Source organism: Camellia sinensis, chromosome 13 (assembly GCF_055761805.1).
Source record: "Camellia sinensis isolate YWXY chromosome 13, ASM5576180v1, whole genome shotgun sequence".
NCBI classification, from domain to species: domain Eukaryota; kingdom Viridiplantae; phylum Streptophyta; class Magnoliopsida; order Ericales; family Theaceae; genus Camellia; species Camellia sinensis.
Window position 1 is genome coordinate 65851105 of NC_138973.1, and position 72089 is coordinate 65923193.

The window sequence follows — 72089 nt, forward strand, 5'->3', positions numbered from 1 at the left end:
AGATCACCTCGGCGTCACAACCAGGACACGTGACACCCCGGCTGACACGTCGGCGTCACCTTGGTCACGTATTAGTACTCAGAAAAAGTATCCCCACAGTATGCAAAAGTATCTTTTTTTCTGTAGGTAAATTACAAACACACCTCCTGAGATTTACTTATATTACAAATTATCCTGTAATTCTATAAATTACATTATGCCCCCTAAGGTTTCTAATTTCATGACAAATAAGTCATTTTATTAATAAATCATCAAGTTAATTAACATTTTTTAATAATGTTAAAATTTTATTTCAATTAATAATTCAGATAATTTTATTATTGTAAATGTGAGCAGTTAGAAATTTCACTTTTTCAATTAATTCTGTTGAATAAAAAATTCTGACATGAAAGTATTTGTAATTTTCCAAGCCACAAGGGATAATTCGTATTTTAAGCAAATCTCAGGAGGTGTATTTGTAATTTACTTTTTTTTTTTTACATGCCTCTGTTTAAAGCTTTCACAAAAGTTTTATTGCGATCCCAAAAAACTGGATTAGAATCATGAGAATTGCATCTTGAATATCCTGAATCTGTTGTTAGAATGTTAGTCTTTTGAAAACAATGGAAGTAATGATCATTTGTGTTTAAGTGATAGGACAGATATGATCATTGATCCATGCAAAGTTCTATATTATCAACACAGTCACATTGAGCTTATGTGTGTATTTCATAATTGTAGACCAGAAAGGATGTGCCCTCCTGTAATAACATATGTGCAAACAAACACCAATGTATATATCTGTAAAAATGCAGTGGTGAAAGAGAGAAATAGATTGGAAGCTTCCACAAATAATTCATCTTGATACTTTTTCTATTATAATATGGAACAACAGACTCGACTTGTGTCCCTGAAAAAATCGCCATGACAAATACTATAATAGTATTAATAATGCATGTAGTTGTGGTTATTTATTTATTTTTTATTTCCTTGAATCATTGCACTATCAATTTTCTGTCCACTGTAGGTTAACAATAATCATTGTATCAAATTTTTATGAATTTGTCTTGGTTCTTTTGTTCAACCTTACGTGTTTTGCTCACATTTGTAACCTTAAATCAATTTTATATCTTAATCACCAAAAAAAAAAAAATTTGTAGTAAGGCCTAGTTTGGGGACTAAACATTTTAACTAAAAAATCAAAAAATCACTATAAGTTGTCACTATAAATAATTTACTTGTTAGTCTAACAAAGATTACAAACTTTTGTCTCATAGTAATTTATTTTCTAAGAACCATGATATAAAATGATCTCATTCTTAAGATTTGCTGAAAGTGAACTTTTTGTCTGACTTATAAAATGATTGTCTGACTTATGAACTTTTTCTAAGTTACATATATACACTTTTGATTTCAGTGATACACTTATGGGCAATCTTTATGTAATGTTTAATGTGCATTAAATTAGATTATCAAAAAGCCTATGCTTCCTAAAGAACTTGTAGTAGGTAGAGTAGCTCACATGGTAAGAAAAACTTTATTTTTTAAAATTTCGTCCCTGAAGTCTAATTGTCATGCAACTTAGCAGAAAAACTGGTTGGCACTCCAGCTGATTCTCTAAGACATATGAGCTAGGTTTGAGTGTGCTTCTGTAAGAGTACCACTGAAATCAAAAGCCTATTATGGCTATCTTGTTTTTTATTGCTGATAAATCATTAGGGTTGTACTCTGTATTATATAACAGATTTGTGGGAATTGCTGCTAATTTAACTGAATGATTAGGGTATATATGTAACTCCCATTTCTTTTGAGGTTATGGTAGATTACTTTGGTCCTGAGAAGATTGAATGAATCAGGCTTTGATCCTCAACCATGCTATTGCTGAGGTGTGGTTATGGTAGGTATGGGATGGTGGGCAAGTGGGAATAGGAGAAGGAAATTTTTAAGTTCTTTTTGGTTAGGGAATGACTTATTTAAATAAATGAATTAAGCTTTGATCACAACCACACTATTACTTTTTCTGTAGATTGAAAATTTTCCTAGACCACCTAACCTACATGCCTAAAACTTTCCTATAAACCGTCTCAGGTGCTGCTATATTGAGATTAATCATTGACGACATGGCGTGGAAGCTTTATCTTATTAAACTAGTACAACATGCATATATAAATGAAACTCGGGTGGTACCAATGTGGTCCAATTCCAATATGTCATCTACCTTGGTTACAAGAAACTCCAAAAAAGTGTGTAGGCACATGTGCATTTAGGGATTGGAGAGACTTTGCTCTTCTTAACCAGGGCGGAAGTGCATGAAGCTAATTGACTCTGGTGTATATAATATATATGCCCAAAAAATCAGCAATGATACCTACTTCTCTTACTATCATGGTCATTGGTTTTGGCATCATTTTAGGTTAGTTTATTTTATTGCACATACATACATGTTCTATTATTGCCAGCTTTTTCAACAAGTAATAAGCATGAGTGAAAATATGATACCCTACAATTTCATCACTTGATGTATATCCTGCGGCAATTCTGAAAATAATGCAAGACTTATAGAGATTTTGGCTTGAAGTCTAAGAACTTTGCTCTGGAATTGGGATTGTTATAAACAGGAATGTTTTGCTGGCCAGAAAGGAGACGGACAGTAAGATTCATTGTCACTGAAAAACACAGTAGATGTGAAGAGTGGAGTGCATTATTTACAGTCGTGTGAAGAATTGCTCAACAACTATAAGCTAAAATAGAAGTCATTGTACTGATCAACTCATCCGATTAGTTTAATCCATGAATGTTTGATATGGCCACTTCTAAGAGCAACCAGAATCAAGCTCTAATTCATAAATTCAGACCATGGGTCCAAATCTTCATGATCAATTTGTGACACATAATCTTGTTCCCTCACAATAATATCAATATAAGTAAATAATAAAATAATGCACACATCTCTCTATATGGCAAGAAACTATTTTATTTTTTATTTTAAAAAAAAAATGCCATTGTCTCCTTCTTGGTTTGAATAGTACTTTTAACTTATTCTCTAATTTGAGAAGGGGTGCTTAAAAAAGTACCCATTTGATCATTTCTTATAAGCTCAAATTCTTAAGTTTAGACCATGGGTCCAAATCTTCATGATCAATTTGTGACACCTAAGCTTGTTCGCTCACAATAATTGTCAATATAAGAATAATAAAATAATGCACGCATCTCTCAATATGGCAAGAAACTATTTTATTTTTTTATTTTTCAAAAAATACCATTTGTCACCTTCTTGGTTTGAATAGTACTTTTAACTTGCTCTCTAATTTGAGAAGAGGTGCTTAAAAAAGTACCCATTTGATCATTTCTTGCAAAGATCCTCTTGTAACTGTCAATTCTTCTTTATTTTATTATTATGTTTTTTCTGCCTTGCACCAATAATTCTATAATAAATAGCAGTAAATACTTCTGTGATTATGATGATGATAGCTATATTGTGATATCCAACCATCAGATGTTTTTACTTTATCAGTGATGAGAACATATTTGAGATTGTGATGATCTTGACCTCAGCAGAGCAATTTTTAGAAACATGTCCTTTTGTCAAAATGCTCAATCCTATTAGTAGCCCTTGTCCATCTCAATATATGGTGATGGTTCATTACATGTGAATGTTATTGATTTTTTTTCAGCCTCCAAATGTACAGTCCTTAAACCAAACTTGTCATTCTTAAATAACAATTCCCAAAATTCACCAACTATTGGAAAACTTGTCCCATCGAAGATTTCATGCTCAAAACAAACATATCTATATCTCTACCCCCTCCTTTTTAAGAGAATAAGAGAGGACAAGTGAAGAACCAAAAAGAGCAACTTCTGAGCTTTTTAGTATGGATTTTGTGTCTTCAATGTTTCCATTTGACCAAATTGATGATTTTCTTGAATTCTCTTCTATCCCCTGCCAACAACTTACAATCCAACAAGATACTGAACTCTTGGTGAAACCTTCTCTGTGTAATTATGATGTCACTAACAAACCAGAATTTAGTGAGGGGCGAAAGTCATCTGTTGCTTTCGATGACATTGATGACAACCCTTGTGATCACAAGAGGAGGAAGATCATACATAGAGATGTCGAAAGACAAAGAAGGCAAGAAATGGCCGCCCTTTATAGGCTTCTACGGTCACTCCTGCCTCTTGATTATCTTAAGGTATTCTATCTTTGCAATTATATCAAACTTCTTTATGAAATCTTCTTTTTTGTAATTCTTCTCTGATCCGCTCATTTTCAAATTCTGGACACTTTTCTGGTATGTAGCATTATTGTTTGCGTTTAGGACTTACATATAGTGTTGCTGTGGTGTCAGGGAAAGAGATCTGTAGCTGATCATATGAATGAGGCTGTGAATTATATAAGACATTTGCAGAAGAGGATTGAAGTGCTGAGTGAGAAGAGAGATGAGCTAAAAAGATCGTCACTGAATCAAAGCAGTGTTAATGGTGGATCCAAATATTTGCCTAGTTGTCTGAAGCAGAGTGTGACAGTAGTTGAAACTTCCAGGGGAGGGGTTCAGGTGGTTGTAAACACGGCATTGATAGGTCGGGTGTCTGTTTCGAGAGTGCTAGATGTTCTCATCAGAGAAGGGCTGACTGTTATTAGCTGCATTTCCACAAACATAAATGAAAGATCACTTCACAGTATTGAAACTGAGGTATTTGTGGTCAATTCCTTCAATGTTGGTTTAATTTTAATTAAGTTGTGTTTCACTGGAATTAACATAAAATGGGATGATAATTCTATCATAATGTTCATTTGTATGTTTGCTTCATCAGAAAAGTTTTGTAAAATACATTATAAATTGAATCATCATTTACTGTTGTATGAGAATGGTAATCCATATGGAGGTTAAGCAATAACCATTTTATTTCATTCCGTTTCACCTTCATTCTAATGAACCAGGCTAACCTTAGCTTTCCTATGCAATAACTATTCCCATTCCCATATGATAGTGAATGATGTTTTCACATTTTTTTAATGAACCAAAGATGAGAACGGACATTATGATAGCATTAAGGTGTTAACTAAGTTGTGATCATACATGACTCATATATTGGAAGTTGTGTTCAAATATAAGGGTGATCAGTTTTTAAATATTCTATTATTCATTTTTGCTTGAGGTCACCCAGTAATTATTTGATTTATTTAAGACTAAGACTACATGTATCAGGGAATTAATCAAAATGAAACCCCAAACATGCTAGTGAGAAGAAAAGAGAAAAAAAGAAAACAGAAATTGTCCCAAGATTTTTGCTCATGTTCTTTTACTTGAAACCACACTCCATCTCGCTGTGATTTTACAAACAGGCCGGTGGAGGGAGGAGCATCAACCCATATGAGCTGCAGAAGAAATTGAGAGAGATCTAGCTGCCTAATCTTCACATGAGGTCCTACTTCTTTTTTCTTTTTCTTTTTTTGGTTCGTTTTCGAGTACAATGAGGGATTTGAGTTAAAGCTTTGATATCCCTGTATCTTTGAATCTTTCTAGGTTTTCAATGCATGTTGGATTGGTGAGACCAATTGGTCAGAGAAGATAGCATGGTGGTTACTCTTGTACATAGGAAAACACTGCTTGAGCTGTTGATTTGAACAACATGCATATGCATACTTTGTCATTCATGTAACCATATTTCATTTTCCTCCAATGTTAGTTTCTGTCCACGTGATCTATGTGTATTGAGCTCCGTATGCACACTTTTTTATTTTTTATTTTCTGAGAACCAGGTGTCTGGGCTACTTGCGCTTGACTAATTTCAAGACCCTAAAATTAACGACCGAGTAAATATCTAGCGTCTTTGATTCGAGATTTTGAATCTTATTATCATATCTTTACAACTTGGCCAACAACTTGAGGTTCTCCATAGACTTTTTGAGATTCCAACTTCCAATGATGTTTGGAAAAGTATACAAATACTGAAAATCTCCATCACATAATTTACTGATGTGAAATAAAATATTTGTATTTATAGATACAATTAAAACCAAATTGATCATGTCATATTAAAAAAAAAAAATTGAGAATAAAAATTTGATAAATTATTCGTATTTATATGCAATTAAATAATAATAATATATGTACTATTGGGCTGATTCTATTCAACTCAAAAATGTTTGAAATTTGAGAGACGGAGTTAATCCGTCAGATTATGGTTAATCTCACCATTGGTCCCTTGGTGGTCTGTCTTCTTTGATGGATCTTTAGTCTTGGAAGATTATTGTTCGTCAATCTGAATTAAATCTTAGAGATTCTTTGGTTGGAGGATTTGAGGAGAAATTTGAAAAAGGAAATGGAAAAGGTGTGTGAAATTAAGGCCAAGTTTGACATGTCCAGGAAAAGCCAAAAAACCAAAAAGTTACTCAAAAAGTTAAAAAGTTAACACTATTCACCAAAAGTCAACAATTACGGCTACACAACTCCCAATCTTAATTTTCTCCTACAAACCAATTTTTATAATTTTTTATTACACATTTTTTCATAAAAAGTCAAAAAATTAACCCAAACCCCTATATTTTCTTCCTCAATTTTTTAGTCAAAAAAGACAAAAAGTGCACTTATTTAGGACACTCCAAAATATAAGTATATTTTATTCACATTTCATACACTTTTTCTATTCACCTTTTCAAATCCCTTCTCAAATCTCTCAACCAAACACTGTATTAGAGAAATTTTATTTTGGTGTCACTTGTTGAAATTTAAAGTCTCGTGAGACTTGTTTGCTTGGGTTAGAGAGAATTTTGAGAAATGAAAAGTGCTAAAGAAAATTTCCAGAAAATGGTCTAGATTGCAGATGAAGGGTAGAAATTTGAGCGACGTATTGTGGGGTCCATTTATAAATTAAATCTAGATCATAGGTAAACTTTTGGATAAAAATTATAAATTTGTAATATTATTGTTTGAGAAATTTTGTATTTAAATTTGATGAGTATTGTAAAAAGTATCATTCTCTTTGTTAGTAGAATCATTTTCTATATAATTGTCATAAAGGTAGGCTAACGTCCAACTACATAAATCTTGGTATCATTTGATTATTTTTCTCTCTTGCATAATTTATATAATTTTTTTGTTTCACATTTGAAATCATCAACAATCTTAACGTGGTTCAATTTTTTCTGAGCTTTCTGTAGTGTAAACTTGGTACTCATATAATTATGAGGCTTACACCTTACACCTCATTATATGTAATTAATAATTTGTAATTTAATAGGGACATCTAAATGGACTCTTTTAAAATCATCTTGATTACATTTTATAATATATCACAAGTTACCAGTAGAATTAATTATTGATTAATTTTGGCTATTCACACTCAATTGGTAATCAAAGCCATTCACTCCTGTATAATAATGGAAAAAACTCATCATCACTCTATCACTCCATATTAAAATTGTGCGTGGAGCTGTGGTGGGGGGTGAACCAATATTTAATTCCCACTTAAAAATTGTGGCATAACATAACACATGGCTCCTCTATTTGGGAAGTGGGTTGACTTTTGGCTTTTTGATTTTTTTGGCTATTTTAACCTGGGCTAAAAAGCTTAGTTTGGAAACGGCTTTTTAGTGTTTTGGCTTTTTTGACTTTTTTTGTGAGAGAAGAGTGTAATGATTATGGGTTAGATGTGATGTTTTATTTTTTGTGGCTAAAATAACTTATTTTGTCTTTTGTGGCTAAAATAGTCAAAAAAGTCCACTTTAGTTCTTCCCAAACGGACCGGGCGACACACAAAAAAAACATACTCTTATAGATTCAATGGATAAGATTTTTGAATCCCTTACTCAAGACTTGGGTTTGAGTCTTCAAAAGTTCTTGTTGAGGTTAAACATACTCTTTAGCGCATGGAACACACGGGGTTTAAGCTTTGGCTCTGACATAGGTGTGATAGTGTTCCCTGCAGATATGTTATAGGTGCTAAGGAACAATATTTCTTGACGGATATATTAAAATAACTTATATGCATATCCATTTTATGAATCTTAAAACAAAAAAAGACACAAAATATTCCTAAAATAACATGAGCCAGGAGGAGGCGCAGTTTTGTCATTGCTAGGCCTATGGGTCTTATTACATGTCCAGTATTAATAGTGGCTCTAATCCACCATTAATGAGGTAGAAAAGGTAATAAAAAAAATAAAAAAAAAAATCAAACAACACACACTGTGACAATAGGTAAAATTCATTACCACATTATTAGTGATAGCTCTAATTAAAGCTCCACTCATTTTCCTTACATGTCTCATTGTTTTGAAGAAAAATACTTCTTTACATAATTTTTTCAAATGACATGGCAAAAGGACATAAATTAATGGCCTACACTCTTACATTCCTATTTTCTTTCAAAATCTTTTAGTCTTATCACGTCGTTGGAGAAATTTGGCGGGAGAGAAATTATATATATATATTACACTTTTGTGTTTTAAGTTACTAGTCTATCACTCGTACTACACACATGATTATTATAAATATTTATATTTATTTTAATTTTTTTTAATATATAAATTATGTTTTTTAAGATTTTTTATAAAAATAATTTAACAATTTTATCACTAATCATAGTGTACATGAGAAATTAAAAAGACTACTGCAGTAACTATGCACGGGCTGTATCTATAATTATTTGTATGAGGAAATTTTAAATGCTAATAAAAAATTTTGACCAAATCAATAAATGCAAGTAAGTTGATTGAAAAAAGTTAATAAATGCTGATCAGGAAATTTTGACAAAATCAATAAATGTTAAGGTTTTTTTTTTTAAATCAAAAATTTAGAAAATTAAGATTGAGAGATTCGAGCTCCCACAAGGCTTGGGGTTTAGAAACTCCATTTTTCTTAATATATTTACAATTATCTATATATGTGAATTGTGATTTTAAATTTTTTTTTTAAATGTCTTCTTTTTTCCCTTTTTTATATTATATTAAAGTTTAATATTTTGATAATAATCATATGTGTTGGACTTTTCAAGGAATTAAATGTCTTTTTTTTTATTATATTATATTAAAGTTTAATATTTTGATAATAATCATATGTGTTCGACTTTTGAAGAAATTTTTTTATACTTATTCTTAATGCATTAAAGTGTTATTACGAGAGATAATAATCATATGTGTTGAGACTTTTCAAGGAATTCATGTGTTGGATTTCAAAAAAAAAAATTATGCTTGTTATTAATGCATTAAAGTGTTATTATGAGGGTAAGACTTGGGGGTTGGGAGAAGTTAATAAATGCTAAGGTTTTTTTTTTTAAATCAAAAAATTAAAAAATTTAAATTGAGAAATTAGAACTCTCACAAGACTTGGGGTTAAAAACCTCATTTTGTTTAATATATAGTATAGATTCATTTATAGCAAAAGTGCAGAGGAAGGGAAACAAAGAAAGAAGGATATTTTGGTCTTTGTAACTTATGTTTCCATAATTTTTCTTTTTTTTTTTTCTTTTCATTTGTATAGCAATTTTGAAAAACACTCCACTCATTTGTAATATTTATTTGCTCTTTTTTTAATAAAAAAAAATCTATTTTTTTACTAAAGATAAAACACGTAAAACAATAAATTCAAATATAATTTTTTAAAACTAAATCAAAATAATGATAGTATAAGTTTTTATTGCATAAATTTATGTATGAATCACTTATATTTTTATTATTTTGAAATTATTTTTCGTACACTGAACTTTTTTGAAATTCTCCTTTATTTTATCATTATGTATTAAGGGATAATTACTTATCAGTGGGATTGGAAAATTATATGAATTATATTACAAGTCAGTGAAAGTCTTTTTATAATTACAAGATAAATGAAAAGAAGAATTTTAATTACAAAAATAGAAAACTTGTTCTCCAAGCGCCAACTCACCACCCCCTTTCTGTCTTTTATGGAATATTTTGAAAAGAGAGTAAAAAGTAATTTTTTAATTTTTAACTAAGTTTTTTACTTTTTCAGACAAGTGATTTGGGAAGTTAGTAAAAAGTTACTTTTGATTTTTTTAATTAATATTTATTTATGATATCAAATCATAATAAAATGACTAAACTACTCTATTCAATTTAAAATATTTACAACTTCACCCATATAATACATTTTGACTCATGAGAGGTATAATTGTAATTTCACCAAATGGCTAAAAGTCAACTTTCTAAATATCTTTAAATACAAAAAGTTAACTTTTAACTTTTGTTACATACGCGCAAACATAGCTAAAAGTCAAGTAGCCAAAAGAAGCCTATTCTTTCACCTTGTCCTCTCTCTCTCCCCGACTTTTAGGGATGATTTAGGATGTTCAAAATAAATATATTTTTTGACTTTTTATTTTTAAAAAAATGTATAGAAAAGTAAAAAAAAAGATAAAAAAGTAAAGAAGATATGTTGATGGATGTTAATTGATGTAACCTAAATAAATATATACATATAAAAAAATATATTTTTTTAATATATGCCAAAAAAAAAAAACTATTCCCAACCCCACTGATAAGTAATTGCCTCATATATTAATAATCGGTGAATTTAACCAACCGAAAATTTAACTAGATCATTGACAGTCCAACTCCCCAAAGTTGAGCACGAAGTGGAGAAAAAGTTTCGTGGATTAAAAAAAGAACAAAACAATTTGATAGACGCATATTGGGTAATGGAGAAAAATGACACTTTTTAGGCAAACAGCATCAGCAATGGACACATTAAATAATGTGTCAGTGTCAGATGCTAATTCAATGGAGAGTTAAGAGTCAAAATACACATGTAGGGGAAATGTTAACATTTTTGTTAATCTGAAGTTATTTGACAAGTCTATAAAAAGTTAGAAAATTATTTAAAAAATTAATATTATTCGTCAAAAGTTAATAATTATAGTTGTATAATTTTTAATTTTAATTTTTTCTTACACATAAATTTATATAATTTTTTAATACACATTTTTTCATAAAAAGTTAAAAAGTTAACTCAAACATTCATATTTTTTTTTTCAATTTTTTAATCTAAAAAGACAAAAAATACAGTTATTTATGGCACCTTAAACAACCCTTTATTAGATATTCAAAAACTAGCCACAATTAATAATACTTGCAGAAAAATATTTTTAAACATTGTTAACTTTTTTTTTTTATTAACTTTAGCCTCCGTTTAGAAAGTGGGTTGACTTTTTGACTTTTTGACTTTTTAATTTTTTTAACTATTTTAGCCTGGGACTAAAAAGTCTTATTTGGGAAGGATTTTTTGACTTTTTTGACTTTTTGATTGTTTGGTGAGGTGTTTTCGGGAGCATCTATTTGCACACACTCAATCCTCTATTTGCACATCTTTCTCAATTCACACACCTAAAAAAATAAAAAATAAAATATTTACTCATTACACACACATATGTTCCAATTATATCCCCTATTTTTTACAACTTTCCAATCCTCCCAATCCACACACCTTCCAGACCGACGACCACCTCGCCGGCGGAGACGCCACACCATCGTTACCACCTCCCTTCTAGTCTCCATTCCCACTCCTTCCTCCATCCACCGGCGACACTACTGCGACGCCCACCCCATCCCCTCGATCTCTCTCTCTCCCCCTCTCTCAGTCGCGAAAACGAGGCTTCGGATGTTGATTCTTTCTAGATCTAGGCGCTCTCTCTCTCTCTCTCTCTCTCTGTGTATGCAGAATTGAGGGTCGCGAAGGGGTGGAAGTTGCGACGGCAGTGGTGTTGTGTCCCGAAGTGAGTGGTTACGGGGGTGGTGGGGAGGGGGAGTGACCGACGAACGATGGAGTAGGGTGGGGCTTCAATTCGAGAAGAAGAAGGCTGGAGGGAGACAACGGAGGAAGAAAGGAGATGACCGGAGGAGGAGGCTCTATGTTGGGTATTAGGGTTAGGGTTAGGGTTTTGGTTGAAAAAGAAAGTGATATTTTAGTAATTTTATTTTAGGATAAAAATGTAATAAAACAAATGTCATTAAGTGTGTGAGGAGAGAGGAAGTGGTGTGTGCAAATAGAGGCTCCCAGTGTCTTCCTGTTAAATTACCAAGCTGCCCTTCATCCACGTTTACCTGTGAGGCAATGAAAGTGGTCCTCCACGTCAGCCTCCGTTTAGATAGAAATTGTTGTTGTTGTTGTTGTTTTTTTTTTTTTCTTTTTTAATTTTGGGTTTGGATTTGGTGTATTTTGCTTTATTTTTTTTTTTAAATTTACGTTTTTGTCATTTTTATTTTTTTATACATTAATTAGTTCTTGTTCTTTAATTTACATTTTTTGCCTTATTTATTTTTATTGGTATACAATAACTTTTTTTTATTTTTCAAAAATGAGTTTTAATGTGTTTCATTTATTTGTAAATTATGTGGCAAATGGTAATTTATGTTTTCATATTTTTTTTTAAACGTCTTTGAACGAGGCGTATTTTTGTCGTTATTTTTTTTTTAATTTACAATTTTGTCATTTTTTTATTTGTACACATTAATTTGTTTTTATATTTCAAAAATGGGTTTTCATGTGTTTTATTTATTTGTAAATTACGTGACAAATGCTAATTTCTGATTTTTTGTTTTTTTTTTGTTTTTTTTTTTGGATGAGGCCTATTTTTGTCGTTCTTTTTTTTTTTTAATTTACGTTTCTGTAATTTTTTTTTATTTGTATACATTAATTTGTTTTATATTTGACAAATGGGTTTTAATGTGTTTTATTTATTTGTAAATTACGTGGCAAATGCTAGTTTCTATTTTTATGTTTTAAATTTTTTTTTTTGTTTGGATGAGCCGTATTTTGGTCGTTCTTTTTTTTTTAATTTACGTTTTTGTCATTTTGTTTTTTTGTATACATTAATTTGTATTTATATTTCAAAAATGGGGTTTCATGTGTTTTATATATTTGTAAATTACGTGACAAATGCTCATTTCTGTTTTTAAAAATTTGTTTTCCATTTTTTGGATGAGTCGTATTCTTGTCATTTTTTTTTAAATTTACGATTTTGTCAAAAAAAAAAATTGTATACATTAATTTGTATTTATATTTCAAAAATGAGGTTTCATGTGTTTTATTTATTTGTAAATTACATGGCAAATGCTAATTTCTATTTTTCTGTTTTTATTTAAAATGATGTGAAAAATCATATATTGCCGTGGCACATGACAAAAAATGGGTGAATAGCTGTGGTTTTTTGTTGTTTTCAACTGGTGTTTTTATGTTTTTAATTGACGTCGCACATGATAATTTCTATATTAGTTTTTTTTTTTATTGTTATTATTTGTTTCACCTTGTTTTCTTTTTCGAAAAGGCTTTTTTTGTGGTTTTTGATTTTTCAAAGTTAGGCACGTCACCAACTGGAATAGAGTATATTCCCGTGTAAACACATACATATTGTATATGATAATATATTTGAATACAGTCTGTTCCACGTATGTTATCAATGTTACAACCTTACGAAAATTAGGTCGACTATTATATATTTCCTAACGTTCCGTTATTACACATGTAACATAACTTGTCGCGTATGCGAAGACGCACCAATGCCATATGTGGGTCCTCATCCCCAACCATTAAACCATCTTCGTCATGTTCAACTTCTAGTATGGCATTTACTATTTCTATAGCCTCTTCCTCGTCACAGATTGGGTGAACAGTTGTTGGATTACCTGTGTTTCGCCGTACATAATTATGTAATGCCATTGACGCACCTACTAACTGAACTTGCACATTTGCAAAGTCATACCGAGGCATGTCTTGAATAAACCCCCATCGATTTTTCCAGGCACCGAAAGTGCGTTCCACCACACTTCGTAACGACGAGGGAACTTTGTTAAATAATTCCCTTGGTGTGTTTGCCGTCCTGTTCCGTTGAATACGTTGAAATTCTTGTTGGTGGTAACGGCTGCCTCTGAATGATGCTAAGTAATCTATCCGGTTTGGATAGCCAGAATCGACAAGATAATATTTGCCTGCAGACAGGACAATAATGTATGACACCAAAAACAAACACTGTGCTTCATTTTCATGCAATTATGACAAAAAATTCTAGCCCCATCAATGCAGAATTCAAGGCACTGTGTTACCTTCGTCAGGATGTGGAAATGGGACATTGTCATTTTTAGTATCTCGTTGAAGATGCGACTATCATGCATACTTCCTTCTCATCCGCACAAAATGAAGATGAAACATATGTCAAAATCGCACACAGCTATGATATTTTGCGTGTGACAGTATTTCTTACCGAAATATATTGTCGCATCTGGCCCCGTAACCCATGCACTTACATGTGTTCCGTCTATTGCGCCAATACAGTCTTGCAAACAACCCAATTGTATTGTTACTTAAACGGGTATCAGGTAATGGTTATTTTCATACGTCACGTCCAGTTAATAATAAAAACAAAATAACTGCACTTTGCACTTATATGTCAATAATGTTTTTCAGTAGTACCTTGAACGGTAGGTATTTCCGTCTAGACCGCACGTATGGATGTATACAATACTGACTGTATGTGGGCCGGCAATGAACAACAGTGAACTCTTTCATGGCAGTTAATACGTTATGGACGTGCCGAGACATAGTCTCCCCCGAATGTTGGAAATGTTCTTGGATTTACCGATTTTGCATCCCTTGCAACACGTGGATAAACATTGCAACGCTTTCTTCCACAGCTAAGCCATGTGGACGTTGCCGTACTTGTAACCCAAAATCATTTACTAATGTCTCACACAAAGCGGCAAAAACTTCCTTTGACATGCAAACATTTTCCTCAAATCGACCCATATGGCCCGCACATAGTTCGCATATCCATGCATGCCCAGTCAATATCGAAGTGCGACATGGCGTTTTAGCCATGTGTTTTTTGTACCACTCTATCGCATACTGGCATGGTTGTAGAAATGTCTAGTTGTGTTTTTGTTGCAGTTGTACCGCCATTTGATTAAGCATTTCCTTTAAATCGTCATTGTTGTTTCCATTCCAAGGATTCATCACATCTTCGTTGACGTGAAACCTACAAGAGTGGCACTATTTCAATTAGTTTACACGTGATTCATTGACTCAAAAATAATAACAGTGTGCAATTACAAAATGCCTACTTTGTTCTTAATGTAAGTAATGCCGTCACCAATGTGTCACGACCCCAAACCGCCCCTAGTAGTTTGGTGCCGTGATGGCCAATAATCCGAGATTACCGAAGGCCAACTTTCAAAATTCACACACGATCAGAGTATAAATATATGGGGCTCACAAGTGCGGAAGCAATAATCTAAAATACAAGTGGTCCATAAGAGTAGTGCATAAGTCAAATGGAATGGCATACATCTTTACATAGCTTTACAACTTGAATACAAATAGAGATGAAGTATAAAAATACATATTACATCTTGGAAAAAGGCTTCTCAAGCCGACATGTTCAAAATACAAAAGCTTCAAAATTGCCGACATAAACGAAATACATGAAATACAAGTCAAGATACATAATATTCAGGATTGCCGACATAAACATTGCCGACATAACATGCATCCAAAACATCTTGCAAAACACACATCTCGGCGTAGCCGACTTCTTGCTTGTTACCTACATATATACATAGGGAGGGTGAGCTTGGATACTCAGTGAATGGTATAAGTAATAAAGGGGTTAAATCAATGATTCCCGAGGTCCTTGTCAAAACAATACATATATCATAGCTTGTTCAAAATACAAAATAAATCTTGTTCACCAAACTTGATCTTGCAAAACTTACATACTTAACATGTGTCAAATCTTATAACATAACCTCGGAATAACCTTGGTCCTTCAAAACTTACTTACTTACTTACTTGCAAGACCCATGCGGTAAACCGCCAGTGGCAAAACAAGACCAAGTAAGAAGGCCCGTAGCCCTTTAACACTTGGGTGCTGCTCAAGTTTAGAGTCCTCCAGCACAAGGGACCTATGTTACAAGAGCCCGTAGCCCTTTAACACTTGGGTGCTGCGCAAGTTTAGAGTCCTTCATCACAAGGGACCTATGTTACAAGAGCCCGTAACCCTTTAACACTTAGGTGCTGCTCAAGTTTAGAGTCCTCCAGCACAAGGGACCTATGTTACAAGAGCCCGTAGCCCTTTAACACTTGGGTGCTGCGCAAGTTTAGAGTCCTCCAGCACAAGGGACTTTCCGAAAAAATGTCATCAAAACAAAGCTTACTTGATACATTGTTATTCAAAACAAAGCTTATACTTGATTCATAAAATAGGGATATCATTCATACTTAACAAATACTTTTATCAAAACAAGGCAAAGCTTTATCAAAACCTTAAGAACATAACTTTATTAAAAATACCACTCACATTAGTTCTTAGGACGTCGGGGTCAAGGCAAAGGTCCAAGTCCTACAAACACATGGCAAAGCATACTGAACATACTTCTCAAAACAGGTCTCACATGTATGCAAATGATCTCGGGAAAACATGCTGGAAGTCAAAACACTGTTTTACATGTCAGGAAGACATGCTGGGTACCAACCAGGTCTTTGCCGAGGTCCCACACCTCCTGGCCGAGGTGTGGCTACCTAGGCTTCGGCATGCGGCTGCATGCAGAGGTGCGCACAAGATAAACTAAGGTGGAAGTGATCATGCAAGATAGGCCAAGGTGAGATACGATGCTTGGCCTAAGTGTGAGGTCTAGGTAGGAGTGATCTCGGCGACTACACCTCAGGAAGTGAGGTCTGGAGATCTGGGTTTCCACCCGTGAAGAACAGGAAGAACATGAACATGAAGATCATGAAGAACATGGATGCCAAAATCATAACTTCTTTATTACAAAAATCTGGGATTTCATGCTATGAGTTCGAAAACATGGACCTGGGTACCCATACTTGAAAATCATGTGAAAACAAACACAAAACATGGATCTAGGCACGAACTTTCGGATCAAAACATGACTTTCTTGAAGAACACATGAATGTCATTTCCTCTTTCTAAAACCGAACTTCAAAGCAATACATGGCTTACAAATCATATTCAATCATGCAATGCAATATCATAAACATAAAGAACAACATGAGCAGATCAAGAATCTAACCTTAGAACACGGATCTAACGGTTCGATCTTTAGGGATCAAGCTTGGAAATCTTTTCTCCCTCAAGAACTCCTCTCCCTCTTCTAGAGCTTCTCTCTCTACTCTTCAAAACAAAGATATAACAAATGATGGGTTTCTCTCTCTGCCGGCTGACGTAACTCTCAGCTCGGACACGTGGCAACGGCTGGTTGGTTCTCTTCAAAAAGGTGATGGGTTGACAAGACAAGACTATGACAAAGCGTATCTAACAAGCTACTTGGTAAGGCACTCCGGCAATGGGTGACATCGGCTAAGGACAAAGCTTCGGCAACTAAGGTGACAATGACCTCGGCTAGGAAGGACAACGCTTGACTAAGCTGTGCCACACCTTCACCTAGATGTGCCACACCTCGGTCTAGGTCATACCACTCCAGGACAAGATCACTCGGGTGTAAAGGTAACATCTCGGCCTAGATAATACACATCTCGGCCTTGGTGATTCACACCTCGGCCTAGATAATGACATCTCGGCCAATATGTCAAAGCAAAGGTGGAGGTCAAACGAAGTGTCACGACCCAAACCCGGCCCTATGGGTTTAGCACCGTAACCGGCCAGTAATCCGAGATTACCGAAGGCCTGCCTAAATATAATCCAGTAAAACAAAGTACAGGGCCTGGCGGAAGCCAATACAGTAAATAAACAATGTCCAATGAGCTGTGACAGTCTACACAAACAAGTACAATCATTTAGAACAGGGATCTAATCCCTATTAAATAGTACAGTAATAGTCTATACAGTCTATACAGTAATCAAAACAGTTACAGAGACAGATGAGGAATATTAAAACACCCCAAAGCCGAAGCTTGAACGGCCTGAAACCTCTCGGTGAGGCACAGTGGTTGGCTGACAAAACAAAAGCTAGCCTGATGCTCCTAGTAGCGGTCCGGTGCCTGAACACCTACATATATATATGAGCAGTGAGCTAAAGCCCAGTGAATAACATAATACGTAAAGAGGTTTAGGATGAATGTCTTTTCAATATTTAAAACAGTCCATTGATTCAGTATATCGGTCAGTCGGTTTGTGGCTCATATTTGATGCCGTAACAGTCATTTAGAAATCATAGTAATCGTACGTGGCACATTCGTCAGCAGTACTAGTAGCAGTGTCAGTACAGTAGCAGTACAGCAGCAGTAACGGTAACAATATAGTAACAGCACAGTAGCAGTACAGTAGCAGTAACAGTAACAGTACAGTAGCCGTACAGTAGCAGTAACAGTAACAGTAACAGTACAATAGCCGTACAGTAGCAGTACAGTAGCAGTAACAGTAACAGTACAGTTCTTATGGACTCAAGAGGTGTCTCGCACAGATTCTAGAGGTGGCTCACTCTGTAGCACTTAGTTCCGTGCAACACTTTGCTCCAAGTTTCACAGATTATAATAGTCATATGTGGTACATCCAGTAGCTAAACAGTACAGTAGGTCTTAATAGACTGGGTCTTAATAGACCAAACAGTGAATGATGGCCATCATATCAGTAAACAGTAGTGGTTCCAACATGGGAACCGACAGAGATCTCTGTAACAGTAACAGTCAGTAACAGTAGTTGCTAAGGATGCCACAATACAGTTCAGAATATAGGACATACATTCATTCAGTTAACAGTAATCAGTTCAGAAAGCAGTACAGTTCAATTGTTCAGAAGATAATCATTTTAAACATATCTTTACACAGATGTTACTCACAGAGTTCTGGGCTATAGTAAGCTAGAGCGTCTTCTCGGAAGTCAACCCTACACAGTCAACAGATCGAACACACACTAAGCTACACAGTTGGGAAAGATAATAACTTAACTCCTAATTTGCCTTTGTGTGTTCAACATATATATCCTCATTAAGTTGTTTTAAACTAGGCCTAAGAATACCTAGAATGGGATGAGGATGCAAAGATGCACTCAGAAAACATTTTCAGAAAATCAGAGGTCCCGCTCGAGCGTGGGTTTACCCGCTCGAGCGGACATACTGACAAAGGTCTCCGCTCGAGCGTACATTACTCCGCTCGAGCGAACTGTAAAACGGTGCAAGATGCTGGGAGCTCGAATTCCCCGCTCGAGCGCCACTTTACCCGCTCGAGCGGGAGACCAAAATCTGGAAAATCCAGATTTGAACTCCAATGCTCAAATCAAGTTTCAATGCATCAAATTCGATCATTTTGGGCTAATTTTCTGAAAAACACTTCAAAACTCATAATATAACATGTTTCAAAGATCAATTTGAGAAATCAAAGCCCAAAGGTAGTTCAATTAAACATGATTTCAAACCAAGTTTCAGGAACAACAACTCAAATGTGACATGCATGGCTTTAATCAACTTCAAAGCTCCAAAGTAAGTTCAAATGAGTCTAAACTTCCAAAAACATGATGAATTCATGATCTACTCTCAAGACATGAACATGCATGTGAGGAATTATGAACTACAACCTCAAAACTTAGCGATATAAACATGCATGCAACAATTAAGCTTCATTTCAACAACTTAAGCTAGTTCTATACTCAAATCACTACTTTTGACATGAATCATGCAAGAACAAGCTCAATTCATAACAAGAGGGTAATTACACTACCTTAGGTCTTGTAGTTCAAGAAATGAAGCTCAAATGGGCAATCTACACTTCAAATCTTCCAGTTCTCTAAGCCAATTCACAATGAAATCAAGTTATCTCCTCTCTCTCTCTCTCTCTCTCTCTCTCTCTCTAGTTCGGTTATGCTCTCAAAATGAGCTGAGGAAATGTTTTGAATGAAGTGTAATATGATTCAAAGATGGTCCATATAGTGGGCCACTAAGTGGTAGAATAGTAAATAAGTCCAACTCTTGTAATTGACCACTATTTAATCTAATTTAATCATACCTAATCAGTTTTCAGATAATTACACTATAAAATCACGTAAATTATGATGATCATGAAACACTAATCGGTTTCCGGTTCGGCCGCCGATAAGGCCTTCAATTCGCAATTTAAACATTAAAACATAAACAGATAGTTCAACAGTCAAACAGATAGACATGTATTTAAACAGATACCGTCAATCGATCAGTTTTGGAATTCAGTCAGTCTCAGTTTAGCAGTAATCAGTGACAGTATCAGTAATCAATGGTCAATCAGTGATCAGTGATGAGGGTTGTTACATTCTCCCCTCCTTAAAAAGAGTTTGGTCCTCTAAACTCGAATTAACATACGGCAACAGAGATAATGCCTAACATAATAGTAGCTTTCACTCTTTAACAGGAGCATAATCATATTCATAACAGTTTCATGACCCAATCTCAATCTTAGCAGTGCACAGAAACAGAATCATAAATCGCATACAGAGATTAGGGTCCGAATTATAATGGAGTCTTATACCTAGTCAGGTTTTAGAGTCAAGAACAGATTCAGATACAGAACAGAAGCTGAGCCCTCGTGACGAGGCCTCCGGTACGGGTAACAGAGTGCAGACAGATATAAGTTCCATAAGGAACCTCCAATACCGGGCAGCTAACATATACCACATAATATTAAGAGTCACGAATACATATCAGAGGTTGAACACTTAATCAGTATACAGCATATAGCATTTCCGAGACAAAACTTATTTCGTGACACAGAACATGAATACAGGTGCACACGACTTTACTGTAGTAGTAATCACACTACTTATATCAAGTACTTATTGGGGTTATAGATTGCACTGGCCTCATTTCATAAGTAATTTCCCCCGTTAAGTTACAGAGATTCAATTCATTCACTTCTGAGTCATTAATCTGGTCTTTGTTCAATTTGTCCCCAATTCGGTAATCCATCACAGTCAGTCCAGTTCATTCAGGAGTTATTGGAAACATAAGGCGAATTTGTACATTACTCCCATTACAGTAGGCAGGGTTCTGAAGTAATCATTCACATACTATTCATCAGTTTCAGTTCTCACAGATTCGATCATACTACGTATCAATACGGAAGCAGTCATACTGATTTCATATACTTCCAGATAGTGAGGGTTTATAATCAAGACTAGTTTGCTATCAACAAATCCCATCAGTTCTGAAGTACGGTAATCGCCAAAACAATCATTCCCTAATCAAACAAGTTCATAGTTATATGGTAATACCGGGTGATTAATCACATGGCATGTACCCAGTTTTCCCCATATTGGAAACAAATCAGGTAATAGCTCTCAATAAGAGTTTTCTCAAGTCGATGAAAGTTCGACTAGGTCATTTCAGATACAAGTTCTATCCAATCATAATAAGTAAGAGTTCGAAGCACAAGCATCAAACAGAAGTTCTATTAGTTACACAAAGGGTTTCATCAACCCACGGTTCTATCAGATCAGATCAGGTAGCAGTTTCATTCTTATCATTTCCAGATGAGGTACAGAAGTTCATACTCCAGTCATTTCAGTACATAGTCAATAGTTTCGCAATTAGTCTAAGTCCATTTATTGTCAAACTTACATCAGGGTCTGGTATCATTATAATTCATATCGAAGCAGTACAGATCATATACAACGTGTTCCTCCCATTAAGTTTACAGGCAATGCAGTTATTCACATCGAGAGGTAAACATCACAGTCAGTATAGCAACTTCCAAATAAATCTTTCATATAGGCATATGGCATACAGTAATACATTACGCGAGATTCTCGGACACATAATAGGGAGTTGCCCTACGAGGGTTCCAAATCAGTCATACAGTCACTAGAGCATAGGCTCGCAGGTCTATTCAAACAGTTATGTCAATTTTCCACAATCACGATTCACAGTCAAGAGTTTATTAGTCGGGGTCTTTATTCAGTCACACAATTCTGGAGTCATAGTCCCAATGGTTAAGTTATCGACAAATTATATACCAATCAGTCCGAGCAAAGGTACAGTCATATATGTGCACTTTCAGAGTCTACTAATATTCCCAATACGGATTCACAAGTTCAATGTACAATACACAATAGTTTTCCCCAGATACGATAGTTAAGGTAGAAAGTCATAAGTCTACCCAGTCTAGCAACATCCTTAAGCAAAGGTATACGAACATGTACATGAGTCCAAACAGTTTTCATAGCATAGGTAATTGTTAACATAAGGCGTTACGGTGTTGTACCTAGTCCGTATCAAATAGTAAGTCTCGAAAGATTCATTAACCACAGTCCATTCCTGATAGTCCTAATAGTATTACAAGCATGGGAACATATGTACAGGTGTGAGTCTAAAATCAATTATCATGTGAGCATTCGTTCGCAAATTCATACGCAGTAGTTCATCTTTACAAACTAATATGGGTTTTTAATTTCAGAAGTCCCACACACAAACAGTTCACGTATATAATTCGAGTTCAAGGGTCCGTTCATTCAATGATGTTCGTCAATATATAACAGTTCAATCCGAATCATAGCTGTACAGATTTCTCGAATTACAGTCAGTCATAAGGTGTTCCCACGTTCAACAGTTCTAGCACAGTTCAAAAGGTCATGCTTAATAGTTCACATTCAGTTGTTGCCATACGATACAAGGACCTAACTCGGCAAGTTCTCATTGTTCACAAGTCCTAACGATTCTCATAGTATAGGGTTCATAATTTCAGTAATTCAGTTGGTTCAGTCAGTATGTTCACAATCTTTATCGGATTAAGGAATGTACGATTCCCACACAAATGTTCGTATAGGCAATTACACCTAATTAAGGTAATACCTGCGTCAGTCATTTCAGTGTTTCGAGCATTCTCTGGAACTAGGGTCTAGATTTAGACTCAATATCGTTCGGTTGAGTTTGCGGGCAAGATTTAGGCAAGTGTCCTTCCTGTCCTCGTCTAAAGCGAGTTTCTGACAGGCGGTGGCAACGCCCCAATGTTATTTCCCACAATCGATACAGATAGGTATATCATTGGTCAAGGCTATTGCCCGAGGTTTTCCATTCGCAGTGGTCATTTTCACTTTCTGTTACTTCCGTTTCATTCTTTCTGATTCGGCTGACGATGTTGATTTGGATATTTCAATGCTGCTATGTTGTCTCAGGCATTAATACTCTATCCAGGACATCTACATGCTTTGTTGGGTTTTAGCACGTCAATTCAGTCAAACACATCTAGGTCACGCCCACCTTCAATTCTTTTCTATTCTTTTGTAGACAGTATCTAACATGTGGGGTGCCTATCGAATTAGCTGGGTAAATTTTACCTCGTATTCGACCACCGTCTTATCACCTTACTCAAGTTATTCAAACTTGGATACTTCCCTATCTTGGATGCATTGAGGGAAAGTATTTTTCGAAGAACACTTCACCTATTTTCTCAGTTTCTGAACCCAAGCCTCAGTTTTCAGTGGTTCGGTACTTCCCAGAAATTTCGGTGGTTTCAGTTTGTTGGGTTTCTGTATCAGTGTCATCAGTTCATATTCAGTTGGTTCAGGCATGTATGTTTGCCTTTATTATCTCAGATTTTCGATTAAGGCTTCAATCATTCATTCTAGCCTATTAATCCTCAGATCAGAAGATTCAGTTTCGTTCACAATCCTCGCCCTTTCCCTTATTTATCCACAACAGGGTGATTATCAATCCAGGAGAGGTTCTTGCTGATTTCACGTTTTATTTCCTATCAGACGTGTGCATGCTTTCAACTCAACTCAGGTACGGTCACATGACCCTTTACTACCACACGTCCATAATCACATAGATTCCATATTCGGTATTAACATTCACATTACATGTTATACCACTTAACTTCTTTAAGTATGCATATAGGTTGCGTTCATTTCACCATAGACAGTACGGTAATCATAAGCATAGACAGTTACATACTTAAACACATTAACACATTTATTCAAATCATGGCCACACACTTCTCATGTTCATGCAATGCCCTAATTACTTTTCTAGGACATCCCATAGCTCACTTGGACATGTGTGTGCAGTATAACTCGTGGTTAAGTATCGCTCTGATACCACTCTGTCACGACCCAAACCCGGCCCTATGGGTTTAGCACCGTAACCGGCCAGTAATCCGAGATTACCGAAGGCCTGCCTAAATATAATCCGGTAAAACAGAGTACAGGGCCTGGCGGAAGCCAATACATTAAATAAACAATGTCCAATAAGCTGTGACAATCTACACAAACAAGTACAATCATTCAGAACAGGGATCTAATCCCTATTAAACAGTACAGTAATAGTCTATACAGTAATCAAAACAGTTACAGAGACAGACGAGGAATATTAAAACACCCCAAAGCCGAAGCTTGAACGGCCTGAAACCTCTCAGTGAGGCACAGTGGTTGGCTGACAAAACAAAAGCTAGCCTGACGCTCCTAGTAGCGGTCCGGTGCCTGAACACCTACATATATATATGAGCAGTGAGCTAAAGCCCAGTGAATAACATAATACGTAAAGAGGTTTAGGATGAATGTCTTTTCAATATTTAAAACAGTCCATTGATTCAGTATATCGGTCAGTCGGTTTGTGGCTCATATTTGATGCCGTAACAGTCATTTAGAAATCATAGTAATCGTACGTGGCACATTCGTCAGCAGTACTAGTAGCAGTGTCAGTACAGTAGCAGTACAGTAGCAGTAACAGTAACAGTACAGTAGCCGTACAGTAGCAGTAACAGTAGCCGTACAGTAGCAGTACAGTAGCAGTAACAGTAACAGTAACAGTACAGTAACAGTACAGTTCTTATGGACTCAAGAGGTGTCTCGCACAGATTCTAGAGGTGGCTCACTCTGTAGCACTTAGTTCCGTGCAGCACTTTGCTCCAAGTTTCACAGATTATAACAGTCATATGTGGTACATCCAGTAGCTAAACAGTACAGTAGGTCTTAATAGACCGGGTCTTAATAGACCAAACAATGAATGATGGCCATCATATCAGTAAACAGTAGTGGCTCCAACATGGGAACCGACAGAGATCTCTGTAACAGTAACAGTCAGTAACAGTAGTTGCTAAGGATGCCACAATACAGTTCAGAATATAGGACATACATTCATTCAGTTAACAGTAATCAGTTCAGAAAGCAGTACAGTTCAATTGTTCAGAAGATAATCATTTTGAACATATCTTTACACAGATGTTACTCACAGAGTTCTAGGCTATAGTAAGCTAGAGCGTCTTCTCGGAAGTCAACCCTACACAGTCAACAGATCGAACACACACTAAGCTACACAGTTGGGAAAGATAATAACTTAACTCCTAATTTGCCTTGGTGTGTTCTACATCTATATCCTCATTAAGTTGTTTTAAACTAGGCCTAAGAATGCCTAGAATGGGATGAGGATACAAAGATGCACTCAGAAAACATTTTCAGAAAATCAGAGGTCCCGCTCGAGCGTGGGTTTACCCGCTCGAGCGGACATACTGACAAAGGTCTCCGCTCGAGCGTACATCACTCCGCTCGAGTGGACTGTAAAACGGTGCAAGATGCTGGGAGCTCGAATTCCCCGCTCGAGCGCCACTTTACCCGCTCGAGCGGGAGACCAAAATCTGGAAAATCCAGATTTGAACTCCAATGCTCAAATCAAGTTTCAATGCATCAAATTCGATCATTTTGGGCTAATTTTCTGAAAAACACTTCAAAACTCATAATATAACATGTTTCAAAGATCAATTTGAGAAATCAAAGCCCAAAGGTAGTTCAATTAAACATGATTTCAAACCAAGTTTCAGGAACAACAACTCAAATGTGACATGTATGGCTTTAATCAACTTCAAAGCTCCAAAGTAAGTTCAAATGAGTCTAAACTTCCAAAAACAAGATGAATTCATGATCTACTCTCAAGACATGAACATGCATGTGAGGAATTATGAACTACAACCTCAAAACTTAGCGATATAAACATGCATGCAACAATTAAGCTTCATTTCAACAACTTAAGCTAGTTCTATACTCAAATCACTACTTTTGACATGAATCATGCAAGAACAAGCTCAATTCATAACAAGAGGGTAATTACACTACCTTAGGTCTTGTAGTTCAAGAAATGAAGCTCAAATGGGCAATCTACACTTCAAATCTTCCAGTTCTCTAAGCCAATTCACAATGAAATCAAGTTATCTCCTCTCTCTCTCTCTCTCTCTCTCTCTCTCTAGTTCGGTTATGCTCTCAAAATGAGCTGAGGAAATGTTTTGAATGAAGTGTAATATGATTCAAAGATGGTCCATATAAACAGTCAAACAGATAGACATGTATTTAAACAGATACCGTCGATCGATCAGTTTTGGAATTCAGTCAGTCTCAGTTTAGCAGTAATCAGTGACAGTATCAGTAATCAATGGTCAATCAGTGATCAGTGATGAGGGTTGTTACACGAAGGGGTTCCAAGATACTTCTAGACTGAAGATGACCCCGGCTTGGAATGATCTAGGCGTAACGTAACCTAGGCTTGGCATAACTTAGGCTTACATAACGTAGGCTCGGCATAACCTAGGCTTAACATAACTTAGGCTTAACATCAAGGAAGAAACAAAGCATGTACACAACACTTAGACAAATCACATAAGCATAAAACGAGACATGGACCTTACTTAGGCAAAACATGTCATAAACATACAAATACAAGCTTGACGAGTCATAATCATACAAATGCTCATGAACATGAATAAGACATAAATGTGGGTTGTTACACAATGTCATTACTAACGCATAATGATATGAATTGAACAAATTGTGAACCTGGTTGTTATTGTTTACAGGGGGACCATGGTGGTCACAACCACAAAAAATGACGTCAAACTAACATAACAGTTTCCCTCGCAAAATAAAGACATACAAAAGCTAGCAAGAAAACCGTCGACGCGCATTTCACATACATTTAATTAAAATAGAAGCATCCCATTCCTTTCCCAAAAAACGCACACACATACATATTCCGTCAACGACAAACTTAAGTAAAAGTTTTGTGAACCATAGCTACCAACAAAAAAAAACAACAATGAAGAAATAAAACTATGCAAACACAACCATCCTGTTTTAATACAGTGCCAACAATAACATAAGTAAAAGTTTGTCAAAAGCAAGAGAAGGGCAAGCATCTTCAACAATCCTAACACCGCTACATCACATTCGGCGAGCCCTAAACAGGTTCGCAAACGGCGCCGACGCAGTACACTAGAGCTGCTTTTGTGTAAGCCACCCTATGATGTGGTCGTCATCAGGCTGGCACATCATCACCACCCGGTAATTTGCGTTACCCATAAGTGTCGAGGTGAAATGGAATAGTGACGTACCAATCAGGGATGGAATAGCCGTCAGGTGATGCATGCACTCCGAAATAGTGTACAGCGATTTGTTTCCTGTGAGGTGACTCACCATAACCTACTGATTCTTCGTATGCACCACATCTGTTAAATTGTTCATGCTTTCCGCAATAACTGACGCTTCACTTGTTGCCTTCTTCGACTTTGAAACACTTGTTGATGGCGTCTTTTTCATTTTTCCCTTTTTAATCGGAACATGCTCTAGTGAAGAATCTGAATCCACATCCTGTACTCCTGCGGGTATTGGATCAGCAAATGGCTGGGCTCCCAAACTATGCACAGAATCAGATAAGTCATCAGTAGCTTCAGGAAGTTTCTTTCTCGGGGTCCAATGGTGCTTACCAGTAGCTAATGCCCCCATGAAGACCGTCTCCATCAAGTCACGATGTTCTAAGGTTTTTTTCCTAAACTTGGCACACACCTTGTTTATCTGTAGAAAGAGTGATATATGACAGAGAAAGACGTTACATTTCATATAATTAATTAAAAGTTAACTAAAAAGGTTAAAAATGTACTGGTAACAAACAAATATGAAACATTGTAAACACATGTACTTATCGATTCCATCTTGTCCCACCACTCATCAGGTGCCTGAAACATACCGGTGTCATAGTCAAACCCTATCCCTGACACTCATTTGCTTGAATCTATCAACTTTGTCCACGCTTGCCACTCTTTTTTCAAACTCATGTATTTATTCTTCAACTATTTGAGGCCATGTTTTCTTCTTGTTTTTTTCTCAAATTTCCTGGCCAACGACTTGTACCCAGCTTGGCATAGGATTAGGAATGGCCAGTTTCCTTTTGTAATCTCATTTGCAATCAGTTGCAGGAAAACTTTGATTGAGTCACTGTCCCATAAGGCCTTGTGGCTGAACTGAGTCTGTGTCTCTTCAAGACTACTTGACTTCTTTGTGACAATGCCTTTGCTTTTGGATTGAGTACGCGGCGAAGTACGTATGGAAGCCATTACTAAAGTACGGTTACAAAAGTTTACATGACTCTATGTGGTTGTTACATACAAACGTATAAGCCGATAGCAGCATAATTTAAATTGGTTGCATTATGGAAGAATCTATGCCCATGAACAATAAACAGATAAATAGGATGCTAAATTAGACATCATATAACCATTGCATATTAGTAACATAAATAAAGAAGCATGGAACTGCGTGATGCACATAGGTATGATAGTCATTAATACAAATAACCTTTCCTAGTGGAGGAACGCAAATCAAGATTATTTATAGTCATACTAAAACGTACTACTAACATACTAACAACCTCGTAACTTGGTTGTACATACGACCAACATCCTAACGTTGCTTACATACGCAACAACAAAATGACAATGACAATGCATAGCACATACACAATGGTCTTAACGACACGCAATGATTGTTGAATGTGTATGACATCATCCAGTAATTACATGACAATTTTGTCCCTGGGTGATGCATAGTCCATGCTTTCTCGCCTTGGTTCTTCGCACCAACCAATCCAACTGACACAGGGATGACGAGTGCAAATAATGAAACTATTAGTCAATGGGTTCTTAATGTTCATGCAGTTATGACCGATAATGAATTGGGCACTCACCACAGGGCGGGGACATGCAAAGTAGGAACACCCTGGATTTTTGGTGGACCTTGAAATCTTAAGAATACAGGGGCCATGTCCACAAGCACACATTCGACGTGGCTATGTACTGGAAGTTGCACTAGAGGTAAACGAAGCCATGCTATGTTTGACAAACATACGAAAGGAACAATAAATCATAGCAGTAATTAGTTTATGACATCTATATTTTAGGTTAAACATGAACTGGTGCAGCTGATGCACAAGTATGGTTTCACTGTCAACGTGTTTGTAAATTGAAATTTTTAAACTAAAGTAATTACAAATCCCCACATTATGTGAAGTGGATATTTTCCTTGTTTACATTATCACCTTCAAGTAAAATAAGGCCAAAGGTCGTTTATGAAAATTGTTTGTTACATTTCACATACATATGTCAATGAAAACAAAAAGGGCGTACTTTCTGGCATATGCAATCTCATTCATTAATGGGAAGTTTACATTCATGAATCGACAGTATAATAGTACTGTAGTTAAAGTTCCATATATTTTGTAATAACAGTTTGAAATTTCCAATGTAATAAGAAGTGAAGTTGAACATGCAAAAAAAAAAAAATCTCATATATATAAATGAAGCCACATATGAAGACAAATTTTTTGGATGAGACATGGACACATTCACAATGAAAGGAAGTGGTGTGGACATCTGGGTTTAGGAGAGGTTTGTAGGATTTTTATATTGATTCTATCCTTACCATTAACACAATTTTAGGTCGGTTACATGAAGCTTGTTTGAACATCCATAACAAATTCAGAAAATTCAAAGGCCATAATCTTAGTTTTAAACCGCAACCTAATATGCCTTTGTTTATTATGTGAAACCAATTAACTTGTTCTCCCTCATCTCCCAATGTTACCTTCTGAGAGGGTAATTTATATGAAAATTGGGCTGAGCTGGATAATAGGTCGTTATGGGCCACAGTATGAAGGGCTTAGTAAAAACGCCATAAAGTTAGTCCGGTCCAAAGGAGGCTTAAAGTTAGTCCGGTCCAAACGAGGCTTGAAGTTACTCTAGTCCCAGAGAGTTTACGGTAAGCTCGGTTGTCACACACAAAGTTATCCCGGTCGGGACCACGTTATTGGTTATCCCGGTCGAAACATACCATGGTTAAGAACTAGGAGAAACCGGGGTAAGAGCAGTGAAGGGAAGAGCCGAGCTAAAGTTAGCTCGGTCTAGTCTACAGCTTAGCATGGCCATGCTTACCTCGGTCATATTGGAGTCCGACCATGGTAAAACCATCTCACTTGGTTTAAACAGTGAGGAGGGTGTTGAAGGATAAGCATTATCTTTCAGGAGTATGACTCCTAGGAGGACTCTACATGGAGGAGTAAGAGTCCTACTAGGATTATGCCACGCGGAACCTATAAAAGCTCACAACATCACCTATGGAGAAGTAACACAACTTTGATTCTCGAATACACAGAGCTTTGTCTATTTGTCTATTTTTGCTGACTTAGGCATCGAAGAGGTATCTGGCACACACCCGCCGGCTAGCTCACGTTTGAGTTTTCAGGGAATAAAGCGATGACGTACGGAGGAGCGCAGACTTGATCAACAGGCTTATACGAGAAGGTTTATTTCTTTCCCGTACAATTGGCGCCGTTTGTGGGAATACCAGACAAAGAACAAAACCTCTTGATCAAGTTTCCCTCACTAATTGAATGGCGCATAACGAATAATTGCCGCAGTCCGCCATCGATGGACAAACCCCAGAGGGGGGTAGGAGGCGCCAAGGATTACCCTCTATCCCTCACATGCCGGACTTAGAGCCCCAGCGACAGAATCCCCGGAGGGATACAAGGGGGAGACGGAACAACAGCCCCCGTCGCTCTCGCTCACAAAGTTCTGAAAGACAAAGGCGAAGAATCAACCCTCAAGCTCTGGAGGGTCGTGTAAAAGAGCAAGATGAATTGATAAGGAAGATGGTGGCGGACATGGAGGCCATGAAGCGCCAGATTAAGGGAAAATGGGTGGCGACAAGAGAGGGGCGCAAAGGTAATACGCCTCTTTGCCACTCAGAAGATCGTGGTAGGTATACCACGCCATCGTAAGCAGAAAGTAGAAGCCTCAGGACAGGCGACACTCAATCAAGGACCACCAGAACTCGTTACTCCAGATCTGAGAGAACGAGATCATTGAGGTCTTACACTGAGGGAAGTACCTATCGGCCCTCACATACGCACCAGACATCATCTAGACAAACGGAGTTGCCTAAATCATCTGACTTACGGACTGTGCTTGAAGAAAGGGCGCGACAAAAAGAGGATGCCAGGGCACGCAGCCCGCACAGAATTTCAGCCCTTCAGCGGTTGGCTCCTCGGACGCATGGAAGCGTCAAGGTTGGAATGCCAATACCGCACCTTGCCTACGAACCAACAGATAAAGCGTTGGTAAGACTACATAGCTCGCCGTTCGTTCCGGCGATTGAGAACGCACCATTACCCTCAAGCTTCATCCAGCCTAAATTTACCACGTACGAAAGGAAGACAGACCCTTACATGCACCTAAGCCACTTTCGCCAGGTTATGGCAGTATACCGGCCGAACGAAGATTTGATGTGCATCCTATTCCCATCTAGCCTTGGCGACCTAGGTCTAACTTGGTTCGAAAAGCTACCAGAAGGCAGCATAGTCTCCTGGGCGCAATTAGCGGAGGCGTTTGTGACGAGATTCAGAACGAACACCAAGACGCCAGTAGAGATTGATCAGCTACTCTCCATCGACATGGGCGACAAAGAAACATTAAGGTCCTACAACAGTCGCTACTGGGAGACGTTCAACCAGATAGGGGACTGCCCTACCAATCTCGCCATCGCACAGTACAAAAGAGGACTTCTAGTCGGAAACAGATTGAGCGATTCGATTACAATGACTCCACCCCTCACGATGGAAGCCTTAATGGAAAGAGTGCACCAACATATTCGGGTGGAGGAGGATGGCGCCCGTGCCAAGGCAAAATCTGGTGTGACAGGAACACCAGAAAAGAAGACTACGGCAGAGGTCAATACAGTAGAATGTCAAAGCAAGAATGGACGAGGCAGGCAAAATAACGAAGAGGACCGAGATAAAAGATGGTTGAGAGTCCGCACTGCCATCACCACGGTATTCAAGAAACCAATTTACCAAATTCTCAGTGAGATACGCGATGAACCATTCGTCAAATGGCTAGCTAAATTGGGAGAGGCTCAGAAGGACTACGACGAAAGATCACACTGCACCTTCCATAAAGAAAAGGGGCACCGCACTGAAAACTGCATGCCATTAAAACAGCATCTGGAGGAGTTAGTGGCAGCAGGTCACTTAGACCGGTATATAGAAGGAGGGACGCAGCCAGCCCCCCAAAACCACGACCACCCAGACGGAACACCAAACGACGCCCCACCTCAAGGCGTAATAAACGTAATACATGGGGTATTCGAGCCTGAGCGCGTATGTGAGCTCAAGGGCATGATAAAGAAGGCTGAGCACTTAAGGGAGGTATTAAGTGCCCAGCCCACCATTAAAAAGGGAAAAACAGAAACCACGAACGTCATATCTTTTTCAGATAGAGACTTGGCGAGGATATACTGCCTTCACAATGATGCACTGGTCGTCACTCTCTGAGTCAAGGATTTCGACGTCAAGCGGATTTTGATTGACCAAGGGAGCTCATGTAAGATAATGTACTACGACACATTCAAACAACTGAAATTGAAGGACAAAGACTTCGCACCAGCTGTATCCCCCCTGATCGCATTCGACTCAATGCCAGAGTGGCCAGTCGGCAAGATAATCCTTCCAGTCAGGGCAGGAAGCGTGACAAAACAAGTGGAATTTTGGGTGTTAAAGGTCCCTTCCACTTACAACATAATCTCGGGAAGAACATGCTGCATGCCATGCGAGCGGTAGCTTCATCCTACCATCAAGTAATGCGATTTCCCAACGAAATCGGGGTAATTGAAGAGGTCTTTGGAAACCAAATTATGTCCAAGCAATGCTTTGTCACAGTTAATGGCAGCCGCGCTGCCAAGGGATATGTTCATTCGGTGGAAGAACCTGAAAACAATGAACTGTTCGCAGATGTTGGCAAAACGGCTGATCAAAAAGCGGTGGAAGACTTGGTAGAGGTAAGAATAGATGAAAAGAACCCAGATAAGTTCTTTTTGCTCAGTTCGTCATTGTCCAGCACTAAGAGATTAGAGGTCTTGGAATTCTTGACCTCTAACATCGAAGTGTTCGCCTGGACACCCTACGACATGCCAAGCATTGATCCAGACTTCATCTGTCACCAACTCAATGTCCACCCATCCCCCAGATCAATCATTCAGCGCACTCGCAGATCGGCACTCCACCACGCCGAGATAGTGACGGAAGAAGTGGGAAATCTGCTAGAGGCAGGAGCTATCAGAGAAGTGCACTACCCCAGATGGATTTCCAACACAGTCGTGGTGCCAAAGAAGAATGGTAAATGGCGTGTCTGCGTCGACTATAAGACAGTCAATAAAGCATGCCCAAAGGACAGCTTTCCTCTACCACGGATAGATCAACTGGTAGACCTAACGGCGGGGCACAACCGACTTAGCTTTCTTGATGAGTATAGAGGCTACCATCAGATCGCCATGTACGAACTAGACCAGGAGGTCACGTCTTTTACAACTCCAAGAGGACTATACTACTACAAGGTCATGCCCTTTGGCCTAAAGAATGCAGGTGCAACATTCCAAAGGATGGTCACCAAGATGTTTGAACCATTGTTAGGCAGAATAATGGAAGCTTACATCGACGACATGGTGGTCAAGAGCAAGGATGAGAACAATCATATCAAGGACCTAGGTGAGATGTTTCAGATCCTTAAGAAGTACAAATTACGCCTTAATACGTCTAAGTGTGCATTCGGAGTAGGATCGGGCAAATTCTTAGGCTTCTTGGTGACCAATCAGGGTATAGAGGCAAACCCCTCTCAGATCAAAGCAATTCAGGATCTGGAGAGGCCAAAAACAGTAAAAGAAGTACAGCATCTCACCGGCATGATAGCTGCACTCAACCGATTCATAAGCCGGTCGTCAGACAGACTACAACCATTTTTTCAAGCATTAAAAGCCAAGTTCGAGTGGGACGAAGAATGCGACCGCGCTCTGGAAAGCTTGAAAGAATACATGTCTTCTCCACCACTGCTTGGCACCCCAATACCTGGAGAAGAACTCTTCCTGTACCTAGCGGTCTTTCAATACGCAATTAGCACAGTGTTGGTCCGTGCGGAAGGAATCCAACACCTACCCATCTTTTATGTCAGCAAGACATTGCTAGGTGCCGAAACAAAGTACTTGCCACTGGAAAAACTAGCCTTGGCCTTGATGATGGCCTCAAGGAAGTTGTCGCACTACTTTCACGTCCACACCATAGTCGTCCTCACAGCTTTCCCATTAAAAGCTTTGTTTGAGAGGGCAAACTTTTCTGGGCGAATCTTGAAGTGGGCAGTAGAGTTGGGACAATTTGACATCAAATTCCAACCCAGAACCACGATAAAGGCCCAAGTGTTGGCAGACTTTGTCACGGAATTCACCCTAGGAAGTCATCATATCTGCCTAGTCGACTTGACTAACACAACTGAACTAAGGATAGAAGTCGACGCCGGAATAGCGCAATCCCTAGTGCAGGATACTCAGTCAGAGCCTAAGGCAGACCAGAGTAAAAAAAGCAAGGAAGAAGCGAACCATGCTACACCAAGCCAAGACTCACCAACAAATAAAGACTTGGTACAATCAGATAACAAGGGATAGACAGCAAGCATGGACCTTGAAGAAAACACCAGTAACATTCTTGACCCCACGGCATCATCTGACCCCTCCACTTGCTAAAAATTGTTCGTTGGAGAGATATGAAAGCTCTTCGTAGATGGAGCATCCAACCAGCACGGCGCAGGACTTGGCATAGTCCTCATCTCACTAGACGGCTTAGTTGTGGAGCAAGCAGTCAACCTTGGCTTCCCAGCATCAAACAACGAAGCAGAATATGAAGCGCTTCTTGCAGGTCTCAAATCAGCATTCTACATGAAGGCCACCGAGCTAATGGTTTACAGCAACTCACAACTGGTTCAGGCGACTACGAAGCAAAGGATGACAGGATGGCTAAGTACCAAGACTTAGTCAGAAAAGAGATTAAGAAATTTGAAGTAGTAAGGATAGAACAAATTGGCAGGGAGGAAAACAGCAGAGCAGACGAACTAGCAGGCTTTGCTTCAATGACAAATACATCCATTCCTCATCCGCTGCTAATCGACTACCTACCAAGACCAAGCATTGAAGACCCCGAAGCAGAAGAGGTATGTTGTGCCGAACTAGGCCCCTCATGGATGGATCCCATCATACTATTCTTAAAAAACGATGTCTTACCGGAATAAAAGAAAGAAGCCAACAAAATTAGAGCAAAGTCGCAATGATTTTGGCTCTCCCCATCTATGGCATTGTACAAAAAGTCATTCTCAGGACCTTATCTAAAATGTGTCCACCCCAGCAAAGTGGAAGCATTCTTGTTCGAGATACACGAAGGCGTATGCGGAAGGCACCAAGGAGGAAGATTGTAAGCCTACAGAGCCATTTCGCAAGGATACTGGTGGCCATACATGCAAGCAGACTCGGAGAAGTATGTGAGGAAGTGCGAGAAATGTTAGAAGTTCGCACACTAAATACATCAGCCAGCCAGAGAGCTCCTACCATTAACCAGCCTGTGGCCCTTCGCAATGTGGGGCTTGGACATTGTAGGACCACTTCCAACAGCACCCGGAAACAGGAAGTTCTTTCTCGCAGCAACAGACTACTTCACAAAGTGGATGGAAGCAGAAGCATTGGCATCAATCAAGGAAAAAGATGTGAAGAAGTTCGTCTGGCAGAATATCATCACTCGGTTCGGCATACCTAAAGCCTTAATATCAGACAACGGCACTCAGTTTGATGACAAAATCTTTAGAGGCTTTTGTGAAGAATACATGATAGAGTTCTACAATTCTACACCGGCATATCCCCAAGCAAATGGCCAAGCAGAGGCATCAAACAAGGTTGTCTTGGATAGATTGAAGAAGAGGTTGGAAAAAGCAAAAGGCAAGTGCGCTGAGGAACTGCCTCATGTTTTGTGGGCTTACCGCACCACACCTCGACGATCAACTAGAGAGACACCATTCTCTTTAGCCTATGGCATGGAGGCAATAATCCCACTGGAAGTTGGCCTCCCCACAATTAGAAATGAAAATTTTGATCCAGACTTGAATGGAGAAGCCATAACATTGGAGCTCGACCTCACCGAAGAAAGAAGAGAAAGAGCACTGGTTCACATTGCCTCGTACCAGCAAGTGTTGTCTAGAAAGTATAACAAAACAGTACATCCAAGACAATTCAAAATCAGAGATTGGGTACTGCGCAAAGTGATGGAAAACACCGTGGTACCAGGAGATGGCAAGTTAGGGCCTAATTGGGAAGGACCTTACAAAGTGGTCGGATTAGCTGACAAAGGGGCATACCACTTAGAAGATGAGGACAACAAAACAATTCCCAGACCGTGGAACATTTCCAATCTCAAACTATTTTATTTTTAATTTTTTTTCAGAATACTTGTAATTTTTCCTTTCTCAATAAAATAAGTAGTTTCTTTTCAGTATAGTTGTTTCCTTCTGTAAACGATCATTTTTAGTGAGTTAGGGGCATTGAAAGCAAAGTTGGCCGGAATAACCAACTATGCACCCTCCTAAGCCCAGGATAAGGATCTAGGCTGCAGGACGTTTGGTCAGGATAACCAAACACTCTACTCTAGGTTGGCTGGAAAAACCAATCTAGAGAGTGGCTGGAAAAACTAACACCCTTCCTAAGCCCAGGACAAGGATCCAGGCTGTAAGACGTTTGGTCGGAATAACCAAAACACTTTACTCTAGGTTGACTAGAAAAATCAATCTAGAGGTTGGCGGAAAAAACCAACAAGCCTCCTAAGTCCAGGATAAGGAACCAGGTTGCAGGATGTTTGGTCGGAATAACCAAATACTTTACTCTAGGTTGACTAGAAAAACCAATCTAGAGGTTGGCGGGAAAAACCAACAACCCTCCTAAGCCCAGGATAAGGATCCAGGCTGCAGGACGTTTGGTCGGAATAACCAAACACTTTATTCTAAATTGGCAGAAATAACCAATTTAGAGGTTGGCTGGATTGAACCAACTCTTGGTACTCTTCAGCCGAGGTAAGTATCTTGGCTAAAGAGTGGTTGGCTGGATTAAACCAACTCTTGGTACTCTTCAGCCGAGGTACTAATCTCGGCTAAAGAGTAGTTGGCTGGATTGAACCAACTCTTGGTACTCTTCAGCCGAGGTAAGTATCTCGGCTAAAGAGTGGTTGGCTGGATTAAACCAACTCTTAGTACTCTTCAGCCGAGGTAAATATCTCAGCTAAAGAGTGGTTGGCTGGATTAAACCAACTCTTGGTACTTTTCAGCTGAAGTAAGAATCTCGGCTAAAAGAGTGGTTGGCTGGATTAAACCTACTCTTGGTAATCTTCAGTTGAGGTAAAGATCTCAGCTAAAGAGTGGTTGGCAGGTATACTTATAGTTGCAATGTTAAGACCGAGATAAGGTATCTCGGCAAGAGAATGTTGTACCTTATCCAAGACTTCAGTTAGAAAGTAAAGTATAAGCATAGAGATCAACCGAAATAAGAGTTCGAACAAAAAAACAGACTTCATTAAAAATTCAAAGCAAGTACAAAGGATGGGGCCTCAACCCGGTTACAATTTGTGTCCAAAAGCAAAGAAAAAAAAAATACAGAAATCAAGCAAAAAATAGAGAAATGCAAAGTCAGGCAAACAGATCATCTAGATCCGCATCAAGATCAACTCGGAGCTCGGTTTCATTCGGAAGCACAGTCTCTGTTGGGAGCACGGTTTCCGTAAGCAGTTCATTAGTTAGGTCTTCCACCATTGGCTCCAACCGAGCTGACTGATTAACAGGTTCATTGACGACTGGGGTATCATTGGGTATGGTTTCTTCTTCATCATCTGAATCTTCAAGAAATTGTTGCTGAAGGGTAGCAGCATATTCCGCCATGGAGTTTGGTATGAAGTATGCAGGAGGGTTGAAGACCTCGGTCTCTGGACCGTGACCGAGCTGCGCCACAGCTGCTCTCCACCCACATTTGAAGAAAAGATCCTTGGCAGCTTCACATTATTTAATGTAAGTAGCCTCCCCCTCCTTGTAACCCCAGAGCTCGGCATCATCCGCACTCTTCTTCAGCTTCTCAATCTCGGCGTTCTTTTTCCCTTCAAGCTTGGCCAGCTCCCGCAGATATTTGCCTTTTATCACGACTGCAGCCTTTTGTTTGTCTGCTTCAGCCGAGCTAACAAGACCGGTCAGATGATCATTCTCGGTTTTTAGCTCGGCTATCTGCTTCCTGGCCTCTTCTAGCTCGGCGGTTTTCTCGGTTACTTCGGCCATGGCTTGCTTTGTTGTTCTACGAAGCTCTAACATACGCTTGTGTGCAATGTGGTTCTTTTGCATAGCCTGAAAAAGAATGAGAAGAGACTTGTAGTAAAAACAGAGCAGAAAGTAGTGCAGATTAGAAAAATCATCAAAGGAAGCTACTTACAAGCACCATGGATTTTGTGGCCGAGCGGATGGCCTTTAGTTCGGTCAAGTAGTTGTGGTGCTTCATGTTGGCGGGAAGGCAAACACCTTTAGCTAGGTTGAATGCCATCAGGTAGTCTTTCTCTGCGACCACTGAGTCAGAATCCGTGATAGCACGGTTCTGAAAGGTGATTTTTGGAGCCCATTTAGAGGAGGTAGCTTGGCTAGAGCACTCCGGTTGTGGGCTCGGTGGGGGGCTTGGCAGAATGGTTTGAGGAACCGCAGTTTTATCTTCATCAACAAGATGTTGCTCGGTTTGGGTAGTCCAGGCACGTTTCTTTGGGCGAGATGATGAAGGTTGTTGAGTAGGAAGGGCCACCACGGTCCCCTGAGTTCGATCGGCTGGTGGAATCTCGGTTGGGTTTGTTTCAGTCAGAAAGGCTCGCACGGCTCTCTTTTTGGCCATTTCTTATTCGGCAGTAAGTGGGATAAGGTTGATTTGAGGCAAGGATGGGTCCGGTTCAGGAGAGGCTTCTAGCAGAAAGTCAGTTACCCTGGTCCTTCGTTTTCCATTATATCTGTAGGTCGGTTCAAAATTAAGCAGGTCAGTCCAACTCCGGTCTGGATATCGCAGCGCGGCGCAAAGCACGTTCAAGTTGGGGTAGTTGTATTGGGACTTAAGAAAGTTCCTATCTGCAAGAAAGAAGACAACATTTAGTTCAATTCACAATCAGAAAACCAAAATAACAAGTAGAATGTAGTAAAGCCGGGGTAACCCTACCGACTACACCCTTGTTCCAGTTTATTCTATGGCCTGGGATTTGGGCTTGGTGGTCTTCAAAATTCCCAGATACCCAGAAAAAATCATCATCGTTCAAGTCTTTGTCCGGTGTGTCCTTTATTATTTTTTCACACCGGCGCTTTATTCGTAAGTAGTAAACCCAGCCATCTTCGGCTGATCCTATGGAATACTGGTGGAAGAGCTCGGCAAGACCGAGGTTAAGGCCAGCCCGGCGGTTTAGCTCGGCTATTCCGTTTATTATGTGGTAAGAATTGGTGGAAAGTTGGGTAGGGCAAAGTTTGGTTTGCCTGAGGAATTCACAGAGTAAGGGCTGTAGAGGGAAGCGTAGACCGCACTCCACAATGACAATAACATTAAAAGGGACAAAACCCTGTTTACCCCAAGGAACGATATCTAGGTCGGCTAAGGTGAGGTGAACATCGTCAGGGATGTTATAATCCTTTCGGAATTCAGCCATACCACCAGGTGTATTTACTAAATACCTATACTTTCCCATTTATGGTTTAAGTTATGAATAAATTATACTTGGGTGTTAGCTCGGTCGGAGAATGGTGCCAAGTAGCTCGGTTGAGCGCTCAAAAGAGTGTTTGGGCAACCTAAGTCTGCAAAGTGAAAAACCAAGGTTAAGCACAGATCATTGGACCGTGCTGAAAGAAACACAGGCAAGATAAATGAAATCCTAGCTCGGTTATGTGAATTGCTTCGTGTCTTAGGTCGGTTTGAGCAAGAGGTCTGCTAGCTCGGTTTAAGCGAAGGTTTGCTAGCGAAGGTTTGAGCAAGAGATTTGTTAGCCCGGTTGAGCCTATAGGGGCAGCATTCTTAGTTCGGTTTGCGCTAAGAAGGCTGGTTTAGCCCCGAGATGTAGCTCGGTCATGGTCGAGGTTTTCAAGCATACTACTACAAACATAGCACAGATCAATTAACCTGGCTAAGATAAATGAAACGAAAGATGGTTCGACCTGATGAATCTACTAGTTTAGCATGAAGTGCTAGTCCGGTTTGTAGTCTGGCTAGATTGACATTAACTACAAATAACTTCCTAGTTCGGTTATATTGTGATTTTGAATCGAAACCAGTGTTTCTCAGGTTATTTCAAGTGATTCTATTACTAAGTTTTTTCCAGAAAACGCAAGGCAAAGCAAATGGAAAGAATATGTTTTGTAAAAACACAAACGAAAAGTTATGGATTAAACAAATGCGAACACGATAAAAGGAGAATAAATCTATATAACTTACCAGGTCAAGATGAGGGCAACAGTTGCAAGCAAAAATCACGAGCTTCACTGTTATCAGGTTAAAATGGGGGGTTCAGAGGCTTACAAGAGAGAAAGAGTGAATAGTAAAGTAAATGATTCAACGCATTAGGGATTGTTTTGTGAAAAGAAAAAAGGGCTAAAGGCGGGAACTGTTCAAAAAAACACAAGGTACGAAGACGGCGTGACAGCTGCCTTCAGCCAATGAGAGCATGCCACGTGTCCTTGGAATGAGAAGTGATTCAGTTGCTGTGATTGAAGAGACGTTTTGACCGGACAGGTGCAGCCCGGTGTGAATTTAGTTCGGCTGGAAAAGCTAAAAGAGTTTTTAGCTCGGTTGGAAAAGCTTAAAAACTTAGCTCATCAGTAAGGTTAAAGTTTTTAGCTCGGCTGGTAGACAAGGTAATCCCTATCATGCTGCGCAGATGGAATTAAGGGGCAATTGAGAGGGTAATTTATATGAAAATTGGGCCGAGCTGGGTAATAGGTCGTTATGGGCCACAGTATGAAGGGCTGAGTAAAAAGGCCATAAAGCTTCTCCGGTCTAAAGGAGGCTTAAAGTTAGTCCGGTCCAAACGAGGCTTGAAGTTACTCCGGTACCAGAGAGTTTACGGTAAGCTCGATTGTCACACACAAATTTATCCCGGTCAGGACCACGTTATTGGTTATCCCGGTCGAAACATACCATGGTTAAGCACTAGGAGAAACCGGGGTAAGAGCAGTGAAGGGAAGAGCCGAGCTAAAGTTAGCTCGGTCTAGTCTACAGCTTAGCATGGCCATGCTTACCTCGGTCATATTGGAGTCCGACCATGGTAAAACCATCTCACTTGGTTTAAACAGTGAGGAGGGTGTTGAAGGATAAGCATTATCTTTCAGGAGTATGACTCCTAGGAGGACTCTACATGGAGGAGTAAGAGTCCTACTAGGATTATGCCACGCGGAACCTATAAAAGCTCACAACATCACCTATGGAGAGGTAACACAACTTTAATTCTCGAATACACAGAGCTTTGTCTATTTGTCTATTTTTGCTGACTTAGGCATCGGAGAGGTATTCGGCACACACCCGCCGGCTAGCTCACGTTTGTGTTTTCAGGGAATAAAGCGACGACGTACGGAGGAGCGCAGACTTGATCAACAGGCTTATACGAGAAGGTTTATTTCTTTCCCGTACACCTTCAATGTGGATAATGTCACTCTTTCTCATCTCCTAAGCAACATGATTCTTGGGTCATAACTAATGAAATTGATTACATGTCAGCCTACCAACTGAAATAGTATACGATTGTTTAATTGAAAGCAAGATCAGGGCGCGATAATGTGGAGACATTCTCAGACAAATATGACGACAAAAGCAAAGGGTTTTACTTAGATTTAAGATTATTATCTTCCATCACAAAAATCAGAAATCTTCAAGAAAATCCAGTTCATAAATCATGAAAATCATATTGGATTCACCATTCACAAATTAGTAAACAGTTTCATATTAACTTTTTTTTCCTGTAATGAGAATGATAAGAAATCAAATAACGAATTTACACAACACTGAAATTCCAGATTTAAGAAGACAACACTGACCCTTTTGTTTCTGTTATGGACACATTCCACATTTATGGGCACATTCCAGATTTCTGTTATGGACACATTCCATAATTCATGAAATTTGTTTGTAAATCCGGAAAAAATGGAACACACATGGACACATTCGCAGATTAAATATCGATTTAAATTTACATATCATACTTCACCCATAAAATTTGAGGAGAAATTTTTTTCCAGATTTGAGGATTTTAAAAAATCAGAAAACATTTGTAATTCATATATATTTCACAGTTTTTACATATCACCATTCAGATTTCAAATTAGGCATGAAGGTGAGTGTAATTTTCTATTTTAGCTTTTCGGGAAAAATCTGATTACACATTCCAGAATTTAGAAAAAAATTGCAGAACCAAATTTCAAAATCAGAATTAGAAATTTTTTTATATTTTGAAAAAAAGTCAGAAAAAATTTGCAGAAACAAAACAGAAATTCCAGGTTTGAACAGAAAATCAAAAGTCATGTGAAGAACACCTGAACTAAGCATCCAAAAAAAATGTGTTTTGAACCAATAATCGGCCGTAATGACCAGTTTGGACTTCTAAGCGTCCATCGGAGGTCGGTTTTGCAGTGAGAGGGAGATGTATGACAGTGGGTTTCCCATTGTGCAAACCGAAATGAAGAAAATGAAACCCAAAGAAATACTAAAATTTTTTGAAGCATCCCAACAATGGGTTTCAAACATACACTGACCAGATCGGGTTCGAGGATACAAAATTACGCAAACAAACCCAAGAAAAACACCAGAAACAAAAGGGGAAAACCAACCATCATCTCAAAATCGGTCGTGTTTGAGAGACTGAGGATGAGAGTCGCCGCCAATATGAACTCCGGTGGCGTTGGCCTGTCAGATGTGTCACTGTGGTTCTTCCCCGAGCAGAGCCGTTTAGATCGCCTCCTTCGACGAGCGGCTGTGGATGACCTAACTGGTGCGAAGTGATTGTGTGTGGGGGGGGGGAGGGAGGGGGGTGTAGAGGCTGTGCTAGTGTCGACATTTTGAATGAGGGGTAGTTTGGTACTTTCACCTCGCAATGTATGTAAGTCATGCTTATGAAGTAATGTTTGTTGTTTAGTGGCTAAATTAGCCAATTTTGGACTGTAATAACTATTACCCCCAAACTGTGTTGCAAAATGGAGGCTTATTAGATATTTGAAAACTAGCCACAACTAATAATACTTGCAAAAAAATATTTAAAGCTCTAATTCGAGACTGTATTAGATATCTAATAAGATGGATAGACCCACCAAAAAATGAACCCCACGCTTCTTCCATCTCTCCTCTTATTCTACCCAATGTCTCTCTCTCTCTCTCTCTCTCTCTCTCTCTCTCTCTGTGTTTTCTCTTTAAATGGTGACCTCCATTGTCAGCACCACCTTCCGACAACCTTCACCAATCTTTCCTAACAAAAAATAGATAAATATTTACAATAAAAAAAATATTTATCTTAAAAAATTAAAATAAAGAATTTTTTTTATATATTTTTAAAAAATTAAACCTAAAATAATTTTAAAATATAATTCAAAACTTTTTCCAAATTCTTTTAAAACTTATAAATTTGCTCTTTTCAAAACTTATTTAAAAAATTTATCTTTCACAACACAATTCAAAAATTAAACCAAACATATGTTTTTCATCCACCTTATTAGAGGTGGAATTAGGGATGGAGAATTGGGGGACGTATAACTGCTGTACTTCTAGCAAGCCATGACCTGGGAAAAGAGAGGAGAGAGTGAAATGGGGAGCGCGGACTACTAACTGGTAGCAGCCGATTTTGATAAAAGAAATTGAGCAGAGAAGAGAGAGATGAGAGAAAAATAATATTATTATTATGTTATTAATTTAATATATCAACAATGATTCATCCCACTAAAAACATCACCACTAATAGCACTAATGTATTAAAAAAATAAAAATAAAAAATAAAAAATACAACTCCAATACCAAAACATCACATCATTAATGGCGGGACCCACTGCCACCTAATTAGTGGGAGCACTAATTAGTGCTCCCAAGCATTTTTCTTTAATATATTTATACATTATTTTACATATACTTTAATACAATTATTGTACTATACCATTACTTTTTAAAATTAATAAGCTCTTAACACATATTTTTAAGTCTTATTTTTATTATTTTTTATCATACAACACACAAAATTTAACATTTTTATTAATGCTGTATTTGGTTAGGGAATTTGGGGAGATTTAGAAAGGAAAATAAAAAAGATAAATAAAATGTAAATAAAACATACCTATATTTCACCTAGTTTCACACACCTTTTTATTTCTTCTTTCTAAATTCTTCCCCAAATCTTCTAACTAAACATATCGTAAAGATACTCTAATAACCTCAAGTTTTATTATTTGGGGGTTGAAGGAACAATATAATTATCGTATAAATATATTATTCTTATTTATACCTAGTAATCTCTATTGACTGTTCAAAGGTTTTGGAAGTCTTACGCCAAATGTTTTATTTAATTAAATCTTTAAATGTTGGGGCCTACGATAACTTCAAAAAATAAAAATATGTTGTGAGCATTAGGCAACCGTTTAAATAGCTTAATAGTTTAACTATTTCTATATTTATTCACGTGTCAGCTATTTGTTTCACCTAATCTATTTATTTATTGGGTATGGCTTCTGTTTAGTTTGGAATTGGACTGGAACGTACTATTGGATCTGTAGAGGTCTATCACGGGTCCCGTTTTGATAATTTAAACCGCTCAATGTGTAGAACTCGTCGAGTACTATATGCCTGTAAATAATCACTTTGATCGGATATTGATAGTTATATGATCAAATCAGTTTCGTATTAAAAAAAATTGGACGGTGAACAAATTAACGGTTGACAAAAAATTATTTTGATCACATAGGTATCGATATCTGATCAACGTGACGTTTTACAGGCACATAACACTCGACGAGTTTTACATATTAAACGGTTCAAATTATCAAAATGGGACCTGCGATGAGCCCTATAAACCTAACAACACAATCTAATTCGATCCCAAACTGAACCGAAGTAATACCCTTATTTATTAATATCATCACCACCAGCTGTAGTCGTTGTCGATCAGTAGCAATCTAACGACAATGAAATAAAATGATTGCTTTCTTCAAACTTATAACTTATTCTTCCCGCCAAATAATTAGGCCAAGTAGGGCTGCTCACGGGTCGGTTTTGGCCGGGTGCGGGTCAAACCCGACCCGACCCGCACTTATGCGGTTGGGGAAAAATGGACCCGCAACCGCCCGCGATGCGGTTCGCGGTTTGTGCGGGCGGGTGCGGTTCGGTTTGCGGTTTAGTGTTTTTTTTTTTTTTTTTTTTTTTTTTTTTTTTTTTTACTTAAGCAAATTTGACATTTTTTGTTACTTTCTAAACATTTTTTTTTTTTAGAAGAGTTATAAATTAATTTACAAGATATACAAACATGTTAGATAAGATGATATGGAACTATGCTTGAGGATAGTAATTAATCTTCCTCTTTAGCTTGCAAAAACAAACCCTTAAAGTCAAACTAGTAACACTAATTTAAATATGCAAAAACAAACCCTTAAAAGTCAAACTAGTAACACTAATTTTAATAGTGGATTAATCTTCACTGTTTAGTTTTTAATATGCAATAATGTGATAATAGAATGACAATTCAAAATATCATATTTAACTATGTCTACTAGACTAATGGAATATAATGATTTTTTTTTATATATATATAAATAAAAGTCAAACTAGCAACACTAATTTAAATATCATTAGATCATGATAATGTATATAAGTGCCCATATAATAAATTTTACTTTCATCCAAAATGTAAAAATAAAAATAATAATTAGTTATCTCCATCCATCCAAAATGCAAAAAATAATAATAATAACTAGTTATTCTTTCTTTCTTTAAAAAAAAAAAAAAAAAAAAAGATGCGGGTTGCGGGCGGGTCGGGTTCGAACCCGATCTTTTGCCAATTTCTTCACCCGCACCCGCCCGCCTACCTACATCGAAACCGCCCAAAGCACTGCGGGTAGGGTAGGGTCGGGCGGTTTGTGCGGGCGGGTGGGTTTGTTGCCCAGCCCTAAGGCCAAGTTTGGGAAAACTAAATAAGTATATTTTTTGACTTTTCTTGTATTATATGTAGAAAAAATAGAGAGGAGATGTTGATTGATGTGACCTAAAAAAGATAAAAAGATGAAATAAGTATACTTTTTTAACTTAGCCAAACTTGACCTTAATGTCTTTATCACAACAACATCAATCCAAAAAAAAAAAAATCAATCGTCAGATTGATATTGTATTATCATAGAAATAAATTTATCAGGCTTGGTTTGGGAAGTGGGTTGGCTTTTTGGCTTTTTGGCTTTTTTGGCTATTTTAGCCTGGGCTAAAAAGCTTGGTTTGGGAAGGATTTTTTGGTTTTTTGGCTTTTTTGACTTTTTTTGTGAGAGAAGAATGTAATGATTATGGGTTGGATGTGATGTTTTGTTTGTTATGGCTAAAATAGCCTATTTTGTTTTTTGTGGCTAAAATAACCAAAAAAGCCTGAAAACTAACTTGCCAAACAGAGGCTCAATAACAAATTCTTTTTTAACCAATAAAAATCAAATTGTAGCATCATATAAACTTATCTAAATAAGACTAATCATCTTGTTTAGTTTCAAAAAATTGAGTTCACTTTTCAAAAAAATAATTTTTTATATTTTTTATGCTTTTTTTGCTGTTAGTAATTTTTTTTAATATTTTAAGAAATCTTTTTATTTTTTAGATGCATCTAACCTAGATATACTTAGGGGTGTTTTGGGAACAAAATATAAAGCTAGCATTTAGCTTTTTATCCATTTTGAATCACATCATCTCTCATATTTTTTATTCATAAAAAGACAAAATAAGTTTAAAAAGTTAAAAAATCAACTTTTACCAACTTCCCAAAACACCACTTAGGGATCGTTTGGGAAGTGAATTGATTTTTTTACTTTTTGACTATTTTGGCATGGAGCTAAAAATCTTGTTTAGAAAGGGTTTTTTGATTTTTTTGACTTTTTGTGAGAAAAATAATGTAATGATTATGAATTGAATATAATATTTTGTCTTATTTGGTTAAAAAGCTTATTTTGTCTTTTTGTAGGTAAAGTAGTCTCAAACCCAACCCAACCCAACCCAACCCATCTCATATTCCTAAATAGAGACTTAAAAAATATAATATTTATGAAAAAAAATCCTTAAAAAATCATCAAATATAAAAAAAAATACATTTTCTTTTTGTATATTTATTAAAATTTTAAAATATTTTATTTTTTAGGTACCTTTAAATTATGTGTATTTAGAAAATAAAAAAATTATTTCAAATGTTAAAAAAAGAGTGGTGTTACATCATTTAATATACACTTCACTTTTGATTTCTAAAAAGGTGGAAGTAAGAGAATAAAAAGAGATAAGAGAAGATATGAGAAAGGAAGAGAGTGGTCCATCTCATATTATTAGGAATAAATTAGAATTGCTCAATTAGAATTTCTAAATATTTTTCTAAAATTAGGTGAATAAATTTTCAATCAAACTGGCCCGATGCCAAGCAAATATTATGTAGCTTATTTGGTTTGAATTTTCAGAATCTATTTTTTAGAAAATTAATTTTTTTTTGTTTATTTGTTTTCATTGAATTTTTTTAATATTCTAAATAATTTTTTAAATTTTTAGATATAGCTAACATAAATATGCTTAAAGAGTATAATATTTATAAAAAAAATCTTTTAAAAATTCACTAAATATCAAAAATATAAAATAAAAAAAAACAAGAATTCAATACATTTTATGTATTTTTATATATTTATTAATTTTTTAGATTATTTTTTTATAAATATTTTATTTTTTAGATATATCTAAATAAAATATATCTAAAAAAATATAAAAAATTACTTAAAATTTTAAAAATGTTTATTAAAAATAAAAAAATATTTTTTAAAAAAATTAAATTTAAAAATTAAAAACAAATACACTGATTATGGTTTTCAACAATGATAGAGACCACTAATTTTGGAACTCTAAAAAGACCACTAATGACATGGCACTCAATAAAAAAAGAAAAAAATACAACACCAAGATCAAAACATCAAATCATTTCTGATGAGACCCACTGCCACATCATTAGTGATAGCACTAATTAGTGCTCTCATTTATTTTCCTAGGGTTTTACTGCTCTGGGAGAAGTTTCAATGATGATGTTTGTGCTGACGTCCAACAAAGCCAAGCAGCAGCTAGAAAGAAGTTATTGGTTGGTGAGTATGATGGCATGGTGTTATAATCAACTTGTTTGGTTTTGTTTTTTTAAAAATATTTTTTAAAAAAATTTATTTTCTTATTTTTTATATTTTTTTTAATTTTTTTTAATATTTTAAATAATTTTTTTTAAATATACCTAACATAAATATATTTAAAAAATAAAAAATTTGTGAAAAAAACTTTTTAAAAATTTATTAAATATCAAAAATATGAGAATTCAGTATATTTTTTATATTTTTATGTATTTATTAAATTTTTAAAATATTTTTTCACAAATTTTTTACTTTTTAGATACATCCATATAAAGTGCATCTATAAAGTAAAATAAATGTTTAAAATTTTAAAAATATTCGTTAAAAACAAAAAAATACGAAAATCAAAAAATTAAATTTTTAAAAAACTTAATCAAAAAAATTCAAACCAAACAATTGAATGGTATAATTGTTAAAATAAATAAAACTCACAAATTTATATTAAATAATTATAATTGCGATTTGTGCGGTATAAGATTTTCCGAACCAATCAAAAAATTTTCAGCAACAGACGGCAACACACAGGCATATACTCTTATACATTCGAAGTGGTCACATCATAAAACCTTTTTTAACTCCACTGGTTCTCTCTCTGTGTCTCTCAAGGACCATTTCAATGGCTTCCGAAGCACAAAGCAGCGCCCCAGACAATCTTCCTCTGGTTCTGATCCATCGAATCCCACCTTTCGAACTCTCCTTCAAATCATGGCTTCCAACCCGATTCCGCCTCCTCGACCCGTTAGACCCCTCCTTCTCCTCCCCACAGACCCAGTCTCTGGTCTCATCCGTACGCCTCCTCCTCTGCCTCGGTCCCTCCCCTCTCACCTCCGACATTCTCGATCGCTTCCCCTCCGTCCAGTGCGTCGTCGGCTCCAGTGCCGGCCTCGACCACGTCGACCTCGCCACCTGCTGCCGCCGCGGTATCACTGTCACCAACGCCGGCGACGCCTTCTCCGCCGACGCCGCTGACTTCGCCGTCGCTCTCCTCATCGACGTTCTCCGCCGTGTCTCCGCTGGCGACCGGTTCATTCGTGCCGGGTCGTGGCCTGCAAAGGGACAGTACCCTCTTGGTTCCAAGGTCATTTTCGTCCTTTACTTTTTTCCCTCTTCTGCTCTGCTTGCTTGTGAGCTTTTTTTTATTTCAATTTCTCGTTCATCGATTTGGTTATTTTAAATTTCCATGCATATGCATGTATGCTGTTTGTGTATATTACTGACCGAATCCAATGCATACATAATTGTTAATGATTGTACTGACACCTAAGTAAAATGGCCCGTGACCTTGAGCGGCCTAAAACTCGTCCGCGACTTGAGGTGATCTTAGCTCGTTTAGGCTTGGACCCAAACCCAGCTTGAGACATTGAGCTTGGCCCGGAGCTACCATTTTGAAATCAAGCTCGATTCATCGCCCGTTCAAGGCCCATTTAAAAGCCCGGCCTAAGGCCCGGCCCGTCCCGTCCGAGATCCAGTGTTATTTTTAATAAAAAATAAAAAAATTTTAATAAAAAAATTTTAAAAAAATTAAAAAATTATTTTGGCCAGCCCAAACCCATCCAAAGCGTGAGCCTAGGCTTAGCGGCCCGGCCCACTGGCCCGTCCAAAATCCGAATATCCTTGGGCCTGGGCTTAGTTTTCTGACTCGTGAACCGGCCCAGACCGGCCTGATTTTTGGTGGGAGTTTGCAAGGCCCGACATGGGCCGGGTCGGACCAAAATTACACCTTTACTGACACCAAATCCGACAACTCCTATACTGATGATGACCTCAATTAGATTTTGACGATTAATTTTTGGACCCTTTTTTATGGGTTTGTTTGGCTTTAATTTTTTGGCTACACAAAACAAAACGATTGTTTTGGAAAGTTGATAAAAAGTTAGCTTTTTGATTTTTTTGTGATTTTTTGTGTTGAAAAAGTTGGCTTTTTTGTGACTTTTTATGTGTAAAAAAATTAAAAAGCCAAAAAGTTGGCTTTTTTAAAATGTTCCCAAAACGACCCAAAAGATAAAGTAAGCTAAATAAGTTAATAAGATGAAATATTATATCTAAACCATAACTATTTTACTTTTTTTTCATAAAAGTATAAAAAAAAAAAAAATCAAAAAAGGCAAACCAAACAAACTTTTAGTCTCAGATTAAAACAATCAAAAAGTCAAAAAAAAAACAACTAAAAAAAGCCTATTGTCGAAGGACGACTATGGGCTACTTTGGAAAGATGGTTAAAAGCCATCTTCCTGCTTTTAAATCATTTTGGATCACATCATCTCTCATATTTTTTACACATTTTTTTAAAAAAAAAAAGTCAAAAAAAAGTTTAAAAGTTAACTTTTTACTATTTTCTTAAAACAACCCTATGTTTGGGCCACTTTTGGTCTTTTGATTTTAAATTTTTTAAATTTATTTTTAAAATTAATTTTTATTAAAAATTAGGTAGAAAATAATATATTGAATGTCAAGTGGGATAAAAATATTTTATTATATATAACTCATATTCTAGATATAAAGTTCAATTCCAATATAATAATATATTTTTTTATCTTATATGATAATTGTTATGATATTTGCTGTCTAATTTTGAATCGAAATTAGTTTTAAGAACAAATTGAGAAAAAATTAAAACATAAAGGGTTAAAAAAAGAAAAAAAAACAATGTAAGAAAGTTGCCAAACATAAAAAGTCATAGTGTAATTTATCCATTAATTTAACAGGCTTAGTTCGTAGTTATAAATTATTTCTTTGCTCCTGCGACAATGCCACATGTTGTTCTAACTTGCTATTAATTAGTTAAAATAATAAAATCTTAGATATTCTTTGTTAAATTTTGAAAAATGACTTAATAAATATTGTGATTAATAGTCGAGGACCACCAAATAATCGTTGATTCTTATTGCTCTTCAATTACTTATTTTCCTTATTAAAATAATTTTTTTGTTTTACGTAAATACATAATTAGGTATATTTTAAATTGAGTAGTTCTACTAAGGCTATCTCTAACCGTGCATCAAATCCAACATCAAATTCAAATTTGATAAAAAAAAATGTGCTTTTTGTGCTCTAATGGTTGCACCAAAAAGTATCAAATTGAGAAAATATCAAACGTTTCACCAAACTTGTTGGAAAATTTATAAAGAGGTAGTTGTAAATTGAAATAGAGTCCATTTTGAATGAAATGGTGTAATCTTTCATGGTGTCTTTTTGTTTTAGAGGAAGGGTTATGTCCCTTCTTCATACCTTTTCTATTCAAATTGAATAGGTGCCAACAAAGCCTATTTAAAGGCAATCCCATTCCAATTTTGATTGATTTCGAAAATTCATTTTCCTTGCCTTCATTTTGCTCTCTTGCGTCCTTTATTCTTCATATTATTTTAAGAAAAATTTCAGAGAGTTATAGAATACAAGGTTCTGGTTCGTCGAACAAATTTGTTTGAAGTGTTACTATAAATTTGTGAAGATCATTGTGTCTTGGGAGATAGACGCCACATAACCGTAAGCACCGTAGCGGGGCGAATCTGTCTTAAGGACAGAGTGTCACACGCTCGACTTGGTCTTTAAATTATTGATTCGGTTCAACAAAATAAATTCTGTAAGTTTTATTTTATTTTGTTTAAATTATTTTATTTACACAGAAGATTGTTCCAACAATCTTAAGACAGATTCGCCTTATTCTGTTTACAGAAATTTTCATTTGTTTCCTTTTCTCTTTCTTCGTTTAAGAAAATTATTTTCTGTAGATTTACAAAATAATATTCTGGTTGAAAAAAAAAATAGTGATTATATGCTATTTGACAGATAGTAGTAATATACTGTCTATTTTCTTTGACAACTAGTAGTACGATACTGGTGTCATTAATAATTCAGAATATATTTTTGTGGAATTTTTTCAGAAATTAAGTTTTGGTTTTTTAAAAATTATTTTCTGGATTTTCATTAATGAAAATTCTGTTCCAGTATTTTAATTATTGAAGTGTTATAGAAATTTAATTTTCTGTGTAGAATTAATTTGGTTAAATAAAATTTTATTTTATTTCCAAATTAATTGGAAAATAAAAGTTACATTTTTGTTTCTTTTATTTTTACATAATTTAATTCTGTGAATTTGGATTAGTTTTCTGTGTGGAATTAATTTGGTTAAATAAAATTTCATTTTATTTTATTTCCAAATTAACTGAAAATAAAAGTTATATTTTGTTTTGTTTCTTTTATTTTAACAGAATTTATTTCTGTAGTTTTGAAATTAATTTGGTTAAATAAAATTTTATTTTATTTTATTTTATTTTCAAATTAATTGAAAATAAAAGTTATATTTTGTTTTTGTTTCTTTTATTTTAACAGAATTTATTTCTGTAGTTTTGGTTTAATTTGTTTAAATAAAATTTTATTTTATTTACAAATTAATTGGAAATAAAAGTTACAATTCTTGTTTCTTTTATTTTTACAGAATTTAAAATTCTGTGTTTTTTGGTTTAAATTTTCTGTGTAGTATAAAATTCTAATTATAATTTTATTTTATAATTTAGAATTTATGGCTACTAAAACTAGTCAAACTAATGTTCAAACTAGTACTAGTATGGTGATTGCCATTACGCCAACCTCTCCTTATGTTGGGACTATGCTAGCGAATCATGGTAAAAAACCAGAGAAGTTCTTAGGAACTGTTTTTAAAAGATGGCAGAAGAAAATGCTATCTAAAGGAGGGGAAACTAAGAAATACAAATTTAATGGCATGTGTTACATTTGTAACAAAGAGAGATATCGGGCCAAAGATAGCTGTTACAAACGTAAAGGCAAAGGAAGATCAAGTAAGAAGGTCGCTAAAGCCAAAATGACCGAAATTGATAAAATTTCTACTGGCGTAGATGTCATAAATCTTTCTGCAGTTGTTTCCGAGGCAAATCTTGTCAGAAATCCTAAAGAATGGTGGGTAGACACTGGTGCTACTCGCCATATCTGTGCCGACAAAAAGATGTTCACATCTTATTCTACAGTAGACAATGGTGAACAACTTTTTATGGACAACTCCTTAACTTCAAAAGTTGAAGGACAAGGAAAGATTGTACTTAAAATGACATCTGGAAAGGAACTCACTCTCAACAATGTGTTGCATGTACCGGACATTCACAAGAATCTTGTTTCCGGATCTTTGTTGAGTAAGAATGGGTTTAGGCTAGTTTTTGAAAGTGACAAGTTTGTACTTACCAAAAACGGGATGTATGTAGGAAAATGTTACATGTCTGATGGCCTTTTCAAAATGAATGTAATGACTGTTGTACCTTCTGTTATTAATAATAATACATCTTCTTCTTACTTGCTTGAGTCTTCAAATTTATGGCATGGTAGATTAGGACATGTTAATTGTGGATATTTGTGTAGATTAATTAATATGGAATGTTTACCTAAATTTGACATTGATTCAAATCATAAATGTGAAATTTGTGTTGAGGCAAAACTATCTAAAACTCTTTTTCATTCAATTGAAAGAAGTATGGAACCACTTGAATTAATTCATAGTGACATTTGTGATTTTAAATCAATTCAAACTAGATGTGGGAAAAAGTATTTTATCACTTTTATGTTTATTTAATTCGAACCAAGGATGAAGCTTTGTAAACTTTCATTCAATATAAGAATGAAGTTAAAAATCAACTTGGTAAGAAAATCAAGAAACTTAGAAGTGATAGAGGTGGTGAATATGAATCACCTTTTAATGAATTTTGTAAAGAATATGGAATAATTCATCAAACCACCGCTCCTTACTCACCTCAGCAAAATGGAATTGCTGAAAGGAAAAATAGGACTTTAAAAGAAATGATGAATGCCATGTTAATCAGTTTTGGATTACCTCAGAACTTGTGGGGGGGGGGGAAGCAATACTTTCTACTAATTATATTTTAAATAAAATATCCCGAAAGAAAATGAATCAAACACCTTATGAATTGTGGCATGGAAGAGTACCATCCTACAAATACTTAAAAGTGTAGGGGTGTTTGGCTAAAGTGGCTATTCCTAGTTCTAAAAAGACTAAGATAGGTCCTAAGACCATTAATTGCTTTTTCATTGGTTATACCAAGAATGATAGTGCATATCAGTTTTTGATACATAAATCAGAACATTCCAAAATGTATGTAAATACTATTATTGAATCTCGGAATGCATCTTTCTTTGAACATGTATTTCCAAATAAGACTAGACAAGAGATTAGTAACCATAAAAGATCTCATGTTACTATTACTAGTCAGGATCAAAAACATGATCAAGAATAAGAGTTAGATCAAAATGAGGAAGATGAACCTAGGCGTAGTAAACGTGCTAGAACCTCAAAATCTTTTGGTCCAGATTTCCTAACATTTTTGCTAGAAAATGAGCCTTTAACTTTTAAAGAGACTATGTCCAGTCCTGAAGCTCCTTTATGGAAAGAAGCTGTCAATAGTGAAGTTGAATTCATCTTGCAAAATCACACTTGGGAATTGGTAGATTTGCCACCAGGTTGTAAACCTTTTGGATATAAGTGAATTTTCAAAAGAAAATTGAAAGCGGATGGATCAATTGACAAATACAAGACAAGACTTGTGGTCAAAGGTTTTAGACAAAAAGAAGGTCTTGATTACTTTGACACATACTCACCGGTTACTAGAATAACATCCATTAGAATGCTAATTGCTATTGCATCTCTATACAATCTAGAAATTCATCAAATGGATGTGAAAACCGCTTTCTTAAATGGTGAGTTAAATAAAGAAATTTACATGGAACAACTAGAAGATTTTTCTGTTCCAGGAAAAGAAAAGAAAGTGTGTAAATTGGTTAAATCATTATATGGTTTAAAACAAGCGCCAAAGCAATGGCATGAGAAATTTGACAAGGCAATGATGTCAAATGGATTTAAAATTAATGAGTGTGACAAATGTGTTTATATTAAAAATACAGACAAAGGTTATGTCATTGTATGTCTTTATGTAGATGATATGCTCATCATAGGTAGTAATAATGATATGATTAAAATCATCAAGAAATGTTGAATAAACATTTTGACATGAAGGACATGGACATTGCCGATGTAATTCTTGGTATGAAAATTACCAAAACATCAGAAAGATATGCTTTGTCACAATCTTATTACATTGAGAAAATACTTGACAAATTTAGCAAAAATGATGATCATCTTGCTAGAACACCTGTAGATGTTAATTTGTACCTTTTTAAGAATGTACAGGAAAGTATTTCTCAATTAGAGTATGCGCAAATTATTGGAAACTTAATGTACTTGATGAACTGCACTCGCCTAAATATAACTTATGCAGTAAGTAAATTAAGTAGATATACGAGTAATCCAGGAGTAGAACACTGGAAAGCAATTATAAGGGTTCTAAGATATCTCCGATTCATTCGTAACATTGGGCTAAATTATGCTAGATATCCAGCAGTATTTGAAGGATACTGTGATGCAAATTGGATATCAGATACTAGAGACTCGAAGTCCACCAGTGGGTATGTCTTTACTCTTGGTGGGGCGGCTGTATTTTGGAAATCTTCCAAACTGACTTGTATTGCTAGGTCTATTATGGAATCTGAATTCATAGCTTTAGACAAAGTAGGGGAAGAGGGAGAATGGCTTCACCATTTCCTTGAAGATATTCCAATATGGTTAAAACCGGTGCCTGCTATATGCATACATTGTGATAGTCAATCAGCTATAGGCAGAGCACAGAGTCATATGTATAACGGTAAGTCACGACACATTTGTCGTCGACATAACACCGTAAGACAACGACTCTCTAATGGAATTATTTCCATAGAATATGTTAAGTTTAAAGACAACATAGTAGATTCACTAACCAAAAGGTTAGCAAGAGAGTTAGTTGAGAATTCATCGAGGGGAATGGGACTTAAGCCTATTAAATAAGAGTTACCACAACGGCAACCCAACCTAGTTGACTAGAGATCCCAAGATCTAGGTTCAAAGGGACAACCGAGTTGTGGTTGACTTAGAAGGATCACTGAGGACTCTAACTCCTACCAATTTCTATGATGAAATAGTGATGTTTGCAGCGTTTTAGGTTAAGTAAAACTTTTAATGATTCTTATATCTAGGTTAACCTGGTGGAGTATAGCAGGATACTCTTCATAAGAATCACCTATGTGAGTGTGAACTGGGCCGGTTCTATGAGATTTGTGAAGGGCTACAATTCTTTAGAGCACTCATGAAAGACCAGGTTGTTCAGGGCCAAAATGAACACAATAATGAGAGCTAAACTGTGTTTAGGGATATACTGTGTGAGTTCTATTATCTTGGTTTACACAAACGACTGATCAGTTCAAGACATCATGTTCACTGGTTGGCTAGTAAATCCGATAGTGTCTCACAAGGGAAGGTTCAAAGCCAAAAGCTACCTATCCTTTGCAGAATATTTCCAATTTCTATACTCTCTGTATTTACATTATGTTGTTGCATTTTCTCTCTGTCAATTTCATTCATGTGGAGGATTGTTAGAAAATTTATAAGAAGGTAGTTGTGAATTGAAATAGAGTCCATTTTGAATGAAAGGGTGTAATCTTTCATGGTGTCTTTTTGTTTTAGAGGAAGGGTTATGTCCCTTCTTCATACATTTTCTATTCAAATTGAATAGGTGCCAACAAAGCCTATTTAAAGGCAGCCCCATTCCACCTTTGATTGATTCCGAAAATTCATTTTCCTTGCCTTCATTTTGCTCTCTTGCGTCCTTTATTCTTCATATTATTTTAGAAAAAATTTCAGAGAGTTATAGAACACAAGGTTCTGGTTCGTCGAACAAATTTGTTTGAAGTGCTACTACAAATTTGTGAAGATCATTGTATCCTGGGAGATAGACGCCACATAACCGTAAGCACCGTAGCGGGGCGAATCTGTCTTAAGGACAGAGTGTCACACACTCGACTTGGTCTTTAAATTATTGATTCGGTTCAACAAAATAAATTCTTTAAGTTTTATTTTATTTTGTTTGAATTTTTTTAAGTTATTTTATTTACACAGAAGATTGTTCCAACAAAACTGAGAACGGCTTGTCCCTTTCACCAATTCACTGTGCATAGCCGTTGAGCTGGACCCACCGGATGTTCGGCCGGATGTCTAACCAGATGACCTCTTTAAAGTAGAAATTTGTGAAAATTTACACTACGGGGTCGACCACCTTAGCATTTTTTTCAAGCAACAAAAATGAAGGCAAAAACGTCAAATTTGCTCTTACCGGTCGATCGGCCGGTCAACTCCCGGACGAACCTCTTTGTTTGATGCACGCTACAGTGAACGGTTGGAACTGTTGGTATCAGAATGAGAAAATTGGCTTTTTTTTACTCAAAATTTGGTGAAAAATGTGTTCAACCATTGGAGATGCTCTAAGAGGACACAAACTGTTCACAGAAGCTAATGTGCCTTATTTCAACAGATAAGTAAAAAAAATAAAAGAATCAAAATATAAAAAGCGAAAACAAAACAACATGCTTTTTGCAAAAAATTCTGTTTTCCATATTTTGTGTTAGTATAATTATTGTTTCGAATTTTATTCTCAACTTTGGAAAAATCTGTTAATGTGAAACTGCTTATAGGCATGTTTATCAATTCTAGCAAAAGTACTTAAAAATGTGTTTATCAAACGTGCTTCTTTGAAAATGTTTTTGCTAAATACACTTTTCAGTGGTTTGTGAATAAAGTTTAAAATATACCTAGTTATGTAATTAATTAAAAACAAAAAAAAACCTTAATTCCGGAAGCGAGCCCTCTTCTATTGAGTCCCAATTGCTGTACTTAACAGTGTATTTTAATTGGGTCCATTACCTTTCAGTTTGGCTCTTGTTGGTAAACGTTTTTGTAATGGATAACCAATTGTATATTGTTTATGTAAAACAGATTATTACTTTGGCAACAAAATTGGCATTCAAATATTTAATTTTTAATTTTTTTGGGTATATGAAAGGTTGGGAAGGGGGGAATCGAAACCTTAACCCCTATTAAAAAAATTTAGTCCATATACTAACAATTAGGACATAAGCATCGGCCAAATGGTGTGGTTTTAGTGTCTGTCACACTCATTCATCGATTATTCAATAGATTTCTAGAGGCACATGTTATGCTATTAGAATATATTTTTGGGAGAATTACACGTAGGTGGGAGAAGTGAAAAAAAATTATTAACACATGGAGCATTTGCACTGCACCCCATGTGTTTGTAATTATTTTTCCCTTCTCCCACCTGTAGTTCTTCCTATATTTTTCTGTTGGAGTGATTTAAACCTGATGGATTTAGGTTGTTTTGGCGTCCTTCATCTTGATGCATCATGATCAAGACATTACAGTGGACTTGTTACGTTAATGTAGTTGTTCAGATGATTGCTACACTTCCCTTTTCCAACTCTTTTCTTGGACAACATTGAACTAGAAATGATGCTTCAAGGGGCAAGTGAATTTGGGGGCTCAACATAAAAGTCTCCGAGGGTGCCTTCACATATATGCTCAGTGAATTGGTTTTAACCAGATTTTTTGTATTCATCATATTCATTAAAAAATAAAAAAAATAAAAGAACAAAGCAGATGAATTTGCGTGTTTTTAGATTATAGAATGGAATTTCTGAGGTGGAGTGAATATCTTGAAGGGTCTTCTAAGTTTTAGAATGCAACATGATAGCTTGTCTCTTGATCTAGCCATTGACAAATTACGGGCACAATTGTGCAAATACGAAAACTATTATATTATGGTTTTGCTTCACATGGGTTGGCAGAGTACCGGAATGTTTCTCAAGTTAATTACAATTTTAAGTTCTGATATTCACACTGTTTGATTTCTTCACTTCTGAAAATGTCTTCTATTTGCCATTTTTAAAGATGCATGACAAAACCCCTATGAATTTTTTATTCTTTCTTTTTCCAGTGGTAATTTTTGCTCCAGTCGTAGTTGTTGTTCTGGTTACTGTCAATCTTGTAGTTGTTAAATTATGTATTGCTTGTAGTTGTTGTTTAGCTTGGTGAACATTACTGACAATCAGACATGGTGGTTATTTCAGTTAGGTGGAAAACGGGTTGGGATCATTGGGCTAGGAAGTATTGGATCCATGATTGCCAAAAGGCTAGAGCCCTTCGGCTGCATCATTGCCTACAACTCGAGGAGGAAGAAGCCAAACGTTTCATTTCCTCACTACGAAAATGTCATGGACCTGGCAACAAATAGTGATGCTCTAATTCTTTGTTGTGCATTGACAAACGAAACCCACCACATGATCAACAAGGATGTCATGACCGCACTGGGAAAGGAAGGCGTCATTATTAATGTTGGTCGTGGGGCCCTCATCGATGAAAAGGAACTGGTGCGGTTTTTGGTGAAGGGCGACATTGGAGGAGCGGGTCTTGATGTGTACGAGGAAGAACCTGAGGTGCCGAGAGAACTGTTCGAGTTGGACAACGTTGTTTTGTCACCACACAGGGCTGTTGCAACCCCAGAAGCATTTGTAGCACTGCAAGAGGTAGTCATAGCCAACATAGAGGCTTTCTTTGCGAATAAACCTTTGCCGTCGCAAATTGAGCTTGAATGAAAGTGATTATCTGTTTTTTTTTTTTTTTTTTTTTTTAAACATAATGTGACACATTTGAGATTTGTCAATAAAGGCATTATTGCTATAAGATCAACTGATGTTGAGCATCCACATACTCTTGTGAAGTTATAATTAAACCAAAGGAGCTAATGTTGGGGTTCAATTGCTAAATTGAATTCAGAAGTTTAATTTGGGTATTTTCTTTGATTATTGTGTTACCTTCTGCGTTGGCCAAGTTTGAAGACCAAGGATCTTCTAACATCAATTTCTAGTGTTTTTGTGTAGTTTTGGTATTTTTATTTTAAAATACTCAGCCTTCGTAGATTATTTGAGAATTCCGAAATATATATATTTCAAGATATAATCTAGTGAAGTTGGATCTCTTAAGCTCTCTTAAGTTCAAATTTGAACTTGCGAGAAGCTAAATGGGTAATTCTATTTTCATATATTCAATCCTCTCAAGCATCTCGTGCATCAAACTTAACCTAAATTGAAACCAACCGCTTTAATATATGTTATATTTATAAAATATATATATATATATATATATAGCCCTATTTGGGATATATAGCTAATAAAGACAAGATTAATGATCCATTCACTGAATTTGTTTAGTTCGAATTTGTCCGAATGAGACTCTTCCTAAAAACTCTTACCGGGAGAGTCTCATTCAGGCAAATTCGGGCTTAATATATTCAATGGATGTAAAGACAAAATATATTAAAATAGCTAATAAAATAAAATGTCACATCCAAATCATAAGAGAGATTTGGTCAAAACTCCTTGATAATAAAAGTTTAACACATTAAGGACAAGTACAAAAAGTTTTTCTTGAAAAGTTCAACATATACTACTGTAGAGGGTCAGAAATTAAGCCCCAAACTAAGTATGGACCCAAGCACTAAGATCGTCTTGAGAAGGCGACCAGGGATAAAAAAAGGAGCATGGGCCAAAGCCCAAGGGAAGTGGGCCAGCAAGTGGGCCAAGGCAGATCCGACCCACTAGGGCTCCAGATGGACTCAAGAAGGAAAAATGCCCAAGTCAAGTTGCAGAGGCAACGCCTGCAGTGGTGAAGCTGTGGAGGGAACATGTGTAGCGGTAGAATTGCTCAGGTACTTTGCCTCAGCGCCGCCATTCCTATTAACTTCGGTTCCGCTGCCATTTGAAGTTGCCGAGGGAACATGTGCAGCGGCAGAATTGCTAAGGTACTTTGCCTCAGCGCCGCCATTCCTATTAACTTCGGTTCCGCCGTCATTTGAAGTTGCCGAGGAAACATGTGCAGCAGCAGAGTTGCTGAGGCACTTTGTCTCAGTGCCGCCATTCTAAGTATCTTTGGTGCCGCCGCCATTCCAAGTAATGTCGGTGTCACAATCATCTGGAGTTGCCGAGGGAAAAAAAATACCGAGGCAACTAAGTTGCAGAGGCAATACTTGCAGCGCCCAAGTTACGGAGGCATTCTGTTGGTACCGCCACCTCTAATATCTTCGATCATGCCGTCTGAACTTGCCGTGAGAAATGACTACCGTAGCAACTAAGTTGCAGAGGGAATATCCTGCCAAGGTGATAGCAGCCTTTAAGAGAGGCTTCCCTCTGCATGTAGAGGCTAATGCAAGGCACTCACAGCAGGCCCCAAAGCATTACTGGCCTAGGGCTGATAGCAGGCCCCACAGTTCATTTAATTTGGCGCTGATAGCAGACCCCAAGACTTACTGGTTGAAGCTGATAGCAAGTCCAGAGATACCAGTTTACCATGACAACCCCGCGTATAAGGGACTCCCTTTCCATTACCCAAGTCATGGACCTGCCTTAGTCGTAAAGGCAGGACTAAGGAAGCCCTCTTGGGCTTGGTACTAAGGCACAGCATGGCTGATAGCAGGCCTGGCTGTGGCCTTCACCTTGGGAAGCTGGGGAGTTTATGGTTAGGTAGCTAAGGGTGGAGGTTTTGCTGGGGTGAACAGGAACATGGCTGATAGCGGGCTATGGAGTCTTGAGAAAGCATGTATTGGCCAAATAGAACTGAGAAGGCAAGTGCAACGGCAAGGTTCACCACTGCAAGTGCACTTGCTAAGGTTCAGGCTGAGAAGGCAAGTGCAGAGGCAAACACTCGTGCTTCAACTGCACTTGCCGAGGCTCAAAAAAGGTAGTTGCGGAGGCAAACAGATAGTACATAGTACATGCAGAGGGACACATGGCACCTTCAGTCTGGTGGCTCAAGGCAGAATATTCCATGTGATCCCCTGGGACACATGTTTTCTCTTTATTTGGCCATTTGGTGCCCTCTTGATGCCAAGGGAAAGCCTATAAATAGGACCCATTTCCCAAGGTTCAACAAGAAGAATTTTGGGGATTTGGGGGAGATGCTGCCCATTTTGGCACTGTCACACACTTCTTCTTGAGCCATTTGCTTCACCCTTACCTAGCTACACTCTCTCCAACTCCCACACAGTTGTTGCTACTCATTCTCTAGCCACTTCCGCACATCAGTAGACCATTAGCATAGTTTTGCCTCTCTAATCACCTCCCTAACCTTGAACCCCCCTACATTTCTGGCTGCTCCACTGGGGAAGGCTGCTTTGTTGATGATTCATACCCGCAGTAGCTTACACATTTCACTAGAAAAGATGGCAGAGGATGAAGTTCAGCAACTCCGACTGTAGCAAGGCTCTTCCAATGGCGAAGGAGCACATGCGGAGGACCATGACCACGGTGCTGTGGTTGAGGCAGTTCAGTCACTCCAGGATACGCAGAGGGAGATTTTGGCAGCTTTGCAAACTGTCACTTAGGCTATCATGGCCATGGCGTCTAGACCAGCTCCAGTGCAAGCACCTCCTCCTGTAGTAGTCCCAAACTCAGTGCCTAACCTTTTCCTTGAGGTTCGAGCTCTGATCCAGGTGCCTTCGGTGGCACCTCAGGTGAACGGTACAGCCTCTGGTTCAGCTACCCAGGAGTAGACCGGACCATTCCAGCCCACTCATTTTGTTACCCTAGCTGATGTTCAAGCTATGCTCGAGCAATAGCGTAGCAAAAAACAACTATTGTCTCTTCCCGACCCAGATGTGAAACCCCCATACTCTCAAGAGATATTGACCATGCCCTACCCAACTCGGTATACAGTGCCCAAGTTTATTAAGTTTGGTGGAAAACAAGGCAATGCCAGAGAACATGTGGTGAGGTTCATTGAAACTCTTGGTGTCCATGGCAGTGACCACTCTCTGCGCCTTCAGGAGTTCTCCAAATCACTTACTGAAAGGGCTTACAGTTGGTATGTGAACTTGGCTCCCAACTCAATCAAGAGTTGGGAGGAGACGGTGAATAAGTTCCACACGAAGTTCTTCCAAGTCCAAGAGAAAGTTACAACTCTCACACTTGGGTGAGATGTCCAAAAAGAAGGCAAAGATATATTGGACTATGTTAAGCGGTTCCAAGACAAGGTTATTGACTGTCATGAACCAGTGGATGAAGCTCACTTAGTCAGTATATGTGTGGAGGGTGCCATACGCAACTACAAAATTTTCTTGGTGAACCATAATCTGCCTACCTTTTCAGCCTTGGTTGAGGCAGCTAGAAACCTCAGTACCACTGGTCCTTTACATAGGTCTCGTGATAGCCACCGCTATTCCCGCAGTAGCAGAATTGCTGCGGTAACCTCTAAAGGAGGAAGCCGCTCGCAAGCAGAGGCCTCGTCTTTTTGAAAGAGGAAGAGTTATGAGGACAAAAATCCATATCATTCCAGCCTTGAGAATGTTAAGGCCTTGGTTAAGGAATAGGTCGCTGATGGTGAACTTACTTTGCCTCCGGTTGATGTTACTCTAACCAAGAAGGACAAAGATAGCCCAGATTATTGTGTCTATCACAGAACCATCAGACACCCCACTAGGGACTGCTGGACGTTGACAAATATCTTCAAAAAGAAAGTTGACGCGAACGAGCTGAAGTTCAAAGATGTCGGTAATCGTGGTGTACAGAAGGACCTTTATCTTAACCACAAGAAGAATGGGAAGAATGTACATATGATTGGCTATCTTGGGCCTGTGCACGATCAAGTGCACATGTTGTCCTACTATGATGAGTTAGAAGAAATCGCAACTGGCCAACTCCTTGAAACAGTACCTGCAGAGGCGAAATTCGCAAAGGATACTCATGCTCAAGCCTTGCAAAATTCTATCAAGTTTCACACCTTCTTTGACCAACTGGGCCTGAGCTAAGCTGCCAGGATAGAAATAACAAAGGCCCTCATCAATATCTCTGAAGTGCACCATGCCGAAGTTACTGAGGCTAAGGAGTATAAGCCTCGGCGCATCCAGGAAGATTATGGGGCCATTATTTTTTCAGAAGCAGACAGAACATACCCTTTTCCTTATAACTGTCCTCTTTTTGTCACAACTTACATCATTGATGTGGAGTTCAAGCGTGCTTTCCTTGATGGTGGGGCGTCCATAAACATCATTACCGTTGACACCTTTGCAAAGGCTGGTATCCCGGAGTCCAGAATGGTTCGCCAACCTATTATTGTAACGGGTTTTGGTGGTGAGAAAAAGGTCACTAAGGGCCATGCTGTAGTGGACTTAGTAGTTGGCGAGCTTCGTTCTGCGACTAAGTTCCATAGTTGGGAAAACGCACAGTTACCATAAACGCGTCTGAAAAGCCATTCGGAGTGGAAGATGCACACTATTTAGATGCAGTTTTCTTTACTGAGTCGTCAACGGATAAAACTCCAAGGACTGGTAAAATTGCAGGGGTAAAATTGTCAAAATGGGAAAACATTTGAGATGCAGAGGTTGCTCCAGAAAGCAGTGGACAGAAAAAGGAGCAACAAATCCACAAGTCCTCCACCCAAGATTGTCAAGGTGCGCGAGGGCGGCAAGACAGTTTACTACCTATGACGGTCTTGGGGGCCAGACTTCATACCTTGGGAGGATGGCCCCAAGACAAATAAATGTGACGGTAATGAGTCCCAAGAAGGGTTGGTGGAGACGCCTGAGCCCACCCCTGCATGCATGCAAGATAGGCCCAAACCTCAGTAGGAGGTACTTGTTGAGGTCAATCTCAGTGACTTACCTGGGCAGAGCAAGCCTGTCATGCCTCAAACTCGCCCCTAAAAGTTCGGGCATGACCCATACAGAAACGGACACTTAACCTGATACACATATCATATGGGGCCTGAACGGAAGCACTTAATATAATAAAATAACACAGAAAAGCATCCATTGAGCTAAACCTAACATGCCAGGATCACATTCATGAGAGCCATTTATTTAAATACATACCCATACACATACATGACTGCATAATCGAACATTGGTATAAAAAGGGACCACATATATACATTTCAATACTTAGGTAAATAATTAAAGTGCAAGCCAAAATCTTATCAGAACTTGACATAAATGCATAGACTTGGTCTGGGAGCCTGGACAAACTGAGGTTGACAACTGAAGGGTGAGCATCAAGGGTTAAGACGGACTCCCAAAGTGATTACCTACAGAACAGACATAGCACAAAGTAAGCGAAGCTCAGTGAATAATAGTACATAAACGATTCAACGCTCAACTTGAATTAAAATACATATCAATGCATACATAAATAATAAGGCATAAGGTTAATTGATTTTGTATTAATTCTTGAATGGCCTAAGGCCCAGTCTTGAAACATATTGACTTGAAACATAATGTCTTGGAACATAATGGCTTTAAGCCCTTGAACAAAGTGGCGATAGCCCTTGAACTTATTAGCATTAAACTTTTAAGCATGGTGGCATATAGCTCTTGTACATATCTCATGAAGCCCTTGAAAAGTTGGCATGAAGCCCTTGAAAGATTGGCATGAAGCCCTTGAACATGTGGCACGAGGCCCTTGAAACATGTGTGTATGAATTCAAGAGGTGTCTCACACGGACTCTAGAGGTGACTCACTTCGTAGTACTTAGTTCTGTGTAGCACTTTGTTTCATATTATAATAACTTAGCCGGAATGGCCATAGGCCTCATAACTTGCACATATGCATGGGCTCAAGAGGTGGCTCGTACGAATTCTAGAGGTGACTCGCATTGCAGCACTTAGTTCCGCACAGCACTTTGCTCCATACCGAAAATACATAATGGTCTCTGGCCTCATAGATCATATAGAATGGCCATAGGCCCAGATTGGCTATAAGCCTCATTCATATATGTATGGACTCAAGAGGTGGCTCACATGGACTCTAGAGATGGCTCATAATGTAGCACTTAGTTCCATACTAGTAATTAACAGGTTTTACAGACCAACCATACATATCACGTCATATCATAAACGGAAACAAATTCATACATATGCATTATGCTTAATTTGTAAACAAAAATCAGAACTCAAACTTAATTATACCTGGCACTTCAATAGTGCTAACAAGTCCATATAAAGCATTCTTGTTCCTCGGTACTAAGAACTTGTAATATTCTAGAACTTATAACATACGTGAACTTGTAACAGACTTAAACTTATAACATGCGTAAACTTGTAACAGACTTAAACTTGTAAACTTGTAACATACGTAAACTTGTATATACTTGAACTTGTAACATATATAAACTTGTACCATACTTAAACTTGTAACATGCGTATACTTATAACATACTTGAACTTGTAACATGCATATACTTATAACATACTTGAACTTGTAACATGTGTATACTTGTAACATACTTGAACTTGTAACATGCGTATACTTATAACATACTTGAACTTGTAACATGTGTATACTTGTAACATACTTAAACTTGTAACATGCGTATACTTATAACATACATGAACTTGTAACATGCGTATACTTATAACATACTTGAACTTGTAACATGTGTATACTTAACAAAGATAAAATAATTCACATTTTCAGGAGGGTTACAGAAACATGTTAAACCTTTTGCCCTTATGTCGTGGTTTCTGAATAATTTCTCATTCACGCGAATACACATAGCTTTCCAAGTATTCTGATTCATCGAAGGTGTCTACCCTTGATAACCTATAACTGTCTCATATTTACTCAAAATCCGTTCTTCAAGAATGAACATAATTTCTCTTTATTCTTTAGGAAATGACGTAGTTCACTTGATCTATACTCAGTAGCACATAGAAGCATACACCTTTGTTTGATCGTTCGTATAAGTTAACATAGTTGACTTGTAATTAACAGAGTACTAATGGTAACCGTTACATCAGTCACATGAGTTAACTTAGTTAACTTGAGTCTAACATGACATTCCTGATAATTATGAACAAAAGGTAAGCATGTTATACGGATTGAATAATATCAGAGATACGTGAATACCATAATTCCATAGTGCTTATACATTCCCGTGGCTCGTCATGAATCACTATAGATATCTTGCACATAACGTTAGTATTCTTTGTCAACAATAAATAAAATGTATTGCACAATGATGCCTTTAGATTTTCAAATCAACATACTTGCAAGAAACAGAATATTAACAATAAGAACCATTAATGATCATTGAATGCACGACTATCGTACTACTACTCACAGTGTTCAAATGCTTGGTCCGCACCTGTAGTTGACCCTACACAAGTCATAATACACATAGAAATCGGGTCACATATAATTATTCCATTCTTAACTTGTTTAATTCTCTTTATACCAAATTACACATCAATTTGCAATTCAACATAATTCAAATTAAATCCTTGAATCTCATTTCATCATTCCACAACCGAATTCATGTCTTCCATATCCTTGATAGATTATTTCCCCAAGTTTTCCTTTACATTGTAGCATGAATTATAACGTTCATAACAAAGTTCATTCGCAAATTTTAAACATAATTTTCAAATATTTCCAAATTCCAATTAAACTTGTATATATATAATTCAATATCTCAATTTCATTATTCTACCTTCAATTTGGCCAAATCATTGGTTATCATCATTAATCAACCTAGGGTTTCAAGAAAATATTGAAATTTCAAGAAGAAAATCAAACTTAATTAACCCATTACTTTTATTCCAACCTTTCCCATTGATTATACACCTAGGATTCATAATCCACCATTTTAACCCATTAATTTAACTCCTAAGATTCCATACCTCAAGAATCAAGCAAGCTTTGGTGAGATTCCTCCATAATTTCGGAATTCCAATCGGTGGAAAATGTTGATCTTCATGCCTTCTTCACTCCTTGGTGGAGGATCTTGATCAAAACTTAGAGAAATGGTGAGGATTTGGGGTCAAAACCCTAGGGTTTTCGGACCTAGGGAGAGAGGAGAGAAGAGGGGAAAAGAAAAAAGTAAGAAATGATCTCAAAATCCCGTTTTCTAAGTTGCTGTACTCGCAAAACCCGCTCGAGCGTCCCTATTCCCGCTCGAGCGTACCTGCTCTCAGCACAGATTCCGAAACTTCAAATAGGCATAACTCTCCCATCCAAACTTCGTTTTAGGTCATTCTTGTGGTCAAATTTAAGCCCTGGAGATAAGCTTTCCAATGGTTCTAACCTCACATCCAAATTCAAAGTGTGGAAAAAGAAAAAGGCAAAAGATTGCTAGCTGATCGTAGACGAATTATTCGAATTAAAGTTTTTGGTCCAATCTTACTTTACCATCATATTACCACCTCAAGCAACACCCCAAAATAAAATGAGGAGGTTCCAAACATACCAATAAAAATGTCAAAAACGAACCCACGTGTCTCAGAAATTCAAATTCAACCTGGAGACCCGCTCGAGCACCCAACCTTGCGCTCGAGCGTATGGACCAACAAAGCCTCCCGCTCGAGCGACCATTTCTACGCTCGAGCGGAAATTTACAACCCTCAGAATCTCAAGCTGTCTGCAAAATTGCTGGGAACCCCAAAAGTCCGCTCGAGCGTCAACTTCCCCGCTCGAACAGAGGGAAAAATTCCAGATCCTTACAAGTCAATTCTAGATCATCAAACTCTTAAGGCTTTCCATTCTTAATCCAAACATTCTATTTGTGACAGATATGTCTCCTTATTCAACAAATATGAATCCATAGTCATAAGGTTCACTTAATTAAACTTAATTTAACGTGACATTTCACAATAAGTATATAAATATGCATAATGAGGGACTGAAAATATATCGGAAACACATGCGAGGGTTGGATTATTACAAAGCCGGTGTTTGTCAGTGATACAATGGCACTAGCAACTAAGGCGGAATTAATAACACTACTAAAGCAATACAGTGATGTCTTTGCTTGGACATACGATGAGATGCCTGGTCTTGACCCGTCCCTTGTCACTCATTATCTGGACACTTTTCCCAACTCTAGACCAATCAAGCAGCACACTCAAAAGTATCACCCCGATCTTGAAGCAAAGATTAAAGCAGAGGTAGAAAAGTTGCAGTGGGCCAAGTTCATTGAGCCGATATAATACCCAACTTGGCTAGCAAATATTGTTCTTGTGTAGAAGAAGAATGGTCAGATCAAGGTCTGTGTAGACTTTCGCGACCTAAATAAGGCCTGCCCGAAAGATGAGTTTCCATTGCCCCATGTTGATACACTCATTGATTTAATTGCGGGCCATCAGATGTTCTTTTTCATGGATGGGTTCAGTGGTTATAACCAGATCAAAATAGCACCAGAAGATGTAGAAAAGATAGCTTTCAGAACGCCCTTGGGAAATTTTTTCTATACTGTGATGCCCTTCGGTTTGAAAAACGCAGGGGCAACCTACTAACGGGCTATGACTGTAGTGTTCCATGGCATACTACATCACAAAGTGGAAGTATATGTGGATGATCTGGTGGTCAAGTCTACTAAGGCAAACCGCCTTCTCTGCAACTTGGAAAAGGTTTTTCAGCAAATTGTGCCTCAAGATGAACCCTCTCAAGTGTGCCTTTGGAGTTACCACCGGCAAGTTCCTTGGCTTCCTTGCACACCAGCGGAGGATTGAAGTAGATGGGGACAAGATCAAATCAATCATGGAGATGCCTCTGCTACACTCTCAAAAAGCTTTGAGGAAATTCCTAGGCAAAGTGTCATACCTCATGAGGTTTATTCCGGCCCTTGCTGAGATAACCTTTCCCTTTGGGACACTACTGAAAGGGAATCACAAGTTTGAATGGTTGCAAGAACACCAACAGGCATTTGATATGGTGAAGCAAGCACTTACCTCCCCACTTACAATGATTGCCCCATAGCCTGAAAAGTCTCTGCTACTTTACCTGACCTCTACTCTTCGGTCTATTGGAGCCCTGCTTGTCCAAGACATAGATGGAATTGAGAAGCCAGTCTATTACATCAGTCGCAAAGTCAATGGTGCCGAGTCGCGATATACTCCAATTGAGAGGCATTGTTTAGCCTTAATCTTCACAGCGCAGAAGTTGCGCCACTACTTTTTGGCACACCCGATCCAGGTTGTGACCTGGAGTGATCCAGTTCGTTACTTGCTGAGCAAGCCCGCTCTGACTGGGAGAATGGCAAGATGGCACCTGGCTCTAGCGGAATATGACATCACTTGTGTCACTCCTAAGGCTATTAAGAGCCAAGCACTTGCAGACTTATTGGCCCAGTTCCCATCCGGTAAACATGAACCTGCAGAGGTACCCCTACCAGGTGAGGTCCATGTCTCAGCAGCTGCAACTGAGACTTATTGGGACTTAAAGTTTGATGGAGCTTTCGGAGCTGGAAAAGGTGGAACTGGTGTAACGCTAACCAGTCAAGAAGGAGAAAAGTTTCATCTATCATATAAGCTTAACTTTAAATGTTCAAAAAATGAGGCAGAATATGAAGCGTTGATACTGGGCCTGATAGCTGCCCAAAAAAAGGGTCTCCGCAATCTTGGGCGACTCCAAGTTAGTTTTTAAGCAAACTATGGGTGACTTAACCTTGAAGGAGCCCCTGTTGGCCCCATATCGCACTGTAGTTCAAAGGTTACTCACTCAGTTTGATGATGTCCAAATTCAGTATACCCCTCGAACACACTGTTTCCCCGATGCCTTGGCTACACCGGGGGCAAATGTGGAGATACAAGATGGTAGTATAGCCATCGTCATCGAGAAAAGAACAACACCAGCAGTGCTAACCAAAGAACATGCAGAGCAAGATGTTGAGGGGTGGAAAACAGATATGATCTAGCAGCTGAAAACAGGCCAAGGAACAATCAGATCAGCAAAACTTGCATCATTTCTCCTCCTCAGAGGAGAGTTGTATTTTCGCGGTCCCAACGACTTGCTATCAAGATGCGTCAGTAGACAAGAAGCAACTTACAAACTTAAGCAGATCCATGCTAAGTCCTGTGGAGATGGAGATATCAATCTGTACTGACGAATATAAGGACAAGGGTATTACTGGCCAGAGATGGAAAAGGAAAGTACTAAGTTGCAGAGGCAATGTGCAAAGTGTCAGTCCCATCCTAAGGAAGAGGAAGCCCATTTCTTAAGCAATAAAGAATGGAGGTAGCCATATATCGACTATCTGGGAAATGGCACACTGCCTGAGAATAAAGCCGATGCAATTAGAGTCAAGAAGCGAGCCCTCCGCTTCTTCCTTGACCAGGGCAAGCTGTATCGAAGAAGCTTCGAGGGGGAACCTTTAGCATGCTGTCACGACCCAAACCCGCCCCTGTAGGTTTAGCACCGTAACCGGCCAGTAATTCGTGGATTACCAAAGGCCTCTGAACAAATAAGCATATAGTAAGGGGCTGCGGAAGCAATAATACAAAGAGGGTGTTTGGTGGGGCTTTTTTGAGCCAGTTTATGGCTTCTAGCTTTTAAAAAGTTATTTTGGACTGTTTGGTTAAACTTATTTCAAATAGCTTCTGATTCTAATAACTTATTTTAAGTCAAAAAAACTGATTCTGAGAAGTTGCTCTCCCCTTACTTCTGATTATCAGCTTCTGCTGTGGACATGTTAATTCACGGTTATACTCTTAGATTTTTTTTATTTTTTATTTTTTTAAAATAGAAAAAGACCCAAATGGACTATAAAATATTATTATTATTTTTTATGAAAAATATAGACAAATAGTGAATAATAAAAAATAAAAATTAATTGAAAAAGCTACTTCACAACTTATTTAACAAATACTACTCAGCAACTTAAATCTATAATCCAACAACTATACCAAACAGATTAGCAGC

The 72089-nt window shown here is 37.4% G+C and overlaps 2 protein-coding genes across 2 annotated transcripts; both read left to right on the forward strand.

The window, feature by feature from the left end:
* Positions 1-3483: 3483 nt before the first annotated feature.
* Positions 3484-5685, forward strand: LOC114270025 (transcription factor bHLH36-like). Its single transcript, XM_082901060.1, has 3 exons — positions 3484-4172; positions 4329-4673; positions 5327-5685. Exons 1-3 carry the CDS (start codon positions 3852-3854, stop codon positions 5384-5386), a joined length of 726 nt encoding a protein of 241 aa, XP_082757186.1. The 5' UTR covers positions 3484-3851; the 3' UTR covers positions 5387-5685.
* Positions 5686-48913: 43228 nt separating this feature from the next.
* Positions 48914-60199, forward strand: LOC114270005 (glyoxylate/hydroxypyruvate reductase HPR3). Its single transcript, XM_028211390.2, has 2 exons — positions 48914-49527; positions 59478-60199. Exons 1-2 carry the CDS (start codon positions 49066-49068, stop codon positions 60000-60002), a joined length of 987 nt encoding a protein of 328 aa, XP_028067191.2. The 5' UTR covers positions 48914-49065; the 3' UTR covers positions 60003-60199.
* Positions 60200-72089: the final 11890 nt, after the last annotated feature.

Bases quoted from the DNA above. Each gene is read 5' to 3' on its own strand.
- LOC114270025 (XM_082901060.1), top strand. From the start codon at position 3,852: ATGGATTTTGTGTCTTCAATGTTTCCATTTGACCAAATTGATGATTTT. The intron at 4,173-4,328 runs GTATTCTATCTT...CTGTGGTGTCAG, and splicing joins TGCCTCTTGATTATCTTAAG to GGAAAGAGATCTGTAGCTGA. The intron at 4,674-5,326 runs GTATTTGTGGTC...TTTTACAAACAG, and splicing joins TTCACAGTATTGAAACTGAG to GCCGGTGGAGGGAGGAGCAT.
- LOC114270005 (XM_028211390.2), top strand. From the start codon at position 49,066: ATGGCTTCCGAAGCACAAAGCAGCGCCCCAGACAATCTTCCTCTGGTT. The intron at 49,528-59,477 runs GTCATTTTCGTC...TGGTTATTTCAG, and splicing joins AGTACCCTCTTGGTTCCAAG to TTAGGTGGAAAACGGGTTGG.